The following is a 70355-nucleotide window of genomic DNA, read 5'->3' on the forward strand; positions in this document are numbered from 1 at the left end:
TTGTGGGAGTTCAAAGGAGGGCAGACACAGTCACACAGGGTAAGGGGGAGCCAGATGGCAAAGAGGGAGAATTCTAGCAACACTCTCCAGTGTTCCTGGACAGCCCAGCTTCAAGAGTAGATGGGTGTTTGAATCCAAACCTTGAGTAAGGCCTTCCGATCTGGGATGAACCCAGGTGAGGACCAATCACTGCCCTCACCCCCAGCACCACCACCATCAGCACAACCAGGCTTCTGCAGGGGCAGGGAATTGGGGGTGGGAGGAAGGCTAGAGTTGGTAGGTTGGCAGTGCCGGGTTCGGAATGGGATTTGGGGAGAAAAGATGAGACCCAAAAGCCGAGTTTGGTAGAGGTGGGCTGGGTGGAAACTTCACTGCAACTCACTCATTCACAATGTCCGCAGAAAAACAAAAATGTTTCCCCCGGGAGGGGGGGGGGGTCTGGTTCCCATCACAAAGGGGTTGCGAAGCAGTGGAGAGGGAGTTGGCCCCTTTCGGGGCCGCGCACGCTGAAGGAGGGGCGCGCGCACCGGCCTCGCCCCCGCCGTGGGGTCGCCGCTCTCCGGAGCGCGCTCTCCGCCCCCTCTCCGGGCGGCAGTAGCGGCCGCGGCAGCCGGGGCGGCAGCGGCGCAGGGGAAGGGGCGGGCGGGGGCGCCGCCACTCCCTCCTCCCATCGCGCTCCCGCTGCACCGCGCTTCCCGGCCCCGAGCGAGCGAGGAGGCTGGCGCGGGGGCCGGCCCGCCTTCCTTCTCGCCGCCCGCGGCGTCCCCGGGCAGGCGCGCGCCGCGATGGCAGCGGCCGAGCGGGGCTGAGCCCGCTCCCGCCGCAGCCCCCGGGTTCCTCTGGCCCCAGCCATGGCGAAGCAGTACGATGTGCTGTTCCGGCTGCTACTGATCGGGGACTCCGGGGTGGGCAAGACCTGCCTGCTGTGCCGCTTCACGGACAACGAGTTCCATTCCTCGCACATCTCCACCATCGGTAAGGGGCGGTGGCCGAGGGGCGCCCCACTCCCCGCCGCCGCCACCTGCCCGGTGGCCCCTTCCCCTTCCCCACCCAGCCCGGGAGGAATGGTTCGCCTCTTGGGCTGAAGGCGCGGATGCGAGAGGCCAGGGCGAGGGCATAAATTCCGGGGTGAGGGGGACCTGAGCCTCGGTTCCTGGAGGTGAGGGGACCCTGCTGCTGTCTGTGACCAGAGATGGGTTCTCCCGGCTGGCGCTGGGGAAGCTTCCCATTGAAGCCGAGAGAATCCCGGGTGGGTGTAGGCCTGGGTACCCTGAGCTGGGGCAGCGGGGATCTTAGCCACGAAATGACACCCCCACGCCTCCAAGTGCAGGGGGTGATTTAAAGCCTTTGCTCCGGGAGTTCAGGGCAGGGAACCCAGTCACTGAGTCACTGGGTACCCCCAGCTCAGGGGCAACCCAATGTGGAGTCTGAAGGGGGAGGAAAGGAGGAAGGGAGGAGCCAAAGGGATTGAGTTGCCTGGCACAGCTATGAAGGTAAGCCACAAGGTAGGACACCTGGAGGAGGATGCAGATGAGGTGAGGTGAGACACCATCATTTTGTGAAAGGAGCACTTACTAGCCAGTTCCGGAAAAGCAGTTGGCTGAAGCATCTGCTTTGAAGAAGGCGAGAAATATCAGGACTACTGTCAGAAGGCAGGCAGGACCTACCTTAGAATACATCTCTTTTAAGACCTGGGCGAGTACCTCAATTAGAGCATTGCTCTGATATGCCCAGGTTGTGGGTTTGATCCCCTGGTCAGGGCACATACAAGACTCAACTAATGAATGCATAAGTAAGTGGAACAACAAATTGATGTTTCTCTCTCCCTTCATCTCTCCTTAAAATCAATCAATATAATCAATCAATAAATCATACATGTTGGATCTGGCAATGCTGGATCCTTGTGCTTAAAGGAACAAGGCCAGGTGGCATTCCAGATAGGACTGTGATGGGATCACTTGTTCTGGCAGGAGATGGTGGCCTCCCTCTGAGGATGTCTGAGTTGAGGGAATTCCACCCACATCTAACAGGTTCCCTGACTGATGCCTGGAGCAGCCTCAGCACTGCCAGGTCTCCCTGCTGAGACCCCTCTCCCCTCAGACAAGACCCAAGCACTCAGTTCTGCTTGAAGCTTCTGCCCTCTCTCCCAACACTGGCCAAGAGAGAAGAGAGAGCAAGCAGGTAGAGCCAGGAGGAACAGAGTCTGTGGTTAACAGGCAGGGCTGGAGACCTCACTTTGGGGCAACATGACCTTGAATATCACTTAAGCTTCTGACCTTTAGTTTCTCCCCTACTAAGGCAGGGGTTGGGAACCTTTTTGGCTCAGAGAGCCATGAACGCCACATATTTTAAAATGTAATTCTGTGAGAGCCATACAACGACCCGTGTACATTATGTGTTATCCAATAAAAATTTGGTGTTGTCCCGGAGGACAGCTGTGATTGGCTCCAGCCACCTGCAACCATGAACATGAGCAGTAGGAAATGAATGGACTGTAATACATGAGAATGTTTTATATTTTTAACATTATTATTATTTTTATTAAAGATTTGTTTGTGAGCCAGATGCAGCCATCAAAAGAGCCACATCTGGCTTCCAAGCCATAGGTTCCCGACCCCTGTACTAAGGTGTTGTGAGGAATAAATGAACTAATGTGTGTGAAAGCACTTAGCACAAACTCAAACACATGAGGAACCTAGATAATGCTGGTATCATTACTGTTATCATCAGACCTCCTAGTGGCTCATTCTCTCTTTGCTTCCTTATCTTCAAGGGACTTAGTATGGTCAGGGAAAAAACCCATGCATTCATTTTTACCACAGAACCTGGAAGGCAGGAGATGGGGGCTCAGATGAGAGACACCTCAGAGGGATGGGTAGGGCACAGAGGCCAGGAGAGAGGGCTGCATGCCTCTGGATAAGGCTCAGAGGGAAGGGGGGTGGTAAGAGAAAGGCCTGGGAGTGAGCAAGGGAGTGGCTGAGGAACCAGATGGGATATGAGGACGGATGCAGGTGTGGGGACAAAGGGCAGCAGGTTAGTACTTAAGAAAACTTGCACTGGTTATTTTGCGGATGGGCCTGGAGCCAGGAGCTGCTGCTGCACTATTGCAGAGGGTGGTGGGCTGGCTGGGGGCCCCTGGCTTTTGCCTTACGAGCAGTAGTTTGCACCCTGGTATCCTGGCCACATTTCAAGGTCTAGGAGGGACCCCAGTTTTTCCCTAGAGAGCTTTACTCATTCACCTCACTTCACAAGCTGTTGGGCTCCTGCTCGGTGCTGTGGGGGAGTTAGCCTCCCAAAGGAGACATGTTCCCCTTTCCCACAGACAAATGAGGGAACTGCTGTTTCTGAAATACCAGGATGGCCTTTCTGAGGCTTGTGCTTTCCTTAAGTCCCTGACCCCCACAGCACTAATTACCAGCCCTTCTTAATGTCTCTTCTACTTTGCTTTCTTGCGTGTTAGATATTACTTCCAGCCAGACAAGTAAATGTGTAGTTTTCCCTCACAGGTCAGAGGGACTGGCTCAGAATCCTTCTGGGGCCGACTGCTTGTGGGCAGAGGTGAATCTGAACTGGGTGGAGGTGTCTCTACAGCTCTCTAGCCTTCCTGTCCCCACAAGTTCCCTGACATATTGACCTACAACCTGAAGACAGCTCTTTGTGTTTTTCTCTGCTTCTAAAGGCTGGGTCCACCTTTGCTAGGATGCAGAAGACTTTTAGGAGTTTGGATTCTGTGGAAGAGAAAGAACCTTGTCTTTCACACATCAGTCTTACAAAATCTGCCCACTGGGTTTCTTAGACGCCTTCTTGTGGAAAGCTTATCTTACCTCCGCTGGGGCATGTTTTTCAGCATTAACAAAGACTTGGGGAAAGAGTGGGATGATCAGGAAAAGCTCTTCCCTTTCCTGGATGGAGAAAGTCCTCTGTAGAGAAGGAAGGGGCAGCTGGGAGACAAATCAAGGAGCAAAGAAAATAGGCGCTACCTAGTCATATTCATTCATTTCTCCGGTCAAAAATATGCATGTGTCTAGTAGGTATGCTTGGTGCATACACCTGGAGATTCCAGGATGAGTAATACACGTGGTTGCCTTCTCAAGGTGCTCCTTGTCTCAGGCACATTCTTTAAACTTACTGGCCACTGATCTACGCACCTTTCTTAGAGCTTCTTTTGTGAGTGGGGAAGATGAGGCAACTCACCAAGTAGTGCCAAGAGAGAGTTCGGATTCTTGGACCATGCTGATACCGCCTAGGCTGGCACTTTCGTGATTCACTGTTTATGCCACTTCTAGTAAGAGCCTGTGACATTCCAGAGATGGGCCTGCCAGGGAGCAGTGAGGAGACCTCTCAGTAGGCACTGACCACCCTTCTTTCTAGTCAGCAGGTGGGCAGGTGGCCCTGCAGCTGGCCCTTTGCCACCGGCATTCTTTCCCATGCAGCTGGGCTGACCCAGATCCAGTGCAGAGGTGGGTAGCTGGTGCCTTACTGTTCTTTGCTGTTTCCCAACAAGACTGTCTCACTTGTTAAATTAATTGAGCATTTACTACAAAGCACTGTGCCAGGAATTTAGAGACTATTCCATTCCATGTTTTCCTGTCCACAGAAGCTTGTAATCTACTTGGGAAGGCAAGGCTGGCCCAAAGAATCTTGGCCACAAAATAACGTATCTGTGAGCACTTGGTGAAGTAGTCTTCAAATGCAGGAGATCCGTGATGATCATGATCGTTACTGTTAACAAAGGTCTTACAGTCGTTATCAGCAGCTAAACCATGATAAGACTGTGCATGAGGCAGCCAGTGAGTGGTGAGGGGTCCGGAGTGCCGTTGCTACAACCAAGTGCTAGGGGAGGTTGGAGAAGGAGAGCGCCCGGTGGACCTGAAGCTGCAGGGAAGGCTCAAGGGGGAAGGAAGCCAGAGTCAGGCTTGCAGTGTGGGCTGCTTTTCAGTTCCTGTAGGGGAAGGAGCAGATTGTATAACAGGAGCCGAGACAACAGAGGTGGGAATTCAGTGGGTGTTCCTGGGGCTCTGAGCAGTCTGGCTGGAATAGAGGGGGGTTTCTAGGAGAAGAGTGAGAACATTCCTCTGTTTATGTCTCTGTCTCCCAAACTATAAGTGCCTTGAGGGTGAGACCAAATCTTATTCCTCTTTGTTTTCATATTCCTAGTATAGGCCGGGGCATGATCTCCAGAAATGTTGAATGAATGAATGAATGAAGGAATGGGAGCAGAGGGCATTGAGGGCCTGGCTGAGGGGGTGGAACTTGAGCCTTCACAATAGCACAAGTTTCTGAGCATGGGAATGATGTAGTGAAATGGCACTGAGGGTGTTGGCTGGAAGAGGGGTTAAGGCTTGCTACAGTCAGCCAGTCAAGGGCTATTATAGTTTCTGGGCATGAAGGAACCTCTCAGTCCATTTTCTCTCTTCCCCCCCTACCCCCTCTTTTGGCACCATCACCAAATTCCATAGCATTGCCCATTCCCAGTTCCCACTGGTTCTCACCAGTCAACCTGGCAACTTCTGAAAGGGCCTCATGTGACCTGTGCTGCCTGCCCAGGCAAGGAGACCATGTGCTATCCTACATGGACATCTGCGTGCAGGGACTTCTGGTTTCCATTCTGCATGGCAGCCAGGGGTGACATATAAGCCACTAATGCAAGATGAAGGGACCGCCCATGAGTTTTCTCCTGCCCATCTTTGGTCTCCTCTGAGTATACCTGTCTCTGGTCTCTAGACCTTTTGTTTTAAAAGCCACTGTTCAGGGGCACCAATCTGAGTTCCGAGGAGGCTGCAGCTGGTAATTTTCCGGTTTGGCTGGTTGAACCGCTGTGGCTTCAGGGCTGCTTTCTCGGCTGGGTTTGTGCTGTATCACCTTTCTCAGGAAGGTCTGTTTGGATGGAGTCTGACTGCCTGGGGCAAGGATTTGTGGGTGACTGGAGGGGCGGGAAAGAGCAGAAGGAGGAATGGGGCAGGGGAGCTGATCCTGGAATCCAGTTGCCTAACAAACATCAGGCTGGTGCTTGGGCAGTAGGATCTGCGGGCCCCAGACCATGAGGCGCTGTGTACCTGTGCTGTGTGACACCGTGGGAGGGTCCGGGCTGGGTCCGTGCCCCAAACCTTGGCAGCCTGAGACAGGTCTCTTCCCACCCTGTTCCCAAAGCCCCCCAGAAAGCAAGGGAAGGTGAGATGCCCTGAGTAGATGGAAAAGAGCACAGAAGATGTAAATGTAAATAGTAAGGAATTTAGTGACCCCATGTAGTTAACTCATCAGTGCTTTCTGAGTTCATAGAGAAAATCAGAATGCATTTCTAACCGTTGTTTACTGCATTATGGGTAGTCAATATATGCCAACACCAGCCTTCCCTAAATGTACTATAACACACCCAGTAAAGTTAACCATATACATGCAAAGGGTTATCGTATCTTACACATAAATGGGGTATCAAGCCCATTCACCAAATTTCCAACTGATGTTTACTATTTTTGTGACAGAATGCAAATTGGGTAAATTAGATATCATTAGCATATAATTATTTAATATGTTTATTCTCTATCTGAAGGCTCTGTTTATATTATTTTATGACATTGTTGTAAAGTTCAACTATATCAATAAAAAAACAGTTAAAAGAGAGAGAGAGAGAGAGAGAAGCACAGACGACCTGCATGAGAGTCCGATGGCCTTACTGACTCTGTGACCTTCAGACATTTATTCAACATCTCTGTGTTAAGGTTTTGCATCTGTAAATTGAAGATCATAGCAGAATCTTTCTTAAAGGTCGCTGTGAAGATTACAGAGCCTAAGGAATACGAGGCACTGGGCAGAGCCCTCAAAATGTGGTAGCTGCTGTATTATTATTATTATTATTATTATTATTATTACTACTACTACTGTTATCGTTATTATTCCTAGCTCCTGAGACAGCTGTAGAGACTAGTAAACTGCCCATCACTCACACATGTGGTCATTGAGCACTGTTGACTGAACAGCCACCGTGTGCCCGGGGCTGCGTGAGGAGCCGGGACAGAGCACTGAGCAGCACAGACAGGAATCGGGGCGCCATTGTCTCACTGTCTAGGGAGCACAGGCGTAGGCTCTCCGTGTCTGGGCCAGTTTCCCCCTCACCCTGGCAGTGCCCGGGGTGGCAAGGAAGAGCTGATGAAGAGGTGTGGAGGAGTAGGGAGGGAAGTGACTCGAGAGGGGTTGGGGGTGGCCCTGCCTCAAGGCTCTGGTCTCTGCCAGGTGTCCCTCCGCCTCAGGCTGCTGTCCTGCCCCCCCCCCCCCCCGCCCCAGGGTCCTGATCCCGGACGATGGCTCTGGAAGCCTGGATTCCCCTTCCAGCGCTCTGTGCACCTGTGCTGCCCTCACAGCTTTGCAGATTCACCGCGGCTCTGGGGGCCCGGTTCCCGCTCCTTCCTCCTCCTGCCAGCCCCCTCCCGCTCCCCAGACAGCCTGCTGATGAGCTTTATAGCATGAAAGTCGATATTTGGCCATTACCCTTTTACCCCGATTGCCAGCTTTTCTCAGAGTGCCTTCTTCTGTAATCTAATATTTGTGCCCATTTCCCTGTAGATCTGCCAATTTTCTGCATAGGCCTCTGACCTCTCCTTGGCTATTCTGCCTGGGCAGTGAGCTTTGTCAAGAGGACCACAGAGCTTCCTGGACATTTGATTCCTTCTGCTGAGCAGGAAAGGGCTAGTCATCATAGAAACTATTTTATAACTGGAAAAAGTGAGGTCCTGAGATAAGTGATGACTCACATCTTGCAGGCAGGTGGCCCAAACTCAAACTTTCTCCCCTCCAGTTTCTCCAAACTGGCTTGTGCACGTTCTTGCTCATCCTGGAAGGACCTTCCACAGGTTGCCAAGCGGAACCTGCTGTAAGCCAAAGAGGAGAGACGTGTGTCACCCCCACCCCATCTGAGGGCTCTTGGATGCAGGGACAATTGTGCTTCTGTTGCTGGCCTTGAAATGTCCCTCTGGGGGACCTTTAAGGATGAGATCTAAGTGTCATCCTCATATTACTATTTTGCTAATATATTTACAGAGAGCTCTGTGACCAGGGCCCCATGATCTACAGAGAGGACTGAGAGTTAGCTTCAAAATGTGGGCCATTGCCTGACCAGGCGGTGGTGCAGTGGATAGAGCGTCGGACTGGGATGTGGAAGACCCAGGTTTGAGACCCCGAGGTCGCCAGTTTGAGCGCGGGCTCATCTGGTTTGGGCAAAGGTTGCTGGCTTCAGCAAGGGGTTAACTCGGTCTGCTGTAGCCCCAAGGTCAAGGCACATATGAGAAAGCAATCAATGAACAACTAAGGTGTCGCAACAAAAAACTGATGATTGATGCTTCTCGTCTCTCTTTGTTCCTGTCTGTTTGTCTCTGTCTATCCCTCTCTCTGACTCTGTCTCTGTAAAAAAAAAAAAAAAAAATGTGGTCATTCCTGGTCACGCTTCCTGATTAAAGTTTTCTCTGTGCTCATCTTTTCTCCTGGCGTGCACTGACTTCATTTATTCACTTACTTGCTCATGCATTCATTTTTTCTTTCATTTATTTAATTTGTTGAATAATATGTGACGAGTATCTACCTTTTACCAGGTGATGAGAATATGAAATGAATAGGATACTCTTCTGCCCTCTGGGAGCTTACGGGGCAGCTGGGGAGTCAGGCTTCCAAACAGACAACCAGAGTTTTATGCAAAAACAATGTGACACATAGCTTTGAAATCACAGAGGAGTGACAAATTCCTCCTGGGGAGGTTGGTGAAAGCTTCACAGAGGAAGTGACATTTGAGTGGGGCCTTGAAGACTAAGAAGGCTTCCCCAGGAGACAAGGGGTTGGCGAGGGGGTGGTGCCATCCTCTGCCCAGCTGGGCCAGCTGGTAATGGCTAGGTCCTTGTCAGACCAGCTTAAGTTTAATTTGATCCTTGCTAGGTTCTGTAGGAGGGTAGAGGCATGTGGAGACCCTGTCCCGTCCAAGGTGTTTGCTCCTGAAGCTCCCAGCCCCATATCTTCCTCCCGGAACCTTCTGTTGACTGTCATTGTCATTGCGGCCCTGTCTGGGAAGAGGCTCAGGAGGAGAGTGGGGGAGCGCTGGGTTAGTGCCCACCTGACCACCCAGCAGCAGGCTCGGGAAGGCAAGGCCCAAGTCAGGGTCTGTCAGAAGGGAGTGGGACAGGGTTAGCTAGAGCACATAGCACATGTCACAGAGGCCCCATGGAGGTCTGTGCACCCGGCAGTAAAAGGGCAAGGGTAAGGGAACCGGAACCGATGTTCCCTGAGCACCTGCTTTGTGTACCTACTATGTACACCGAAATAGTGAGCTTCACATACGTGATCATTCAGTATAGAGATATAAGTGGGGGGCATGGAGCCCTCAACCTGGCGTTGCTAGTATTTGAGAGGTTTCTTGGTACATTTTTCAGGTTAGAGCCTGCAAACACAATTTACATGTATGTGTATGTACACATGTGCACGTGTCAGGGTGGATCCCCATGAGATTCATGGGAAGGGAATGGCCTTCTGAGCTTTTTTTCTTTATAACGAAGGAGGGAATGACGTTGGTCCCTCTCCCTTTGCTCTCCTGAGGAAGGCTGAGGAGTTTGACAGAAATGTGTTCCTGCCTGACCTGTGGTGGCGCAGTGGATAAAGCATCGACCTGGAAATGCTGAGGTCGCCGGTTCGAAACCCCGGGCTTGCCTGGTCAAGGCACATATGGGAGTTGATGCTTCCAGCTCCTCCCCCTTTCTCTCTCTCCCTCTCTCTCTCCTCTCTAAAAATTAATAAAAAAATAAAAAAATTTTTTAAAAAAAAAAATAAAAAAAAAAAAAAAAAAAAAAGAAATGTGTTCCTGTCTGAGGTATATGCGCTGCTTCCCTCGCCTGGGACTCTGATCCTTCAGATCTTCTGCCTGCTGGTACCTTCCTGTCATTTAGGTCTTAGCTCAAAGGTCACCTGCTTTCAAAGGTCTCCTCTGACCAGCTGGTCTGAGGCAGCTTGCGCACAGATCTCCTCACTGTCTACTCCATCATTCTGCTTTTGCCTCTTAACACTTCTCTCTCTGAAGTCATTCATTGGCTTACTTATGTAGTATTATCGGTCTTCCCCACTCGAATAGAAACCCTCTGAAGACAAGGAATTTTTCTGTATTATTCACTGCTGTGTCTCTAAGCTTACTTCTAGGCACATAGTAGGCACGCAGTAACAGTTTGGATGAATGAATGCATTTTCCTAAAGACCTCTAGGAAAGGACTTTCCCTGAGAAAAGTCACAAATAGTATTGGTTTTTTGGGACTCCTCAGACAGCAGGAAACTCACTATGCTACACGTGTTTGGGACTGTGAGGAGACAGGGAGAGTCCTGTAGGGGTGAACTATTTCCAGTAGCTGTGGCTCTTCTGCTCAGGTGTAGGAGGAAGCAAGGACATGCTCCCATGACGCCTTTGTGGGTGGGTCTTCTTTGGTTTATGAGGAGATGAGGGGCCGGTATCTTAGACTAAGGTCAGTAGAGCCCATCGCTCAGGGTCACCACTGGTGTCAGAGGATGTCCATGAGCTCAGCCAGGCTGCTGGAGCGATCTTCCAGGACCACCTCGTGGCCAGGGGCTCTGGAGTAGGGACCTCCTGGGGCTCAGGTACTGGGGATATGCATTCCTTCCAGCCTCATGAGGGTCTGGGTCTGACTGGGACACCCTTCTACATGGTAAAAGCCCCTGGATTCCTGGGTTTCTAAAGACTGACCCTTGAAGATTTTATGTGATGGTGGATGGTAGCGTCTAACGTCCTGGTCCATATACTACCACTGTGTTTTCCATGTTGAGGGTGTGTGTGTGTGGTGTATGTGTGTGTTTCTTGAAGAAAAAAGAGGGATAGAGTATCATTCTGAAATCTCCAATCTTCCTTGTGGGTAGGCATCCTAATGAGACCTTTGACCAGTGCCCTGGAGGTTAAAACACGACCTCAGCATTAGATCAGGATTCTGTCTGCCAAAGACTGGGGCCTCTTCATTTCTGCTTCCCAGCACTACCAGAGCAAGATGGTGTGAAGGCTGACTAAGCGTTTATCAGAGAGCCTGGATGGGGCCAGCGTGAGGGGCAGTTGAAATGTCACCCCACAGACAGTGAGGCCAAAAGTCCCCGGATGGAAGGGAGGAAGAGGATACAGCAAGTGGCGGATCCAGGGCACAGACACTCTCCCCCAGCCCGTCACCTAACGGTGTGAGGGACATTTGTGTGCCAGGAGCCCTTGTCTTGAATCTTCTCTTGAGCTTTGTCTCTTAGTTCTCCCACTCTTGTTCCCCTCTCTTGTCCCTCGCTTGGGGGAAATGGCGTTATGAGACTCCTAGCACTGTTGAGCTTCTCTCTTGCCGGGAGAAGGGGGCTTTGAAATGGGGATTACTCTTGTGCCTTGACTGGGGTGGCAGAGTCAGACAGGCACCTCCCCACAGGGTCTGCCTATCCCTACATCTGTCTCGGGGTAACCCCTTTGGAAGTGACCTCCTGCCACAACCCACGTGAGCTGCACGTGTCCAGCGCATGCTGTTTTCCTGTGGGGAGCGCCAGGGGGCCTTCCTGGGACCTGGGCTTGGTAACTGGAGCCCACCTGGCTGCAGGGATTGGGTATCTGCCTTGGGTTTCAGGTGTATTAAGTTGTTCCTGTTGCGGCGTCTCATTGCTCCTGAAGAGGCTCAGGTCACGCTGCTGGTCCTTTGGGCTGTGGTTGATCACAGTGATAACATTTGGCACCCGGAAGAGCCCTGTTTCCACTTGAAACATGTGGTGCTTGGCAGGCAGGCAAGCTGGCACCTGACATTAACCCATGAGGTGCTGGCCCACCAATGGGCATACACTCACTTTTCCGGAATTCAGGCTGTAGCCAGACCCTGGGGGCCATCTGGTTTAATGCCAACACGAGCCCCTCCTACCTCCCAGAGCTCTTTCCATTCCCCAGACTGTGGCCCTGGGCTCCCTAATCTCCTCCTCCCGAGGGAACCGACAGCATCTTCAGCTAACATTTAATCTAGCTCTGTGTGCCCGGCCCCATGTTATGGGCTTTATACCTTTATACCTTATCTCATAGTCCTCACAAAACTCTCTAACATCGGGGATTGTCACCCCTATTTTATAGGTGAGGAAACGGAATAAACAAGAGGTTAAATAGCTTTCCCAAGACCACATAGTTCATGGAAAGGGCAGGATTGGGACCAAACTCTGACCTCACAGCGGTGCTCGGAAAGACCATGCCGTTCTGGTTTTGGAACCACACTTCCTCCATGCTTTCCAGGGCTTTCTCTGGAGGCAGACAGTGATGGTAAGGAGTGTTCTTTCCCCTAGGCGTGCCCTGTTCCTTTCTTCCCACAGTCTGCACAGCTCCTCCTCTGCTAAGCAGGGAGGCAGGAAGCTCAGCCCGGTGTTACTGCCCAAAGCGCGCCATCTTGGGAGCCAAGTGAGCGCCAGTGCCTGCCCCCTGCCCTGTCCCTTTGGCCTGACCCAGCCCCCGAGCCCCCGGTCGGCCTCACCTGTGCTTGCAGCTCTCTGACAGCAGCTGTCACTGTGCTCCAGGCCTCCGGGTGTGGCCTAGCAGTTGCTGGGGGTGGCTGGAAGGCAGAGGCTGTGTAGCCAGGGACACAGCAGGAATAGCCAGAGGCCTGCCAGAGGCTACTGGTCTATCAAGACCTGGCACTGTCACTTAACTGAGAAGCTTTTTGTTGTTTTATGTTTGTTTGTTTGTTTGTTTGTTTGTTTAGCAAGAGAGATAGGCAGGGACAGACAGGAAGAGAAGAGATGAGAAGCATCAATTCTTCATTTTGGCACCTTAGTTGTTCACTGATTGCTTTCTCATATGTGCCTTGACCAGGGTGCTGCAGGTAAGCCAGTGACCCCTTGCTCAAGCCAGCAACCTTGGGCTCAAGCCAGTGACTATGAGGTCATGTCTATGATCCTGCACTCAAGATGGTGAGCCTGTGCTCAAGCCGACACCTTGGAGTTTTGAGCCTGGGTCCTCAGCATCCCAGGCTGATGTTCTATCCACTGCACCACCACCTGGTCAGGCACTGAGGAGTTTTTCTTGCTAGTGTCTGTGAAGCATTCAGATGGTAAAACACACGTCCCTGCTCTTGAGCCGTGGGCACAGATCTCTCCTTATGCTGTCTGGGAGAGGGGGGGTGCTGCTAATGGTATCGCTATGTTATGCCCGGCACTATATGGAGGCAGAGATTATGAAAACAAACAAATGAAAACTTGGTTAAATACAAAGTATATCATCTGCCCCTTAGGCATAGTAGGGGCACTAGTTGCTGCATCTAGTCAGAGCTAGAAGACAAAAAAATAAATATAAACATAAAAAAGGAGGCAGCAAGGGACAGGGCAGAGCATTTTAGAAGTCTTCCTCCCAGCCCCATACTTGAAATGTCTTGCCAGACAGCCTGGGGGGAGCCATTAGGTAGCAGTGGACCGTCACAGGCTGTGAATCTTCAGGCATCCTGAGGCGCTCTCTAGGGAAGTAGGGTGTGCTGTGAGACCGGGAGGTGGGGTCTGGTGTGGATGGGGGGCTGTGCTGCGACCCTGCCCCCGACCCTCACTCCAGCCAGCACAGTTGTGCCTTAGGCACCCCTGCCTCTCTTCCCACCTCTGCCTCATGTTACCAGGTGGCCAGTGCCCTCTGCGTTGTCTGGCAGGAACTGGTTTGATTGCTTAGTTAGCTCCCCTGGTCCCTATTGGCCAGGTCACCTTGTGGGTCACCAGCAAGCCCATTGATGGGCCTCTGTTTGGTCAGATATCTATCTACCCCTGGTCCAGTCAGGAGCTACTTTTCTGCAAATGACACACAGAGCAGAGGCTTTGGGTCAGGTGGTACCAGCCAGAAAAGGACCTTGGGTGTCGCAGGCGCCATGATCGATGTATCTAAGGTGCTAAAAAAAAAAACCCCATGAGCTGCCTGGCATGCTTTGGGTGCTTGGTTGGGAGGGAGCCCCAGCCTCCTGACTTTCTCTGCCCGGGGCTCCAAGGTCTCTGGGAAACTCGGTGGGAGCTGTGTGGAGGTGGTCTGCTTGTCTCTGCACACCAAGTCGTCCTGTGCCTGGGAAAGGAAGCAGGCTCTCTCGTAGGGACACTGAGGGGGTGCTGTCCAGAGGGATGCTCTGGCCTTGGTGGAATCATGAACTCTCAAGGAACAAGGGGTCCCCTGCCCCACATGTGCCCACTGCCTCTATCTAGATGCCTGATAATGCCAGAACAGGTGTGGGGGGGCGCTGGGGTGTGGCAGAAAGGCTTTACAGCCTTGAAGAGTTAGGAAGCCCCTGGTCGAGTGAGGAGTACCCTGGATAGGTTTCAAATGATTGGTGTCCAGTTCCGGCTCAGCCACAAGATGTGGGAACATAAGCAAGTACTTGGCCTCTGTGTCGCACGGTGATCATCTCCCCCGCCCCCTGCTTCACAGGGCTGGCATGAGAACCGAGAACTGAGGGGTCTGGATTCCCCCGCCAGGGGGTGTGCTGTCTTATAAGGATGGTAATGAGCCTGGGGTGTGGTTCTGCCTCGAGCTGGGCTAGACAGTGGTTCGCAAACTTTGTGTGTCTGAGATTTAGCAGGGCTGGGGGGGGGGGCAGAGAATTTGTACTCCTTCCCTTCCCGGCTGAGGCTCAGGCTGCAGGCCCAGGGACCTCACTTTGAGAACCACTGTCCTCGAAGCTGCTGTCAGAAGTGTGGGGGCTTAATGCATGTCTTGGGGCCTCGGCCACCACCTATTAGATCAGAATCCACATCTTAACACAGTCCCCTCATGACCTGCGTGCACCTTCAAGTCTGGGAAGTGCTGCCTTAGAGGAGCCCGGATGGGAACACACTGGTGAGGGGGTGGGCGTGGATGAAGCATCTCTCTTCTTCCCGGAGATTCTGAAGGTGCCACCGAGAGGGGTGAAACTGCTAGGACGTGCTCAGAGGGGGCCGATGAGGACAGGATGAGCACAGCTGAGGGGAGATGCGAAAGAGAGAGGACCGTTCTCCAGGGAAGGGGGAGAAAGCAGGAGACTTCTGAGGGAATGGGGTAGGCCTCAGGGTATGGGCTTCCTCAGGCAGCCCTCATTTTACCCATCAGAGGGGACACGGTACCCTCTTGAATGCCTTCAGCTGTGGGGAGGGGTCGCCCTGGCCCTGAGCCTTCAGCAGGGAGGACAGTAGCTGTCAGGAGTGGGGGGGGGGGGGGATACACGTCGAATAAACGGTCTGCTGAGCAGCTCCGAGGGCCCAGCGAGGTGACAGAGCATGAGTCTGCAGGCAACTAAACCAGGCCAGTGTCTTTATCCTCCTGTCCCACCTGCTCAGGCATGGGGAAACACCAACAGCTATGCAGGGAGCCAGAAGCGGCCATGGATGTCCCCTGTCACAGTGGGCCAGGGGGTGGCTGGCAGGGTGGACCCAGTGGAAGGTGCAGCGTAGAGTAGAAGGCATAGATTCCACTAGAAGATCCTTGGGCGGCTAATCCTTAAATTTTAAAAAAGAGGGGAGCAGGTAGGAGAGGAAAATCCCTAGGAAGGCATAACTTTCTCTGTTCCCTCCTTAGTGCATAAGGAGACAAACTGGAAGCATTTGACTTCTGAGATATTACGAGTTTTATTAGGTGGTCAGGAGGGCCTAGGTTCTAAGATGGTGGGGGTGCTGTGAGCCCCCAGAATGCCTCAGCCTTGATCCCTGGCCGCAGGGCTAAGAAGTGAGGGAGGGGGAGGGGGAGGCCAAGCTCAGCTTCCGGCTGGCCGGGGTGGCCGCCTATCTTCCCATCCTGCCTCTTCTCACCGCTGTGTGTGCGTTCTCGTTCTCGGGGAGGCTCCCTCAGTCTCGGGCTCTCCTCTCCCAGCTCGCTCTTCTCCAGGACCTGCAGGGAACGGGATACCAGGCCTAGTCACGGCTTCTGTGCCTAGTTAACATACAGCTCTCCATCATTCCCACAAGACACAGCATGAGGGGTGGCCCAGGCCGGGGTCTCAAACAGGCTTCCGCTATGGCTGTGCTGGCCTCGGGCCAGCTTTCTCACCGCCTGGGCCTTAGTTTCCTTCCCACCCAGCTCTGTAACGCCAGGGGCCATGTGTCATTTTTGCTACTCTGTGCACCTGTCACTGTGCAGGGCACAAAATAAACTCCCATAGAAGTTTGTGGAATAAAGGAAGTGGAACCTTCTTTCTCCACCCCCACCCCTGGCCCCCTGGTGACCACTCTGCACAAGCACCATCCTTGACCAGGCTTGCTGGGCTTGGATGAAGATGAGCTAGGTTTATTATAAAATGAACAGAAATGCTGGTTCTGGGAAGAAGGCACTGTACCATGAAAAACACAAGAACTTCCTGATTCCCTTCTCTGCCAGGTATTGGGGAGAGGCAGATTCTTGACAGGTGCCCCCTCCCTGTGTCGCCCCCCCCACACACACACCTCTCAGCGCACTTGGAAGAATGGCTGCCAGGCATTGTCCGTCTGGAAAAGTACAGCTCCGCAGATGTGAATCAGCGTGGGCAGGCGAAAATGATTCACGTCTGACCAATTCGATTTAGTTCAGGTTGTCTGTTCTGAACCTTTTTCTCCTTCTAATTAAATGGTGATTGGTCTTGATGGTGAGAGGGAAGAGCCTGCGCTTAATCTGCTGAATTTGTGGAAAGCTGGGGCAGGGCAGACAAGGAGGGGGGCGTTTCCGTTGGCAAAGAACTAACGCCCAGGTGGAATGACAGCCGTGCGGGGAATTCTGGCACCTTCGGGGGCTTCGAGGCCGTGCTGGGCAGCTCTGCCTTTCCCGTGTTCTCCACCTGAACACTGGCTAATGGCGCCCATTCCTGACTTGTCTCCAGGGACAACATGGAGACTGAAGCTTAATTAACCCACTAGACGCAGCTCTTGAGTCACCGGGCGCGCTGCCTGGGCACAATCGGAGCTGGGGAGAGGCGCGGTGATGAAAGCCCCCACTCACCTCTCTGTCATCACTCAGATCCAAGCCTCTGTGCTGCTGCTGCTGCTGCTGACGCTGACACTGACGCTGACGACAACAACTTCTCCTGCTGCAAATTCCCCCAAATATGTGTCTGTCCTGGGCTGGTCTGCCAGATCTCCGTGTCCCATGTCCTGTGGCAGCTTAGCCCCTCAAGCCCGAGAACCCCGTCTGTCTTACCCCCCCTCCCCCAGTTAGACGCATTTCGCCACTGCCTCTTCATCTGGCCATTGGCAGTCGCTCACGAGCTCCCATGGTGACTAGGACAGTGCTAGGGCATAATGACAGCTGCAGTCAATTGAATAGCCACCAGGTGCCAGGCACTATAAGTCACACGGTCCTCTCAGTGACCCCCCCCCCCCCGACACAATTGGTAATGTCCCCATTTTACCGATGAGGAAATGGAGGCTCAGAGAAGCAAGGTGCCCAAGTTGTAGCTATGAGTTAAGTGACCAAAGTCAGAGTTCATCTCAGGCCTGACTTCAAAGCCAAGGCTCCTAGCAAACAACAGTGCCTCCTGCCATAAACCAGTTAGTCAATGACAGCAACACCAGGCCTTCTCCTTGGTGGCCCTTGGCTAGGGGCCGAGGGCTTCATTCACACCATGGGGTGGCAAAGTCCTCCTCTCTCCAGGGCCCGCGTGCCTTCCCCACATTCACGACAGCTCCCTAATCGCTCCTGGTTATTAATAAGGCAGAGAGAGAAAAGTCCAGGCCCATGAGATGGATCGCTGTCCCTAGGAATCAGACTCCCAGGAGGGAAAAAATACAGCGGTTCTCTCAGGAAGTACAACTAGGAAGACGTCACATGTGAACAGCGTGAGACACGTTTGGAGCTAAGTGAGGCAGTGATGAAGTGGATCCCCCTTATTCACTCACATTCACTTCCTGGGCCCCCATACCCTTTATTTTCTTTTTTCTTTTTTATTTATGTATATTTTTATTTTATTTAAATAAATTTTTATTAATGTTAATGGGGTGGCATTAATAAATCAGGGTACATATATTCAAAGAAAACATATCTAGGTTATCTTGTCTTTCAATTATGTTGCATACCCATCAACCAAAGTCAGATTGTCCTCTGTCACCTTCTATCTAGTTTTCTTTGTGCCCCTCCCCCTCCCCCTAACTCTCTCCCTCCTTCCCTCCCGCGTCCTCCCTCCCTCCACCCCTGGTAACCACCACACTCTTGTCCATGTCTCTTAGTCTCGTTTTTATGTTCCACCAATGTATGGAATCATGTAGTTCTTGTTTTTTTCTGATTTACTTATTTCACTTCGTATAACGTTATCAAGATCCCACCATTTTGTTGTAAATGATCCGAAGTCATCATTTCTTATCCATGCCCTTTATTTTCAGCTCAAGGAGGAAGGGAGGCCCCATTCAAAGCACCAGACACTTCCTTAGGGTCAATTTTTGGTTCAGGAAGGCCTTCACCCCATGCCCTCTTTCTGCCACATTAAGCCAAAGGTGATCCCTTCAGGAGTGAGAGCCTGGGCCTTCCTGTTCAGTTCTCCGTGGGTTCGCAGTTCCTAACTTTCTTGCTCTCTTCCTTCCCCCAGGTGTTGACTTTAAGATGAAGACCATAGAGGTAGATGGCATCAAAGTGCGGATCCAGATCTGGTGAGTTGGACGGGAGGAGGGGACCTCGGGCCGCCCCCTAGCTGTCATTGCCATGTGTGAGATCCTGAGGCTTCATCTGGGAGAACTGGCTACCTACCTGTTCGATGGAAAAGCCCAACTCCTGCTCCCATGAGCCTTAACCTCTGATCTTGTCCTTAAGAAACTAGATGAGATTGACCACAAGTCACCAAGAGGCGGGAATTAGAATTGGCAAACGAGCCACTGTGGGTTTGTCTGAGAATAAGGTTTTGTCCTTGGGCTGTGCCACCTTGTGGGAGGACTGGAAGGAGGCAGGGCTACACCCCATCATTGAGGATGGAACGCTGGCGCCCAGGGTCCTCCGTGCAGCACGGCGCAGTTCCCACAGGTGGCCACAGGGGGCTGCTGTGGCTCTCTGGCCTGCCGCTGCTGGAAGCACTGCCTTTGCCAGTGTGGGTAGCTGCCTTAGCTGCCTCCCTATTCCAGGGTGGTGTGGGCATTGCCTGCAAAGGTCCCATAGGGTCTGGAGGTGGAGCGGTCCAATTAGTCTGGCCACAGTGCCCAAATTCTAGAGAAAGTTGTCCAGGCCCAGTGAGGCTGTGGCTTTGGTGCAGATGGAGTTGCACCAAAGCTGTGTCAGTACCAGATGATCAGGCATCCTCCTGCAGAATCAAGTGTGTTCAGATCCCCTTAGAGGCCAAAGCTCTGCTGATTTTTCACCCTATAGCTCCCCAGTTTTTCCTGCATGGGCACAGAGTCTCTCAGCCCATGCTTCTCTGGTCCCTGCTCTACTGAGGGACTGGCTTTCTACTGCAGGGACACAGCGGGGCAGGAGAGATATCAGACCATCACAAAGCAGTACTACCGACGGGCCCAGGTGAGCTGCCATTTTCAGGGCTCAGGGGTAGGTTGCTGCCACCCACACCCCCCAGCTCTGGGTGTTTGAGATATCTGTGTCACTCACCCCAAATAGGGCCTTTGGGTTACCCACTGGGGAGGGGAGCCCCAGGGCAGTCTTTGAGTTGTTCGTCCATTCCTTCATCACTTGTTCCCCGAGCACTCACTCTAGGTGGGTTCCCACCCTCACTCTTCACCCTGGACCCAGTCAAAGTGTTTGGTGCCTTCCTACCTCAGAGATCTGTAGTGGGCCTAAGAAGCAATAGCTCTGTGGGTCTGAGACAGAAGAAGAGATTTCTGGGCGCTGAGGGGTCCTCATTGTGCAAAGCAGAGAGCAGGAGAGTGGGACCCGGCGTTTAAGGTGCCACTGCCGCTCCTGCCCGTGACTGTGCTGTCCCCCTGTGTGTCTCTGCCTCCCCCATCTCTCTCTCCTCCCCTCTCTCTCAGGGAATATTTTTAGTATACGACATCAGCAGTGAGCGCTCTTACCAGCACATCATGAAGTGGGTCAGTGATGTGGATGAGGTAGGAGATGCTGCCTCTTGTCAGGGTGGGGGGAGGCCACCTCAGAGGGGAAGGTGAAGGGAGGGCCCCATGGGAAGGGCCAGAGCGCTTAAGGTTGGTGAGGAAACACTACCAGGAAACCTTGCCTTTTACAACCCCAGACGGAGCCCTCTGGGTAAGTAACATGGGGAAGAAGCCTGAGCTGCCACGCCCTCCATGGCCTGTGCCCTGCCAAGCTTCCCTGCTGGTTCTTCCCCACCAAGGAGGTAGGACGAAGCCTACCGTGTGGACATCTTCTTTCCTGAATCTCAGGACCAGGTGCGGCGAGCCCCGGCTCTGCCGTGCTGGTTCTTCCCCACCAAGGAGGGAGGGCAAAGCCTACCGTGTGGACATCTTTCCTGAATCTCAGGACCAGGTGCGGGTCGAGCCCCGGCTCTGCCGTGCTGGTTCTTCCCCACCAAGGAGGTAGGACAGAGCCTACCGTGTGAACATCTTCTTTCCTGAATCTCAGGACCAGGTGCGGGTCGAGCCCCGGCTCTGCCGTGCTGGCTGTGGGGCCCCGGCCGAGCCACTTGAACTGTCTTGCGTCCACGCTTCCTTATCTGTAGACCGAGGGGTAGGACTTAAGTCCAGTACCCTTTCTAGCTCAGATACCAGTTGTCTAATGGAAGCACCAGAATTAGCCAGCGTTTCCACCCTAAGTTCTCCCTATGACACCCCTCTGGTCCCTGGGGTCAGCCGTGGTTCTGGGAGGAGCCAGGCACCTGCACCCAGTCAGCCCACCCTGTTCGTAGGGCTCTGAAATTTGGTGAGGAGGCCACTGTAGACTGTATGGTGGGGAGACGAGAAGGAGAGGCAGCACTCACTGGCCGGTCTGCTTGTCCTTTGTCCCTAGTACGCACCAGAAGGGGTCCAGAAGATCCTCATAGGGAATAAGGCCGATGAAGAGCAGAAACGGCAGGTGGGAAGAGAGCAGGGGCAGCAGGTAAGCGGGCGTGAGCTGGCCCAATCCGACCCCGGGCTCCGCCGCCTTCCGGGGCCCGTCCTGAGACTGGGACCCAGGATTCTGTCGCCACCATCAGGCACCCTCACACCTCCGATGGTAGGCTAAGGCGCTGGGTGAGTTGCCCTCCGTGAGGGTTGGCTCTGTGTCCTTCAGGACGGTGATTTGGGGTCCGTCCTGATAAAAAGACCTCTTGGGAAGTGACTCTCCCAGCTCTAAGTCCCTCAGAGCAAGGTTACCTCCACTGACAAGCTCACCCCAAGGCTAGTGATGAGGGAGGACTTCAAGTTCTGACTTCTCTAGCAGCACGAAGGCGTAGCTGCCGTCACACTGTCACCCACCCCTCCACACGCCCTCAGTCCTCCTTACGCCTGGAAAGAGCTAGGGCGGGAAGCGAGGGAACGAAGGGCCCGTCATCGGCGAAGCCACGGGGCGGAGAGGGTGAGAGGACGGTGCTGAGGGGATGATCAGACACTCAGGGAGACCGCCGTCCTCCCAGAGAACAGAAAGACAGACGCCACCGAGACAGGAGTCGTCCATCCATCCACTCCGAGGGCCTCGAGAGCTTTGCTCTGCCTCTCAAGTCAACGGGTTTCCTCTAGCACTTGGGATAAAACTGATGTTTTTGGTATTAAAAAATAATACACAGTCACTGAAGAATTTGAAGGTAGAAGCAGACCCTCCTGGAATAAAGGTACTTCTTGAGCACTGTGCGTGCTAAGCAAGTGCTCTGAGATAGATGCAGGACCCCGCTTAATCATTGCAGAGCCTTGGCTAGCAGACACAGTGCCCCCCTTTAACAGATGCCAGAGCCGGGGCTCAGAGAGGATAAGTGCCTTGTCCGAGCCCGTTCAGCAGCTGAGCGGCAGCACTGCTATCCAAGTCTGGGTCTCTTGACTCCGACGCCCAGGGTGTTCATTCATTCACCATAACGCCACGTGTTTCGGTGCCTTTGTTTCCTGATACGATATGTGTAGTATGTGTGTATGTTAGCCTGTGTCTTAGAAGAGCTCTTAGCCTCATCTGAGACGTCACCTGCTCGGAGAAATTGTTACAACGCAGCATGGGCTCCGAGGGCATTGGGCAGAAATATGGGCCAGGTGCTGCGGGCGCCCCCCTTCCCGTACGCTCTTCCCTTGCAGCTGGCGAAGGAGTACGGCATGGACTTCTATGAGACAAGTGCCTGCACCAACCTCAACATTAAAGAGGTGAGGACCCTGCGGCCCAGCTGCCCCGTGTCTCTGGCTGAGTCTGGAGCGGGGAAGCAAGAGGAGAAGGTGGCAGAGAGGAGCCAGATAGGATGAGGCCTCGCCCCTTGGGCAGTTAGCGGGTCGCAGGAGGAAGGGGAGGAAACGCCGGACTAACCCGTGCCCCCTGGCCTCCCCCAGTCGTTCACGCGCCTGACGGAGCTGGTGCTGCAGGCCCACAGGAAGGAGCTGGAGGGCGTCCGGACACGGGCCGGCAACGAGCTGGCCTTGGCGGAGCTCGAGGAGGACGAGCGCAGACCCGAGGGCCCAGGGAACTCTTCCAAAACCTGTTGGTGCTGAGGGCCCTGTGTGGAGCGCCCAGGAACCCCCTTTCCTGAGGAGCCTGCGGGCAGACGGAGTCGGGGCTCCGCCCGCTTCTCCTCTCGTTCGGGCGACGCTGCGGAACACCAGTGGCTGCTGCTCCTCTGCCTGGCCCCAGAGCATCTGCTGGCTGTCCCCTCTGCGCAGCCCTGGCCCCGGCCCCTTCCCCGGAGTGGTCTCCTTCAGCCCTGTCCCCAGCCGCAGCCTGCTGTGAGCCCCAGGTGTACGAGGAGCACTCTCACCGCCCCGAGCTCCCCAGAACACAGGGGTCTGCAGTCAAGGCCGCCGAAGCCTCCTCTCAGCGCGTCCATCTCCTGTCTGCCGGTTCTCTCCTCTTCTGCCCTCTTTCTCTGTCCCCGCCTGCCCTGTTCCCTGTGTCCTGCTTTTTTGGCTGCTGGTGCAGCTTCTTCTTTCCCTCCTTCCTAACCCCGTCCAAGGGAACGGACTCAGGCTCGGGGCTGTCCCCTCTCTGCTCCTGGGAGAACCCCAGCCAGCTTTGTGGGGGCACCGAAGGCAACGGGGCGCTTCCTCCTGCCCTCTCCTCCCCACGGCCGCCTGCGCCGCGGGCCTGCCTCACCAGTGAGGTGGGAAAGGGGAGCGTCAGGGTTGGGAGGAGGCTCCGAGGTGGTCCTCAGCCTGGGCTGCCCTTCCTCTCCCTGCCTGCCGGCCCCCCAGCTTAGGCCTTGCTTGGCTACCTGCCCACCTGCGTCTTGGGGACCTGAGCTCGGAGACAGGTGCTGCAGAGAAGAAAAACAAGTAACGAGGGGTGGCAGGGACAAACGTCACCTCCATTCTCTACCTCCCATGCAGCATGCATGCAGTTCCTCCCCACCCGGGCTCCTGGATTTGAAGACCAGACCGAAGCCTGAGGGCCGTGCAGGGGACACAGAGCCCTGGCGGGGTGACCGGCAGGCCCACCGAGTCCTCCAGCAGGAGGGGCGTTTGCCTGAGGGCAGTGCAGGGGACACAGAGCCCTGGCGGGGTGACCGGCAGGCCCACCGAGTCCTCCAGCAGGAGGGGCGTTTGCCTGAGGGCCGTGCAGGGGACACAGAGCCCTGGCGGGGCGACCGGCAGGCCCACCGAGTCCTCCAGCAGGAGGGGCGTTTGCCTGAGGGCCGTGCAGGGGGCGGAGAGCCCTGGCGGGGTGACCGGCAGGCCCACCGAGTCCTCCAGCAGGAGGGGCGTTTGCCTGAGGGCAGTGCAGGGGGGCGGAGAGCCCTGGCGGGGTGACCAGCAGGCCCACCGAGTCCTCCAGCAGGAGGGGCGTTTGCCTGAGGGCAGTGCGGGGGGGCGGAGAGCCCTGGCGGGGTGACCGGCAGGCCCACCGAGTCCTCTAGCAGGAGGGGCGTTTGGAAATGAAGGCCTGGGTCCTGTATGTCGGCTCAAGAGCAAGGGAGAGCAGGCCAGGGACAGCGGTTTGCGAATAAAAGGGGACTTTGGGGCTCTGGGTCCCACCTCCCAATCCTGGCCTGAGACGGGCATTTCCCCAGCTCCCTGGCAGGTGCGAGGCGGGCCTCCACTGAACCCAGCCTCCAGCTCAGCCTTCCTGACAGCCAGAGTCTGCGGGTGAAGAGCAGGGACTGCGTGGGAAGATGGGCAGCAGGCCCCGGGGGATGCCCGGTGCTGCTCTCTCCTCCGGCCGCTCTGTGGCGACAGGCGGAGGGAAGAGGACTCCTCCCAAGCTTTCTGTTCGGGTAGAAGTTTCTAAACCCCATATGGCTCAGGAGTAGCTTTAAGAAGGCCCTTTAAGGAAGGGATACATCAGTTACCACCCCTAGTAGGGATCCTCCCCACCTTCCTCAGTAAGATAATTTTATTTTAATTTTTTATTGATTGATTGATTGATTTTAGAGACAGAAGGGAAGGGAGAAAGAGAAATACTGATTTATTGTTCCACTTATTTATGCATTCATTGGTTGATTCTTGTATGTGCCCTGACTGGGGATCGAATCCACAACCTTGGTGTATTGGGACAACACTCTAACCAACCGAGCTACCTGGCCAGGGCAGGATGATCATTCCTAAGCTATACATTAGCCGCATTGCATGGCTGGGGCTGGAGCTAAAACAGAACTAGGTACTGAGCATTCACCAACTAAGGGCCAAAATCCAGGACACGCCCATGTGAGGGATGAAGAGAAACGGGGTAGGCGGGTGAAGCCCCAGCCCTTTCCTCAGACTCTTAGCAGTCCAGGAGACAGCAGGAGAGGGTGCCTCAGGGTGCGGGAGCCAGGTTTGCACAGGGGAAGGAGGAGGAGGGCAGGTGGCTTTAAGTCGTTGGCTAATGCTTCCTTGAGGACTGAGTCCTCATGTGTCAGGCAGAGCACAGCAGCACCACCCTGGGGGGGTGGTAATGCCACCCTGGGGTGCCTGCAGGCAGTACTTCACCTTTCTCTGAGGATCAGCGGAGCACCCTTGCCGTTCTCAGGACAGAGGAACTCTATTTTAACTGCCGTAGGGATTCTGAAGGGAAAACGGGTTGAGATTCTATGGCCTGGTCAGCCCCATCCTAGGGCCACTGCTGGGAAGGTAATGGGAACCAGGGGACATAGGGATGTCAGGGTGCAGTTACAGGTACTAGAGTCAGCCTCTCGCCCCTAAACTGCTCCGCTCCGGGAGGTGGCCCGGGGCCTGGCGTTAGGCCCAGACTGTTGTTCAGGGGTCCTGCCTGTTTACTCCCCGCCTCGTCTGCACCTGCTGTCCTGAGACTCAGCCCCCCCCCCCCCCGGCCCTCCACCTGCTCCTGAGCCCCCGCCATCTCCCTGTGACGGGTGAACTTTGTGTACTGTGTCTCGGGTCCAGTATATGAATTGTGAGCAGGGTTCATCTATTTTAAACACAGATGTTTACAAAATAAAGAATATTTCAAACCACAGGTGTGGCTGCCTGTACGAGCGCCTGGGAGTTGGTTTCACCGAGACCCGGCAGCTACGGGGAGAGGCAGTGCTGGCAGAGGCTCCACGACCCAGGGCAGTGGCGGTAGAATGACAATGGGAGTGGCACACTCACAATGTCACCTGCAAGGGAGCCCCCAGGAAAGCCCCCCTCCCCTTGCAGTGGGCTTGGACTGCAGAAATAAGACTGAGCGGAATCACGGAGCTGATGAGTATCTGTCTGAGGGAGTCTAAAGCTGAGAAGGTTCTCCCCTATCAGGAGCAGGGACCAGTCCTGAAGGCTCGAGGAGGAATTAAGTCATCTCTCAGATTTTGTCCTAGCCCTTTGAATACTCCAGGGGAGCAAGGCAAGCAGAAACCTTGGGAGGTCAGGGGGCCGGGTAGCTGTTGAATACTATACTTAGGGGTACAGAGTTGACGGAAGAGGCAGAGAATGTTGGGGATGAGGATCAGTTGAAGGAAGGAGTAAAACAAGGTAGGGCGGTAGACTAAGATCTTGACCTTCCCTTTCCACCTTCCGGAGCGCTTGTAATAATACTCCATTTCCTCCATCCTCCCTCTGTGTGAGGTCAGGAGGCGCCAGTCCTGCTTCACAGATCAGGAAACAGAGGCCTAAGGGCCCCAAGTGACAGTGGCAGAGTCCTGGTTAGAGACAACTGAACTGAAATCCCTGGAGGGGGAAGCTTTGCCATCTCTACGGGGAAAAACCTTGGTAAGCGATTCCCATTGGCAGCCAGCGCTTGGAACCGCTGCCCTAAGCGTTCTGCCTGCTAAGCCCGTGCAGTTTCCAGAACAACCCCGGTCCCCGTGGAAAGCCCTGGGAATCACACACTCAGCGTATGTCACAGAGTTACAGGCTTCCGGAAGGGGGGCCGGTTTGAGGTCGAGTTGGACAAAGGAATTTTAGGAGAGCTCCAGCAATTTTATTCAGATGGAACAGTGAGAACCTGGGTGACTCAAAAGGCCCTACCAGTGGTGGGCAAATTCAAGAGTCAACAGAGCCAAATATCAACAGTACAACGATTGAAATTTCTTTTGAGAGCCAAATTTTTTAAACTTAAACTATATAGGTAGGTACACTCCTTATGGAGGTAGCACCCGCACGTGGTATTTTGTTGAAGAGCCACACTCAAGGGGCCAAAGAGCCGCATGTGGCTCGCAAGCCCCGGTTTTCCGACCAGGCCCCTAGGCTGTACCTGGAGAAGATGAATGACTACCTAAGGGAGAGGGACCGTCCCCTCCTAGGTCAGGAACTGCCCTGGCCTTCCTGGAAGGGCGTCACAGGAAAGCAGCTGATAAGAGGGGTCTGGGAGCCTCGGGGAGGACTGGGGAAGTTCTCGGCATGCACGTAAATCTGGAAAGTTCATGTTAAAGTTTAGCCCACTGACTAGGCCAAGTGGACTCCGTGGCTCTGTAGGGACATTTATTGACTGTTCCTGGGAACTCCACCTGGCTCCCGCAGGGGACGCACTTCATGCTGCATTTCCTGCTACCACTTCTACTGGCCAAAGTTTCTGTCTCCACTTAGGTAATGGAGGCTTGTTTTTAGGGAGCAGCCAGTTGAGAAATATGGGTTCCCACGTGCTGTAAACAGCTTAGGGGCAGGCGACAAAAACCAGAAAAGCTGGGCACTGCCTGGTGACTAATTCTCCAGCTTCTCGGCAGATCAGATTCTCAGCCCAGCTGCTGCCAGTCCTGCTAGGAGACAGTTCCCAATGGACACGTACCTGTGACAACAGTCTCCTATTTGCATTGTTACAGACATTTTTCTCTAAAATCCCAAAGCCAGGTAAAGCCTAATTGCCAGTTTTACTGATGGAGAAATACAGGCATTAGATAGATAGATAGATGATAGATAGATAGATAGATAGATAGATAGATAGATAGATAGACAGACAGTGATTTGTTGAGTTGGTGAGAGCTTAGAAGAATGAAGTGAAGCATTAGGTCTTTCTAGCTCCCACTGGCTTCCAAGGCCGTGTCCGTGAAAGCCTTCAGCAGGTCTCCAGATGTCCTACAATACACTGTCCTGGCTGGTGGCAAAAAAAAAAAAAAAAAAAAATCACTGGTGGCCTAGCTGGGTCTAGAGCCGTAGCAGCCTGGCTCCCCACACACTTCTCTGCACACTGCGGGGAATGACAGCCTTCTCTGCACACTGCGGGGAATGACCAGCCTTCTCTGCACACTGCGGGGAATGACAGCCTTCTCTGCACACTGCGGGGAATGACCAGCCTTCTCTGCACACTGCGGGGAATGACCAGCCTTCTCTGCACACTGCGGGGAATGACCAGCCTTCTCTGCACACTGCGGGAATGACCAGCCTTCTCTGCACACTGCGGGAATGACCAGCCTTCTCTGCACACTGCGGGGAATGACCAGCCTTCTCTGCACACTGCGGGGAATGACAGCCTTCTCTGCACACTGTGGGGAATGACCAGCCTTCTCTGCACACTGCGGGGAATGACAGCCTTCTCTGCACACTGGGGAATGACCAGCCTTCTCTGCACACTGCGGGGAATGACCAGCCTTCTCTGCACACTGCGGGGAATGACAGCCTTCTCTGCACACTGCGGGGAATGACAGCCTTCTCTGCACACTGGGGATGACCACACTTCTCTGCACACTGCGGGGAATGACCAGCCTTCTCTGCACACTGTGGGGAATGACCAGCCTTCTCTGCACACTGCGGGGAATGACCAGCCTTCTCTGCACACTGGGGATGACCAGCACAGCCCCTCTGGAAGGTCCTCAGGACTGAGCCTTTGTCCGAGAAGAGGAAGGTGTCCCTCATTCTCTCCTGAGTGTACCCACCTGCTGAGTGTCTGCTCTCACCCGTACCCCGGCCACTAATGACTGCATCCTCATGACACCCTGGGGAGGGGTTTCGGGTGAGGGAAGAATAAAGATAGAGAATATAGGAAATAAAGTCAGCTTAACCAAGCTGCTAACATTATTAATGCTATGAAAGTTGAGGCATAAGCAAAGACTCCATTCTTATTTCAACTAGTCTGGAAACATCACTTTTTAAAACTTCCTAGTCCTGTGTCAATGCCTGGATGTACATCTGGACCCCCAGGTGACCCTCTGAGGCCCACATCTCCATCCACCTGACACCCATTGTGCAGGCCACCAGGACTCAACCTGACCTCCTGGTCCCCATCGTCCAGACTGCCTGGCATCCATCATCCTGACTGCCTGACATCCGACTGATATCCGTTCTGGGCCAATCCCAGGACTAAGACTATAGGGCTGATTGTTTTCAAGAACATACTTTTAACTATAAGAATTTTACACTTTTCTTCTTTATAGCACTTCTGAGTTTTTGCCTAGCTGTGCTCCCAGTTTGCAAACTTCAAGACCCCTGAATAAATCTCTAATATTTATTCCTAGCAAGGCCTCAAGACTCTTTTTGTGTTTGCTCGACAGGGGTATTGAAGAGGAGATGGCACAGTGCCGGGGTGGGGGCACATGTGCTCGACAGGGGTATTGAAGAGGAGATGGCACAGTGCCGGGGCAGGGGCACATGTGCCCGACAGGGGTATTGAAGGGGAGGTGGCACAGTGCCGGGGCGGGGGCAGATGTGCCCGACAGGGGTATTGAAGAGGAGATGGCACAGTGCCGGGGCAGGGGCACATGTGCCCGACAGGGGTATTGAAGAGGAGGTGGCACAGTGCCGGGGCGGGGGCACATGTGCTCGACAGGGGTATTGAAGAGGAGATGGCACAGTGCCGGGGCGGGGGCACATGTGCCCGACAGGGGTATTGAAGAGGAGATGGCACAGTGCCAGGGCAGGTGTGCCCGACAGGGGTATTGAAGAGGAGATGGCACAGTGCCGGGGCGGGGACACATGTGCTCGACAGGGGTATTGGAGAGGAGATGGCACAGTGCCGGGGCGGGGGCAGATGTGCTCGACAGGGGTATTGAAGAGGAGATGGCACAGTGCCGGGGCAGGTGTGCCCGACAGGGGTATTGAAGAGGAGGTGGCACAGTGCCGGGGCGGGGGCAGATGTGCTCGACAGGGGTATTGAAGAGGAGATGGCACAGTGCCGGGGTGGGGCACATGTGCTCGACGGGGGTATTGAAGAGGAGATGGCACAGTGCCGGGGCGGGGGCGGATGTGCTCGACAGGGGTATTGGAGAGGAGATGGCACAGTGCCGGGGCAGAGGGCACATGTGCTCGATAGAGGTATTGAAGAGGAGATGGCACAGTGCCGGGGCAGAGGGCACATGTGCCCGACAGGGGTATGAAGAGGAGGTGGCACAGTGCCGGGGCAGGGGCACATGTGCCCGACAGGGGTATTGAAGGGGAGGTGGCACAGTGCCGGGGCGGGGGCAGATGTGCCCGACAGGGGTATTGAAGAGGAGATGGCACAGTGCCGGGGCAGGGGCACATGTGCCCGACAGGGGTATTGAAGAGGAGGTGGCACAGTGCCGGGGCGGGGGCACATGTGCCCGACAGGGGTATTGAAGAGGAGATGGCACAGTGCCGGGGCAGGGGCACATGTGCCCGACAGGGGTATTGAAGAGGAGGTGGCACAGTGCCGGGGCGGGGGCACATGTGCCCAACAGGGGTATTGAAGAGGAGATGGCACAGTGCCGGGGCGGGGGCAGATGTGCTCGACAGGGGTATTGAAGAGGAGATGGCACAGTGCCGGGGCGGGGGCACATGTGCTCGACAGGGGTATTGGAGAGGAGATGGCACAGTGCTGGGGCGGGGGCAGATGTGCTCGACAGGGGTATTGAAGAGGAGGTGGCACAGTGCTGGGGCAGAGGGCACATGTGCCCGACAGGGGTATTGAAGAGGAGATGGCACAGTGCCGGGGCGGGGGCAGATGTGCTCGACAGGGGTATTGAAGAGGAGATGGCACAGTGCCGGGGCGGGGGCACATGTGCCCAACAGGGGTATTGAAGAGGAGATGGCACAGTGCCGGGGCGGGGGCAGATGTGCTCGACAAGGGTATTGAAGAGGAGGTGGCACAGTGCCGGGGCGGGGGCACATGTGCTCGACAGGGGTATTGGAGAGGAGATGGCACAGTGCTGGGGCGGGGGCAGATGTGCTCGACAGGGGTATTGAAGAGGAGATGGCACAGTGCCGGGGCAGAGGGCACATGTGCTCGACAGGGGTATTGAAGAGGAGATGGCACAGTGCCGGGGCAGAGGGCACATGTGCCCAACAGGGGTATTGAAGAGGAGGTGGCACAGTGCCGGGGCGGGGGCACATGTGCTCGACAGGGGTATTGAAGAGGAGATGGCACAGTGCCGGGGCAGGTGTGCCCGACAGGGGTATTGAAGAGGAGGTGGCACAGTGCCGGGGCAGAGGGCACATGTGCCCGACAGGGGTATGAAGAGGAGGTGGCACAGTGCCGGGGCGGGGGCACATGTGCTCGACAGGGGTATTGAAGAGGAGATGGCACAGTGCCGGGGCAGAGGGCACATGTGCTCGACAGGGGTATTAAAGAGGAGATGGCACAGTGCCGGGGCAGAGGGCACATGTGCCCAACAGGGGTATTGAAGAGGAGGTGGCACAGTGCCGGGGCGGGGGCACATGTGCTCGACAGGGGTATTGAAGAGGAGATGGCACAGTGCCGGGGCAGGTGTGCCCGACAGGGGTATTGAAGAGGAGGTGGCACAGTGCCGGGGCAGAGGGCACATGTGCCCGACAGGGGTATGAAGAGGAGGTGGCACAGTGCCGGGGCAGAGGGCACATGTGCTCGACAGGGGTATTGGAGAGGAGATGGCACAGTGCCGGGGCAGAGGGCACATGTGCTCGACAGGGGTATTGAAGAGGAGATGGCACAGTGCCGGGGCGGGGGCACATGTGCTCGACAGGGGTATTGAAGAGGAGGTGGCACAGTGCCGGGGCGAGGGCACATGTGCTCGACAGGGGTATTGAAGAGGAGATGGCACAGTGCCGGGGCGGGGGCACATGTGCTCGACAGGGGTATTGAAGAGGAGGTGGCACAGTGCCGGGGCGGGGGCAGATGTGCTCGACAGGGGTATTGAAGAGGAGATGGCACAGTGCCGGGGCGGGGGAACGTGTGCTCGACAGGGGTATTGGAGAGGAGATGGCACAGTGCCGGGGCGGGGGCAGATGTGCTCTCGGGCACGAGGAACGTCACTCACTGAAAGACTGCAGCACAAACGCAACTTCCTCTCTTCAGCCTGGTGCAAGCTGAGGCGCCGAAAGCCGTTACTTGATAAAATCACGCACTGTTCCCCTAAGGGCCCCTCTGATTTTGTGGAAGGCAGCAGTCAAAGAGAAGACTGTGAACAGGAATATGTGTATTTCAGTTGTAGTCTGAGTCAAGGGGACACGCGCCCCGACTCTCTGCCTCATCTTCCAGATCTCGGCAGACCCTGACCTCTCCATTGCTCAGCACAGTGCAGAACCTGCCGGGCACTCGGCAGACCCTGACCTCTCCGTTGCACAGCACAGTGCAGAACCTGCCGGGCACTCGGCAGACCCTGACCTCTCCGTTGCACAGCACAGTGCAGAACCTGCCGGGCACTCGGCAGACCCTGACCTCTCCGTTGCACAGCACAGTGCAGAACCTGCCGGGCACTCGGCAGACCCTGACCTCTCCGTTGCTCAGCACAGTGCAGAACCTGCCGGGCACTCGGCAGACCCTGACCTCTCCGTTGCTCAGCACAGTGCAGAACCTGCCGGGCACTCGGCAGACCCTGACCTCTCCGTTGCTCAGCACAGTGCAGAACCTGCCGGGCACTTGGCAGACCCTGACCTCTCCGTTGCTCAGCACAGTGCAGAACTTGCCGGGCACTCGGCAGACCCTGACCTCTCCGTTGCACAGCACAATGCAGAACTTGCAGGGCACTCGGCAGGCCCCCAGTGGGCGTCTGTACCAAGTGAAAATAACTTGGGGCAAGCAGGAGGTAATCCTGTGTCCCTCCCTCCCTTTTTTCCTCCCGGGTGACCTTTGGGGTTCTGGTTTCCTACAAGTAGTGAATTATTCATGTCTGTTCATAGATATCAAATTGGCCCTTCCAAGGTTGCCAGCAGGGTGGGGCAGGGAGGTGGCTTTGTTCAGTCTGTCAATAGGAGGAGCAGCCTCCTTGTTTAAACAGCCCTTGCAGGTGGGTGCCTGTTTTTGCTAAGTCATCCTGGGGATGCTCAAAGCCCCATTGTGAGATCCTTCCTGTCCTTCCAGGCTCCTCCTCTCTCCCCACCCCTTTAATAGATCCTTAAGTGGGCTCAAGCCACTCTGCCAGGCTCGCCCTACACTTTCACCATGGCTTACATTGCCAAGTCCTTCTACGACCTTAGTGCTATCAGCCTGGATGGGGAGAAGGTAGATTTCAATACATTCCGAGGCAGGGCAGTGCTAATTGAGAACGTAGCATCGCTCTGAGGCACAACCACTCGGGACTTCACCCAGCTCAACGAGCTGCAATGCCGCTTTCCCAGGCGCCTGGTGGTTCTTGGCTTCCCTTGCAACCAATTTGGACATCAGGTGAGGGGTCCCTTGCATTGCATTCAAGGAGTTGGGTTGTCTGGTAGGCTAAGGGGAGGGGAGAATGACTATGTATGTTAGAGTGTCTGGAATCGTGGGGTATGTTTGTTACTCCAGGTCTCTAGTACATGTGACTACCAAGGGAAAGTAGATGATTGTAACTGTGATTAAAGACTGAGGGTGTGGATTTTTACTGTTTATTGTCTCCCCACTATACTCCATGAGGGCTGGTACCAGGTCTGTTTTTCTCTCCGTTGTGTCATCAGTGGCTAGGGTATAAAAGGCATTCATTAGTTATTTGCTAAATGAATGAATGGAGGAAATAAAAGATCAAGAATCAAATGAGGATTGAACTGAATCAGGAGACCTTAGCCCTAACTAGCGTTAGTTCTGCTATTTAATGGCTCTGTGCCATAGGAAGAGTCATTAAATTTTTCTGTTTTGGTTTCCTCATCTGTACACTGGGGATAATGCCACTTCCTTATAGGATTATCGTTAGGCTCTGAGGATAAGGATAAGATATCCTAAAGTAATCTGAAAAATATAAAGTAATATGCAAATGCAAGCAACTTTATTATTCAGATTGAAGAATTTTGTTTATGTGTTTTAAATCAGCCAAGTGGAGGGTGAACTTGGGGAGGAGCGAAGGTGTGCTGTATGCATGTTACCACCTGCCCCTCTCTGTCTCTGATGAAAGGGTCAAGTCGTTACACATCTTCAAGTTATCTTTCAGGGATTCTTTTTATTTTCACTTATTATTTTAACAGCACAAGCAGACAGAATGTCCTCAACTGAACTCTCTAAGTATAACCCCCTTAGTTCAACTCCTAGTGGCATGAAGACGAGGAAGAGATGAGCAGAGATACAGGCAGGAAGGCTGACGTATCATTAGCTATGACAAACATGAGCCCCAGCCACTACAGCTCTGTTCCTTCCCTCTCTCAGTCTGTTTCTAGGCTTGGCCAAAGCAGGAGCGACGGAAAAGGCAAAACCTCTTTTAGAGGTGTCTCTCTGGCCCCAGAGGTGCCCCCAGTCTTACACCCTCACTTCAGGCTAGCTGGTTGCTGGAGGGAGTCCATAACCTGCCAGTAGCCAGACAGCCGTTTGCATTAGAGATAAGAAGTCTAATAGAGATCAGCTCTGGGCTCAAGATGTCATGACGACCTAGAACTGACTGTACTAATTGGTTCTAGTAGGTTACAGGCAGGAAATTTGTCCCAGAGGGAGACATCTGACTCTTAGACGTGGAAGGGGGGTGGGTGGAAAATAAGGGTTTCTGTGGGCCTTTTTAGGGATGTCATGGGTGTGGAATGTGAGTGGGGACAGATAGGCGATGGCAGTGGGAGGGAAGAGACGGGTTAGAAGTTCTGGCGAAAGCTTTTATCACTGCGCAGGGTGAAGGAGAGGGGGGTGGCTTTCATCCCTGCGCAGGGTGAAGGAGAGGGGGTGGCTTTCATCCCTGTGCAGGGTGAACGAGAGGGGGTGGCTTTCATCCCCGTGCAGGGTGAAGGAGAGGGGGTGGCTTTCATCCCTGCGCAGGGTGAAGGAGAGGGGGTGGCTTTCATCCCTGCGCAGGGTGAAGGAGAGGGGCGGGCTTTCATCCCTGCGCAGGGTGAAGGAGAGGGGGTGGCTTTCATCCCTGCGCAGGGTGAAGGAGAGGGGCTGGCTTTCATCCCTGCGCAGGGTGAAGGAGAGGGGCTGGCTTTCATCCCTGCGCAGGGTGAAGGAGAGGGGGTGGCTTTCATCCCTGCGCAGGGTGAAGGAGAGGGGCTGGCTTTCATCCCTGCGCAGGGTGAAGGAGAGGGGGTGGCTTTCATCCCTGTGCAGGGTGAAGGAGAGGGGCCGGCTTTCATCACTGCGCAGGGTGAACGAGAGGGGCGGGCTTTCATCCCTGCGCAGGGTGAACGAGAGGGGCCGGAGTCCTGGGAGAGCAGTCTGGAAGGGAAAGGAGTGATCATCACACATTCACAACCTTGAGCTCTCAAGCACTTAATTCCCCTAACCCTCTTTGCCTGGCTTACTCCAGAACCTGAAAACCCTCTGTCCTATTTAATTCATTCCCGTTAGTCACTAAGTGATAACATTCTGGATACATTCGCTGATGTCTCTCATTTTGTCTTGTGGCACCTGAAAACCAGACTTCCTTGGATGGGGGTCTTCCTTCATCAAAGCTTCTTCCTAGTTGCACTTCAGATGTAGGACAAGACAGGATAAAAAAGCAAGACGCCATAAATCCGTTCTCCTAAGCCTCAGTTTCACCCTTTGTTTGAGGAGCTGGGTAGGGCGGAGGGAAAGGGCTCAACACTCACCTGTAATTAGAAGCCACAGAGGCAGGACCACGGCAGCGGGGAAGGCAAGGTGGTAACAGGACGAGTGTGTAGGGCTGTGTGGGGAGGTACGTCGGAGGGCTGTAGGTTCAGTATGACCTGAACGCCCTTTCCATTCTACAGCCCTGAACTTAAGGTTTCTTGAAGCTTCAGACAGATACCCTAGAACTGCTCAGGGTAGACTGGAGAGAGAAGCAGCAGTTCAGAAACACTAAATCTTTCCATATAGGAACAGCAGAGTGAGGAACTGCAAAAACTTTCAGAAATGGCCCAGCAAAACATCAATAGCTGTGAGAGGGAAAACTCCAGCCGGAGGGCAAAGCAGATGACAGGAAGAAAAGAAACAAAGAGGAAAAAATACATAGAAAAGAATGATCCTGGGAAGAGAGTACAGCAAGTGAAAATTTTGCAGGTTGTGGACCCTTCGTTTCCCCCTTCCTTCTTCCATGCTCTTTGTCTTTTTCCTCCCCCAGGAGAACTGTCAGAATGAGGAGATCCTGAACAGTCTCAAGTATGTCCGCCCTGGGGGTGGATTCCAGCCCACCTTTACCCTTGTCCAAAAGTGTGAGGTGAATGGTCAGAACGAGCATCCTGTCTTCGCCTACCTGAAGGACAAGCTCCCCTACCCTTATGATGACCCATTTTCTCTCATGACCGATCCCAAGTTCATCATTTGGAGCCCAGTGCGCCGCTCAGATGTGGCCTGGAACTTCGAGAAGTTCCTGATCGGGCCGGAGGGGGAGCCCTTCCGCCGCTACAGCCGCACCTTCCCCACCGTCAACATCGAGCCCGACATCAAGCGCCTCCTCAAAGTTGCCATATAGACACGAGCTGCTCAGCACGCAGATCTCCTACTTCATCCAGCCCCCGAGTGTCTTTCCTTAGGATTCAGTGTGTCCTCCGGAGACACTGCTGGACCTAAGCTTTCCCTTGAGGTCGGTCTCCTTCACTGATGAGAGAGAGCCTTGCCTTCCGGTTTGCCTGTTTCCCTTTTCTCTCCAACCTTCTGGTTGGCGATTCAATTTGGGTCTCCAAGACGGGAGGGCTCTGGGCCTTCACAGAATGATGACACCTTCCTAAACCCGTCTGGACTGGGTGGTGTCTGAGACGTGTGAAAAGCCCTAAGCCAGCCTGCGAGCTCAATCCAATAAAGGGCAGGTGTGGACACAGCCAGGTTCTCCTTGTCTTCTTCCTTGACAGGGTCGAGGAACGGTACCGATTGCAGGTGGGACAGAGAAGCTGGCAGCACACCAAGGCTGGGGCGGGGGGCTCTGATCAAGGGGACACCCTAATGACTGTCTGGAAGGTCTGCGGAGGCCGGTTGCAGTCACAGGAAAGGAAATTGCATTATGATTCTTTCGCTCTACTCCAGAACTGCGGGGAGGAGGTGCTAATGAGGGGTAATGAGGAAGGAAGGAAAGACAATGGGCCCTTTGGTTGAGAGTGCTAAGGTTAATTAGAGGATTCCAGTCAGGAAGATGTGGGCAGTGGGCCAATTAAATATTACCTGCACCTTGAGAATTTCCTGAGAAGTCAATCTGGTGAACTTTGACTAGGAGCAGGGCACGGAGGGTACAGTTACTGGCAGACCAAGGGCACGTCATCATTTCCTGATCACCTTGCCCAGCGACACGACTTTGATCCTTTGTTGGACCAACTTTCTCACCTTTACAAAGTTCGCGGTGCACCCTTATCTCCCTCAGACTCGCATATTCACCAACTCAGGCACAGGGCAAACAAGTCCAGGCATAAACGACTGGTTTCATTTCCTCTTCCATGAGGGTGGGGATGGGAGAAGGCGTCCTTTCACAGACTGCCAGCCCGCCAGCGTGATAGCTATTCGGTGACAACAGAGTTCTGCCAAGTGGCTTCGTGAGGACAGTGCCCACGACTCCTCACCTAGTACAGGCATACTCAAAACACGTCACCGCCCAAGGCCAGGTCCTAGCATATTCTGGAAAAGACATCTGCTGCAAGGCCACTGCCCTGTCACTTTGCCCCACAGACCTCTTCCTAGAAACTTATTTCACCTTTCCTTCTTTGACCACTAGATGGAATATTTTTCCTCTTTATTGAAGCCCTGAAGCAGTGGTAGTCAACCTGGTCCCTACCGCCCACTAGTTGGCGTTCCAGCTTTCATGGTGGGCAGTAGCGGAACAACCAAAGTATAAATAAAAGGATAGATTTAACTATAGTAAGTTGTTTTATAAAGATTTATTCTGCCAAACAGCAAAAATCCGACATAAAGTACTTGGGAAGTAATTATTATTATATGCTTTAACTTGCTGTAACTCTGCTTTATAAATTTTATAAAGTAAAGTTACTTCCCTACTTTAAAAATCACCATTACTGTGGGACCGGTGGGCGGTTAGAAAATTTTACTGCTAACAGAGATACAAAAGTGGGCGGTAGGTATAAAAAGGTTGACTACCCCTGCCCTGAAGGAACAATTCTCAAAACTGAACACACTGCTTGAAAACCCTAATACTGAGGGGGATAGCCTATGATGTTTCCATAACTATTTTCCAAGCACTTGCATCATCTAAGAAGCAAATGTGGAACAAGGCTAAGGATCCCCACTGTCTGACCTTCAACCAAAGCTATGTCATTGACGGTGCTTTATTTCAAAAGGGTCTTCTGAGTGTTAGTTATAGTGGGAATCCCCTTGCATCCTTCTGCAGGGCCTTCTGCTAAATTAAGGTTGCTCTTAACTTGACTCTTGAAAACTCAAGCCTTGCAAGATTCCTGCTCTTAAAAGCAACATTGGGGTATGGATTTTTTTTTTGGGGGGGGGCAGGACCAAGCACTGATTTTAGAGCCATAACCAGAGACAGATTGCTTCCCCGAAGAAATGAGATACAGATTCATGTTGGATGCTAAAATTTGTTCATCATCTTGATAGTGCTATAGCTGTTAGTTATAGCCAGTAATAGTCAGCCACCCTGAATGTTAGCATTAAGCTGAAGGCAATTTAGGGCCTGAGATGCCAGTACAATGTGTTGGGTCTTACCCATGAGGCTCAAGTTGAAAGAAGTATTTAGGGATCCCAAAGGAATGGGAATTATAAGTGATTTTGCAGAGAGAATCAGAAAGGACCATAATGCTAGGAAGACAACTCCTCATTTGTGCAGGAAAAATGCTCTTTGCCAACACAATAAACTAAAAAAATAAAGATTATACTTAAAAAGAAAAGAAAGATGATGCTTCTTGCTTCAGAAGGGCCAGGCCAGTTTGGCTCAGAAAGGAACAGGGAAGGCAGGATCAGAGGAACTTGGTCTATAAGGACACTTTGTTTTACTAAATCTTTAGTTATGCTGTTGATAAAAAGAGAATTGAGGAATTGTTTCCTCAATTTCTTATCTTGTTTGATCACCTTTCACATCCTCAGAAGTATCACCTTATGGTCATAAACAGACAAAGCAAAGCTACCTCATGGTCATAAACAGACAAAGCAAAGCTACCTCATGGTCATAAACAGACAAAGGAAAGCTTAATATGATCACCCATTTTCCTAGATCAAGAAAATCTTTTAGTCAAATTTCCCCAGGGTACTCAAGAAGTAGGAAGAAGTCTCATAAAAAAGCATTCCCAGAAGTGCTGAGGTAATGCTACTCAATTTAGAAGAGAGACAGAGAAAATTATTTCTGAGGGCTCTTACAAAAATACAGCTTGGATGAAGTGATTTTAGAAGATTGGCACATAGATTGAAATGATTATTATTGCCACGTCTAGGTTCCCACATCTATTTGTCCTTAGTTTAAGTTAGCCAAACTCTAATTGTTTTCTTGTAGTCAGCATTACAACTATTATTCAAACTACCACGTACTAGACTCATATACTACGTAAGTACTTTATATAGGTTACATTAGTTTAATCTTCATACTTACCCTGTGAGGAATTTTTATCTATTTTTTATTGTTCACTTTTAGAGAGAGAGAGAGAGAGAGAGGGAGGGAGAGAGAGAGAAAGTATTCACTTGTTCTTCCACTTAGTTGTGCACTCATTGGTTGCTTCACGTATGTGCTCTGACGGGATTGAACCCGCAACCTTGGTGTGTCTGGATGACGCTCTAAGATAACTGGCCAGGGCCTTTTATCTCTATTTAAAGAGAAGGTAATTGAGTAAGACACCTGCCAAGGACAAAGGGCTCTAGAGTAGCAGAGCTGAAAGTTAAAACTCAGGTCAGCCTGACTCAAAGGCCCCTACTCTTAACCATGACAACACTGCTTCCTTCTATCTCAGAGTTTCTCCATAAAGACCACTGAGAGATACCTATACATCACACCGTACAGCCTAAAAACCCTTCACTTTTATCATTTGATTTAAAAACTCCATGAAGGAGGCATGATTATTTCTGTTTTTCCATTGAAGAAACCGAGGTACAGATAGAATAAGGGACTTGCCTAATATCCCACCCTGAGCAGGTGGCAAAGCTAATTATAGACCCAGTTTTCTGATTTCCTTTCTCCCCAATCATAGTATGTCTCACAATAGAAACATGTACTACAGTAAAAAAAATATATACATTTTAAAACTGAGAGCCTCAAATTAAGTAACTTAACCTTGCCCAGAAAAGAATGAAACTGAAAGGATTCTTGCTACTCTGAAATAAGGGAACATAATGATAACTTAAGCACCAAACCATATCTGGTTCTGCACAGGCTATATCATATGTCAATGAATTAGTATTGGGAGAACCCAGAACCATTTGAGAATGACAGAGCTAGTTAGAATATCACAACAAACATGCTGAGATCATTGAACTTCAAGAGCCGAACCAGGCAGACTCCAGATCTGTACCTCAACGAGCAAGTAGAGAAAGAACGAGGTGTCAGGACAAGCCCACGTCCCAATTACACCAACAGGTGAAGTCTTTCTTTTTTAAAGTTGATTTTAGACACACACACACACACAGAAGCATTCATTTGTTGTTCTACTTAGTTGTCCACTTTCCATATGTGCCCTAACCTGGGGATCGAGCCCACAACCTTAGTTCTGAGATGATGCTCTAACCAGATGAACTAACCAGCCAGGGCGCAGGTGAAATCTTTTCCTTGTATTTCAGGGTGGGAAGGTAAAAGGATTGATGCTTTTTGTCTGGTTCCTCTTTATTTACACAGAAAAATAGAGACTCAGTAGAACTGGATTCAAAAGGTCTTTATTCTTTTAGATCCAGAGAAAATGTATAGAAGATAAAAAAAAGAAAGAATCACAAGATGTAGCACAATGTTGGTAAATGACAATAAAATACAAGGATAGGATGTTTTGTTTTATTTTTGCACTTGTGAGCATTTAATGAACTTCCCTCCATGAGGCTTCAGGCTACCAGGACACAGCTCCTCTTCCACCCCAACACCCTTAATCTTCTCCTCAGCGCTTCTGCTCAAGAATTTGGCCTTCACCACGACAGGCTGCTTTGGGAGCTTTACCGTCCCCAGAACTTTGTAGTGGCCCAATCTCACCAGCACAATGACAGGGCAGCACAGTCTTGTTCTGGGCAGCATCTACCCATGTCTGCTCACTGACAGAGTCAAGGCTGACAGCTGGACATGAGCTCTGGTTCCTCTTTAAGTGGTAATGCCCCATACCATCTGGGTGATATTGTTGGAGCTGATCCTGGGATAATGCAAGCCACCAGCATTAGCTCGGCCTCCTCGGCGCTTCCTATGCTTGCCAAAGCGCTGTGGCCATGGCTCATGTGGCCCGAAGTTTCCGGGTCTTTCTCAGTCTGCATGGCATGTCAGTGGCCAAGATGCAAGAGCAGGATCTTATGTTTTAAATTATTATAGATTACATAGTCCAAAATAGATAGATAATTATACATTCTGCAATGGGTGAAGACATCAGTAAAGACATATAGAATCGTACTCTCGAGCTCCAAATGACTAAGTTGGAAGCATTCTAACTCCAAGAAGGGACGATTTGGAGGATATAATGGGCTTAGGGCTGCTATTTAAAGTAATGAAGCATTTTCTCTGCTTTCTGCATTCACTTCACCAAATGATTTCCTCAGCAGGTCAGACATAGACTTGCAGAAAGTGGAAAACATTTTCCAGGAATAAAACAACTGATTTCTAAGGAGCAGCTGAATTAACTTTTCTAAATAACAAATCTTGGTCTGACATGCCTAGATTTCTCAAGAGTCATCACTGATACTCTCAACCTCTCCTAATCTCAACAGACCCTTATACTTCATGTGTACTGAACACTCCTGTTGAGAGGGAGTCACTGTACTAGCTGTGTGACCCTGAGGAAGCTACTTAACTTCTTGTGCCTTAGTGTCTTTGGCTCTAAAATCAGAATAATAGTACCAACCTCATGGAGTTGTGAATGAGGATTATATAAGTGCTTAAAAAGGCCTTGGTACATAGTAAGCACTCAATAAACCTCAGCCATTATTATTCCTGTTATTCAACAAAGCATTGCCTATTCTAGTTTATGTATTTATTTATTCAATCATTTACTTATATCAGCATGGACTCATGAGTATTTATTTTATAGTTTGAGTTATAATCCAATACTAGTTAATTTTTTATTCAAATTAGCTCTTCTGTCCTGACATATCCAACCACTGATTTTTTTCTGAGCACTTTCTTTTTTTGTGGCACAAGTTGCTGCAAGCTCATCTTGCACCAGTCCCAGAATAAGTCATTTCTCCAAGGAGCCCTGGTTCCTTTTGCTGGGCCTGAGATCTGGCCTCCAGGTGTGCTCCATTCTAGTTATTTTTTTAGTCACATAACACTAACAAAGATGTTTAATTCTGGCTGCACTGATGTGAGCTAGGAACTTTAGCAGGAGAGCTCAACTCTACAGAAAAGTAATCGCCTAAATTACTTTTCTTTCAAAGAATAGGTTAAGTCTAAGTGGGGAAAAAATGCAAATAATTTCCATTATAAACTAAGTAAGACAAACCATCAGGCTTGTTGTATTGTAAACCAACACAACATAGTTAAAGAGAACGGCAGAAGGGTCCTTAGAATAAAAGAGTCATTTGTCGGGGGTCATCAGGGAGAATACTGATAGTATCTTCAGCTTTGCCACAGAGCAAACACAGCATGGTGTACTCCTAAAACAAGATAAAGTGCATAATTACCATGAGGAACAGGGAGAAAGATGCTTCCTAACTTACTCAAGTACAGCTGTACTCTATATTGTCATGATATTCTTTCTGTATGTTAGGTCAATTTCAACACCTATAAGCAGTGGTAGTCAACCTGGTCCCTACTGCCCACTAATGGGCATTCCAGCTTTCATGGTGGACGGTAGTGGAGCAACCAAAGTATAAATAAAAGGATAGATTTAACTATAGTAAGTTGTTTTATAAAGATTTATTCTGCCAAACTTAGTGAAAATCCAACATAAAGTACTTGGAAAATAATTATTATTATATGCTTTAACTTGCTGTAACTCTGCTTTATAAATTTTATAAAGTAAAGTTACTTCCCTACTTTATAAATCACCATTACTGTGGAACCGGTGGGCGGTTAGAAAATTTTACTACTAACAGAGATACAAAAGTGGGCGGTAGGTATAAAGAGGTTGACTACCCCTGCCTATAAGCAATGTCTTAGGTTTATTCTGTGTATTCTAGAGCCTTTTATTTCTATAAACTGAATACATGCTAACGGTCTATTGACTATGTTTATAAGAATTTCACTGTGGAAATGCATAGCCATTTCTTGGACTTGAAAAACACAAATATTGGTCTTAGTTAGTGCTACTATTTAGAATAATGAAGTGGCCCTGGCCAGTTAGCTCAGTCAGTCACAGCATTGTCCTGATACACCAAGGTTGCAGGTTTGATCCCGTCAGGGCACATACAGAAAGCATCTGATGAATGCTTAACTAAGTGTAACAGTAAATGATTGCTTCTCTCTCTCTCTCAGCCTTTCCCTCTCTTTCCTCTAAAATCAATCTATAAATTAAAACAATAATAATATTAATAATAATAAAGTAATGAAGCAACGTGAGTGTGAGCCCATAAGGACAAGTTCCTAATCTTAGAGCTGTTCCTTTTCTAGGATATTTAGCACTAATATGTGATAGAAATGATTTTTAAAACAGAAAAAGGGAGAAAATTCCTAAAACAAAAAAGCTATTTTTACCTTACCCCAAGAAAATACAAAATTATGTTAAGTCCACTGGGTATGTTAAGCATGCCTCATATTTAGATAGTTGTCTGGAATTTGATCTATTTAAGGAGTTTTATGTTTCTTGGGTTTAACAAATGTTCAGACTGGTGATAAAATAGATTTTGTTTTAGGTAAAAATTCTTAGGGCGAAGTCCTGTTCTTATAGTGGTTCCTTTCTTGAATATTTAATATGATCATAAACCATAGAAACATTTCTTTTAAACCTTTTGCTTAAAAACCTTTTATCCTCTTTAGAAAAATAAACATCTATGTTGAATCTATTAATATTTCCACACCTGACATTGAGAGTCTTGCTGTCTGGAAACTGATCAGTCTAGTTTGTGTTTCATGGGTCTGGACAGTCACTAAAGAGAGGGTCACAGAGATTAACAATGACTACAGTATAGTAGTCATTTCCTTTCCATTTCCTTCTAGTGAGCTCAGCAGGGGAGCTTAGCTGTGGCTGCGGAAGATTGTTTCTAAAGACTACAATTAATTTTAAAGTCTATTCTACACACACAGTAGAAATTATGAGGCAAGACTTCAGCAAACAAATACAAGTCTCCTGAATTAAATAAAATAAAAATCCACTCTTTTGCCCAGGTGGTGGCACAGTAGTTAACGCATTGACCTGGGATGCTGAAGACCCAGGTTTGAAACCCCAAGGTTGCTGGCTTGAGCGTGGGCTCATCTGGCTTAAGTGGGGGCTCACCAGCTTGAGAACGGGGTCACTGACTTGAGCAAGGGGTCACTGGCTCAGCTGGAGCCCCCCAGTCAAAGGCACATAGGAGAAAGCAATCAGTGAACAACTAAAGTGCTGCAACTATGAGTTGATGCTTCTCATCTCTCTCCCTTCCTGGCTGTCTGTCACTGTCTGTCCCTGTCTGTCTCTCTCGCTAAAATAATCATCATCATCACAATAAAAACCCACTCTCTCCAAAGCCTTTTACTGCTCTCAGACACTTCTGCTTTCCCCCACTGGACACTACTAGTAGGATGTCGACCTCTCACTGGGAATGAGGAAGAAAAAGTAATAAAAATTCAAAACAGGAAAATGTGTGAAGCTATAAAAAAATACGTGAGTTTTGAATCAATTAATTCATTGACAAGTTTTTATAAAGTGTCTAAATACTCTGCAATGTGCTAGGGACACTGGTAGACATGAGAGAAGACAAAGACAAGGTCTGACCTTGCAAAATTTAAAATCTAATTTTGGAGAAAGAAAAAAACCTACAAAAAAGGTATATCTGGAAAGATTATTAAATCAGCAAGACTGATTACACTTATAATCTTTAATTTATAGGCAGTCTGTATTCCAAATTTCATTGTGGGTCAACTGTTAGGAATTCAAAAACAGCTTCCCATGGAAGTAGTTGCACCCGACAGTTAGGTTCCCAGGAAATCCAGGGAGCCTTTTAAATTTACATTGTACAAGTACTATAGAAGCTAGCCATATATAGCAGTGCTTCTGTGGGAAAATATGTCTAAAATTCTACCTTGGAATGCCAGAAACATACCTCTGTGTGCTGCCAGGAATGTGGTGAGATTAGGAAACCTTTTATCAAAACTAGCCAATTAGGGAGGATAAGAATTCCCCCCAGTAATTCACAGTGACCCTCAAAGGTCCACCTGGGCAAAGCCTTAAGGCACAGATTTGGAAAGAAGGGTGGAGTGAGTGGAATCGCCTTCGGGTAAGATCAGACCCTCTGTTTTATTCTGAGGGTCCTGGCCCTTGACTCTATCACCATCTGTCAACTCTGACCCCAGGTCCTCCCCTCCCTGGTCCACAGAGGGACAGAAAGCAGTCTCACAGTTCCCTTCTTGTTTCCTGAGCAAACATATAGTTATTTTGATGGCTTTTAGGGTGATATAAAAAATAAAGAATATCTGTAATCATTTATAATGTATTTTCTATACTTCTGTCTCTATTTTTACCTCTATTCTTGCCATCAGAAAATCTTACTTTGTTTAACAATGGTTCTTTTTTTTTTTGAAAATTCTTCACAGAAATTTTATTTAAGATTTCTTGCCCATATAAAAAGTATATTACATCAAGATTGCAAAAAAACAAACAAACCCCAAAACCCCCACTTCTTTATGTCTTTTATTTACTCATCTATGTTACCTCATAATTCATTTCCTACCCTAACACATTTCCTCCTTACTCCTTTTAACAATGGTTCTTTAATGAACAGAATCCTTATCTTACATACGGCAATATTTACGGAAGCAGTGACATGTTTGGAATTTTTTTCAAAATAATCCTGTGGGGAGACTATAGCAAACGGAAGTTGGGTAGTGGAGGTTAATGCACTATTCTGCCTATTTTTAATTGCATTTAAAAGTCCCATAAGACATTTAAAACAAGACAAAACAGAACATTATCAATGGTGGGAATTCCACTTTGAACTGAAGTACTGCTGGAATAAGATGGGGGCTAGAATAGGGTGGGGATGAGAAAAAGAAAATCCCACCCAGCAGCTGGAAGACCTCTGCGGTTGCCGGGCTGCGGGGAAGGCCCCAGGTGGCTGGCTAGTCACAGGAGTCAGGGCCTGCCCAGGGACAAGCGCTCGGAACAGGGAGAAAGCGGTACGGGCTACTATCAAGAGCAAGGAGATAAAACGTAAGCTCAGCTGGAAAGAGGTGAGACGTAGTTGGCTTGAAGGTGGAGAAAGGGACACGTCAAGGACAAAGCACGAACGCGGACAGTGACATGGCAGAGAGCAAGCATCTGCATCCGGAGCCGAGCAGGAGCGACGGCCACATGCTAGGGAAGACAGCGGTGTGCTGAGCTGCAGTTTGGGGCCTGCGGCAGTAACTGAGCTTGAGTGGGCAGGGTCCTTGACACAGGGGGTGACAGCAGAGCCAAAAATAAGCAAGAGGACAAAGAAAACAGGGCAGGTAGGAGGTTGGGGCTAGAGGAGAGGTGGAAGATCTGATAGGTTGTACTGAGACCCAGTATGCGAGTGGTCACCATCTGAGGGAGCACAGAGAAGCCTGTAGGCCAGAGACCAAAGCTTAGGGAAAGTCAGTCAGGGAAAACAGAAGAGGAAACCAGAGAAAAAGCCAATGAACAGTCAGTGATTTAAAAATAAACGAAAAAAGCCAAGTACTATGGCCCTCAAGTAAGAAATGCTTTAAAAAGACAATAGTGGTTAACGAAATCAGAATCAGAAGAGATGTTAGAATAGGTAAGAACTGTTAATAGGAAACCTGAGAGGACAGTTTTGGTAAAGTGAAAATGAAAGCCAGTTTGTAGGAGGTTAAGAGGAACAAAGAGAAATAAGGGAAACGGTAAAAACCTATTCAAGTAAAAAAGCAAAAGGAAGAAAAGAGGTGATGAGAGGAAGAATCGAAGAAATAGCCAAGAGAAAGAAAAAGATTTTAATCGATTTTTAACAAATAAGAACTGAGTACATTTAATGTAATTTATCCCATGGGGAGAAAGAGGCCTCTAAAGAGACAGCACCACGAGGCTCTGGAAAACGCAGTAGCAGTAAGGGTTAACGAGGAGGGAATAAAACCTCCCTGCCAGCCCAGCCGGAGGGAAGGAAGAGGATACAGTCGAGGCCGTGTGGTGCGCTTAAGGAAATCAGTGGCAAGTAGGAGACAGAGAAGCTGCAGCCCAGCAAGAACTTTGGAATGAGGAGTTTGGATATTATACTGTAGCAAAAGGTGAGCTACGGAAAGGCCAGTGAGGAAGCCGGAAAGCATCATTTTAAGAAAAATAATCTGATGGTAGATTATTCCATATGGGCGGGGGTAGGCGACTGCCGGGAGAGAACACTGGAGGTACAAAATCCAGTGGAAGAGCCTTTTCCCAAGACAATTTCAGATTATGTGGGCACTGTGACTACAAATCATCTCCCTTTACCTTCTTCTTCCTATCCCAGAGTAATTTCTGGGGCAGCTTTGAAAATGGCTGTGTTCAGTCAGAAAGAAAAACCAGCTAGACTCTGGTCTCACAGCAGTAATATACAATGGCTAAATTAGGGCATAAACAAGCCATTTCTATACCCATTTTGGGACTCTGAAAAGCTCAAGGGACCGTCAGAAGCTTCTAAAAATAGCTATAAATGCTCCTTTCCTCCCCTGAAAGTATAGAGCTGCTCCTTGAAGCTCATTCCTCTATTTGGCCACCACTCGTTCACGAGAGACCTTGACTTTGGCCTAAGTACATATATCATATAAATATTTTTGAGGTGTAATTTTAGGATGTTAGGAGATATGGTCCAGATGTTATTCAGATTAAGTACAACATTTAGACCAGATTATGACAGACGACTAAGTGCCTTTTTCTATACTAACGTAAGAATTATCAAGAGTGGTTATACTATTTTATGATTCTGTTATGAAAAGATTTTATTTTTCCTAATTATAGTACTACCCAAACTGAAGGATTCTAAAAGATTCCTTTGCCTATTAAAAGCTCTAGCCTAATATTTATATCCTATAGTGAACATTTAGTTCCCACTAAATAAGTAACCCAAGCTGAAGGCTGGAAAATGGAGGCAGCCAGGGATAGTTGCAAGCTGCTATGTGTCCTCGTGGCTTCGTGTCCTTGGCTCTCCCGCACTGTCCAGCTTTTCTCCCTGGGCATTAGACCTCCTTCAGGCCTGCAGCAGCCTAAACAGTTTGCTGCGTTCTTCACGTGCTCTCACAACTGTCTAGGGACTAGTTCTCTATCCTCAGAGTGGTTTAGCTTCTCACCTCCAACCCTGATATGTCCATTTTGTTATTTTACTTAAAAAATAATATTAAAATGTCTTACTGCAATTGAGACTACAGAATTGCTCGACGCTACATGCCCGTTATGGAAAATAAAAGATAACCTCCTTATCACAGTTCCCATGCCCAGCAAGTATAGTATGATGGCAGCGGGCAGGCCAACACTTAAAGCCAACAGTTGTGCAATCACATAACTGGGCAGAGAAAAAAGAGGCACAGTAATAACCTCCTAAGAAATTATAATGTGCTGTTCTTCATAACAAAAACTGACAGGACTGAGAATGTCTTTGTGAGGCACACACCCTGATTTCTGATTCTTGTGAAGACACGTTTGAGCAGAGCCAGCCTCCTCGGAAGTTTCTCACCTTACACAGGTAGAGAAGGACGGTCTCCTTTAACATCCGCTAGGACTTCATTTATGAAAATTATGTCCAGGTTTGCTAGGGTAATTTTATTATCCCCTTCCCTCCCACGAATAACATACCCTTATTTAAAGTTACCTGAAATTCGTCCATGATACTGAATGTGTACTCATGCCTGGCTACCACATGATGACAATTCTTACACAGATCTGCCAAAACAAGAGAGATGTAAATGATTAAGTCATAGAAGGTGTCTTAAGACAGTAGAATTTCTATTCTCAGTAAAATTTCTATTCTCAGCTTTAAAATTATCTTAACTGTCACAGTTAACTCATTAGGAAATCTATTATAATATCTGCCTTGATAAGAAATCCAGAATCTGTGACATAGTGACACTCCATAATTAAGGGCCTGAACTCACAGACTCAATGTGTATAGTATATTAATCTCCACTGAAAGTTCTGAACAAATACTTGTGTTTTTTAAAACTAGCTAGACCTATGTAACTGTGTGAACACTTCTATTCTCAGGAATGATAGAAACTGTGCTTCTATAAGCATTCATAAATAAACAACCAATGCTAAACATTAAAGTGAATTTAATGGTAACAAAGGACTCTAGTAAAAACAAATAACTATGATTCACTAATTGTTTCAGTGTGCCAGATACTGTTTTAAATACTTTGTATCTGTTTATTCACTTAATCTCCTCAAAACCCAAAGAGGTAGATACAACCTTTAGGGATAAGGAAACAAACACACACTGTGGATCTGTAACTAGGAAGCCTACCCAGTTAGGGAGTGTGGGAACCAGAATTCAAACCTGAGCATTTGGCTCCAGAACCCTTGCTCTTAACCACTATATCCTACTACCTAGAATGAAATTGAGTTTAAAGTGTTGTATCTAAAAGAAAGAAAAAGCCTGGCTGTGGTAGCACAGTCGGTGGACTGCTGACTTGGAATGCTGAGGTTGCCGGTATGAAATCCCAGGCTTGCCCAGTCAAGGCACATACGAAAAACATCTACTACACATGAATGCTTCCAGTTCCTCCCTCACCCACCGCCTTTCTCTCTCTCCCACTATCCTCTTTCTAAAATCAATAAATAAAATCTTTAAAAGAAAACGATTCTTCTAATTTAGAACATTTTTTGGTAGTCTGACTCTATTCTGAAGGCTTAGTGTTTTCTATACCCCTCTTGCAAAATATCATTATTTGTGCCTTTATTCCTCACGTATTCAGGACATGCCAAAGAACCAGGAGACAAGCCAACGGGGATGTGAACAGTTTAACTACTTGTCACAACTTCTGAGCAGCACTGAAGTGTACATACACTTCGTTTCCTCATACAACGTCTTGCTGCCAATCTCAGAACTGATTCATTTTATTCCACATGGTTTATTTGTCTGGCTTCCCAGTACTGAGGATGAGAAGCAGCATCTAAAGGCAGCACATCTACAGCAGCAAAAGAAATACCAGACTGACAGAGAGACAGGAGACAAAAACCATAGCATCCAGGCACATTCAAAATATTGGCAAACAGACCTAAACACTTTAATAGCTATCGGAGGACATCACTGTATTATACTATAGTAGAAAATGGAAACTCACATGAATGGCCCTAAGGTAAAAAAAGAAAAAATATCTATACCTTGTTTCAGAAGGCATAAAGGCTTTAAAAATAAACATAAAAATATAGTGCCTGAACCATAAGCTTCTGTTATCTCCAAACGTCATTTAAGTAAGACTGAGGCTAGAGAAATGAGGTGTTATTTATAATTTCCTCTTAGAGACCCAATTAACTAGTAACTGTGTTGTAATATGATATTAAAACAGGCCTCATAATACTTTGCACAGCATGGCAACTTCCCAAAGTGAACACCTGCTAACAGACTTACGTGAAAAGAAAAGATCTACTTACGATCATAGGTAACTATTTCTTCTCCATCTTCCTCTTTCAAAGATTTGTTTGTGATCAGCATAAAATCCCGCTTACCGCACACTGCACAGCCTGTGAAGTTCAGCAAGAACGATCCATTCTCCAGGCAGATGTTACCCTAAAATATTAAATATAGCAATTTAATTTTCTTGTATTTCAAAATCCTTGGTAAAAATAAATAGACTTAAAACCTCTAAAGGCAACACAAAAAAAAAAGCCAAAATTTACTTGCCTGAAGGCAATACCAATTCATTTTTGAAATTATCTTTACTCTAGATGTGTTACTTATGGTGCATAAGACTGAAGCAGTGTTAGAGCTAGAAGTCTCTGAGGTCTGCAACTATGTTTAAGAGAACTAAACGCAAATGGATATTTAGAAAAAATTTAATGAAGCTTTAATAATATAAAATTAGAAAAGGAAAAATTTTAAGAATGTAATAGCCAACAATATTAGATGAGGTACCATATCATAAAACTAGAATTAAAATTCAATCAAAATGAAAACACTTAGCCCTGGCCAGATAGCTCGGTTGGCTGGAGCATTGACCCAAAGCGCAGAGGTTGCCAGTTCGTTCCCTGGGAAGGGCACACCTGAGAAGTGACCGTCTGCTTCCCTTTCCCTCTCTCTTCCCTTTCTCTTTATCTTCCCCTCCTGCAGCCAGTGGGTCCATTTGTCCGAGCATCAGCCTCAGGTGCTGAGGATAGCTCAGTTGATTTGAGCACTGGCCCCAGACGAAGATTGCCAGTGGATCCCAGTTGGGGTGCATGTGGGAGTCTGTCTCTTCATCTCTCCTCCTCTCACTTCAAAAAAAAAACAAACAAAAAAAAGGGAACATTGAGCCAATGGAAAAAAATGATATTATACACTGTGATGCTCAGTTGATTGTCGAAATAGTATTTTCTGAAACCTTAAAAATACCATAAAATAAACAAAATAAACTCTCAGTTCTGTCTTTGCTAACGCCTTACTAATAATCGTTCACAACTAAAAGTCATTTAATAAATAATCTACTTCAACCTTACCTCTGATCAACAAACTATCTTTAATAGTTAATGTGGCTAAAAGTCATTCAAATCAACATTTCTGCACTGTAGCTATGTGCCTGATACTGTGCAATACAGCGGAAAATTGGAGGATAAGTCATGTTTTGCCTTCAGAGTTTATGAAGTAGCAAGAGGAATTAAGAACCAGCAGAACTGATGTCACAATGAAGCTGGCTCAGTGCTGTGTATTAAGGAGGAGATTAACTCTGGTGGGGAACTCAAGCTAACTGTATAGTTTGAAGATAATCATATGCACATGGGCTTAACTACTAAAAGGGGGGAAAACCTTGGAATTCAAGTATAAATTTCCAGCTAATAAGAAGAAGTGTTTTGCTTTGATTAAAAACAACCAACTCGCCCGACCAGGTGGTGGCACAGTGGATAGAGCGTCAGACTGGGATGCGAAGGACCCAGGTTCGAGACCCCAAGGTCACCAATTTGAGCACGGGCTCATCTGGTTTGAGCAAAAGCTCACCAGCTTGGACTCAAGGTCACTGGCTCGAGCAAGGGGTTACTTGGTCTACGGAAGGCCCACGGTCAAGGCACATATGAGAAAGCAATCAATGAACAACTAAGGTGTCACAATGAACAACGAAAAACTAATGATTGATGCTTCTCATCTCTCTGCTCCTGTCTGTCCCTATCTATCCCTCTCTCTCTGTCTCTGTAAAAAAGAAAAAAAGAAAAAAAGCCGAAACCCGAACTATATGAAATATGTTTCATTTCCGATTGATACAGAAAATGTTTTTTACAATTTTATGCCTAATCAGTAATTCTACAAAATTCAATAGAGTTCTACTTCTAACTGATAAGCTAAATGCTTTTCTGAAAGAAAAATAATAATTTGGTTCACAGTTGAGTACAGAAAATGTGGTTCAGGGAATTAGCACAGTTCATTTCCAATTTGATTCAAGCTTAAGTTCAAGTTCTCAGTGTAATATTACAAGCAAGATGGCCAGAGCTCTGTTAGGAATTCATTACTTTGTTTTCTAGTCTATGAAAAACACCTACCATAAAACTCCAGAAAATCTTATGAAACCAAAGATAATTAGATATTTATTACCTACTCATTCTACACTTAGAATTCCTCAACATGCTAATCTATTATTTTTTCCTGTCAAAATATATTTTTTTCTTTTTCCAAGTGAAGGAGGGGAGATAGAGACAGACTCTCACATGGACCCCAACCAGGATCCACCTGGCAACCCCTGTCTGGGGCTGATGCCCTGGTTATCTGAGGCCACGTTCCCAACTGAGCTATTTTTAGCACTTGAGGTGAAGGCTCAATGAAGCTACCCTTAGCACCGGGGGACTATGTGCTCAAACCAATGGAGCCATGGCTGCGGGAGAGGGAGAGAAAGAGACAGAGAGAGAGAAAGGAGGGGGTGGGGAGGTGTGGAGAAGCAGATGGTCACTTCTCCTCTGTGCACTGAACCCAGGACATACACATGTCCAGCCAATGCTCTACCACCGAGCCAAACAGCCAGGGCCCTCTGTCAAAAATTTTTTAATGAGTAAACTATACTTACTACCACTATCATATTACTTTCTCCTTTGCTAAGCTCAAGCAAAGTGGCTCTGCTCTTATTTCCCTTAAAAATATCTCATGACTCAGGTGGGGTTGAAGGTAGGGGGAGTGGGGACAGAGAGGAGTAAGTGAGGGTGGAAAAAAATATACATCTCATGACTCAATAAACCAGAGTGGGAAGAACACTTGAGATTTCAAATGGTCAATTAGTCTCTACTGAACAAGAGAGAGTGAGTTCAATTCTTCTAAGGGTTACCTAGTCCACTTTTGAACATCTGTTAGACAGTTCTTTATTTTAGATTCAAAGCCTACAATCCTATAACGCCCACCAATTATTTCTAAATCTGCCTTCTGAAATTCCACAGAAAAGTTTAATTCTTCCTCATGACAGCCCTTTAATTATTTTAGAACATAATATTGGAGAAGAGTGCTTATGAAAGGCACGTTCCTGGTTTTCTAATCACCTCTATCCTTTTTTTCACTCCTCCCTCTATACTGTATTCTATTTTCATCCCCTAAATTAATTTATTCTTTGAAGCTCAGTCCTTGATTCTCTACATTCTTTTCCTAAGAGAAATTTTTTTTTTTTCTATTTGGCATTTTTACTTGGCTGACTCATCCGTTTGAATCTTGTACCCAAACTGTCCCTGTATATTGTCACTTGACTCTTTGGTTTTTACACTCTCAACCTCGACTGAAACATGCCAAAAACAATCTGACCATTTAATCCTCAATTTGGTAATGATACTTCCAATTTTCCAAGTTGCCTAGATTGAAAACCCTGAAATCATCTATAACTTTTTCCTTCTTCCCTCCTACATTAAACTTGTTGAATCCTGTTAATCCTTTCTTTGCAATGCGGTCTTCATTATTTCATGCATACACTACTGTTGTCATGGCTCCTCAAATGCTCTGTGGGACTCTTCTTTTACATTACCCCATCCAATCATTTCACTATACAGCCATAAGATTCCTTTTCCCAAGAAACAGATTTCAGAAGAATTTTCCTATTCAATTTTGTCTGATGGTTGCCCAATGCCTAAAGTATAAAATGTAAACTTTTCAATATAACTTTTAAGTCTTTTGATGAGCTCAACTGTTAAGAATCCAACCTAATCTCTTTAATACATCTCCCTCGTGGTCCCCATAATGTGCAATGTTCATTATTAGATTCACAAAAGTCTCTTTTTAAGCTTTAAAAAAATATGAGCCCTGGCAGTTGGTTCAGCTGTAGAGTGTCAGCCCGGCCTGTGGACATCCAGGTTCAATATCCGGTCAGGGCACACAAGAGAAGTAACCATCTGGTTCTCTACCCCTTCACCTCTCCTTTCTCTATCCCTATCTCTCTCTTCCCCTCCCACAGCCATGGCTCAGTTGGAGCAATTTGGCCCCAAGCGCTGAGGATGGCTCCATGGCCTCACCTCAGGCGCTAAAAATACCTTGGTTGCTGAGAAACAGAGCAACGGCCACATAGGGTGTCTGCCGGGTGTATCCCAGTTGGGGCACATGCAAGAGTCTGTCTCTTTGCCTCCCCATTTCTTACTTAAGAAAAAAAAAAAAATATATATATATATGAAATAGAACATAGTACAGAAAAGCATGTGAAATGTAAATGTATAGCATAGTGCCTCTACCTATTGGGTGTCAGTAGTACCCCCAGATGTGACAACCAAAAATGTCTCCAGATATTGCCAAATGTCCCTTGTGAGGCAAAATTGCTCCTAGTTCAGAACCACTGCTCCAATTTATTCCATTACTCATTCATTCATTCATTCATGGTGTTCCATTCTATGACTGTATCACACTTTTCTAGTCTACTACTACAAATAATGCTGTTATAAACATTCTTACACAAGTCTCCAGGAATATATGCACATGCATTTATTTCTCTACACTGGGAATTGCTGGGTCATTCAGTATGCACATCTTTAACTTTATTGGGTAATGTTCTTTTTAAAAAGATTTTATTTATTTGTTTGTTTTAGAGTGGGGGGGAGAGAGGGGCTGAGAGAGAGAGAGAAGGGTAGAAAGAGCAGGAAGCATCAACTCCCATAAGTGCCTTGACCAGGCAAGCCCAGGGTTTCAAACCAGCGGCCTCAGCATTTCCAGGTTAACGCTTTACCCACTGCGCCACCACAGGTCAGGCGGATAATGCTCTTTTCAAACAGGTTGTCCCATATGAGTTTTCATGTTATTATGTGTCTTTCCCAAAAAAACTAAATACTACTCATAATATTGAGAAAGAATAAACTATACATCTAGATTTTCTACCTTCCACCCAATACAAGAATCCTTGTTCTTGCTATTTTCCCTTGGCCTTCAGCTCCTACTCTCCTTCTTTTCTAACCTAGTCACAGCTAACTTTCAAGTCCCAACAGTAGTACTTTATTTGGGAGAAGAGCTCTATCCACTATTGTTCTCCCCTTTCTCTAGACTTGAATAACATTTAGGGACTGTACTATTCATTTCTTGTTAATTACATACTCCTCTAAAAGGTGAGCTCAAGCAGCATGGAAGCCACCTGTTATTTCTTCTTAGGTATTCCTTTCTAGCCTAGCAAAATAATCTAGCTACACACACATGAATGTTCAATAAGTATACCTTGAATGAATGAGAGTAAACAACCTTTGCAACCTCCTGAGCTCGAGAGGGACAGAGATTTAAAAGAAAGTAAGAGCCAGGAAACCTAAATTCTAGGCCTGGCTTTCATACTAACTACAATGTGAAGGGGGGGGGGGGGTTAGTGGTTTCCCCTTTGGGGGCATTAGTTTCTTCATCTGTAAAACTGGGTTAGCACAGATGACCTCAGAGGGCCATTCCAGATCTAGACTTCAGTAAGAAAATTAAACATCAAATCAGGTGGGGGTGTCTGTTGTCGACTGGGTTGATGGTGGTGGGGTTTCCTTTGTTGTCCCCTGGAGCTAAAGAGAAGTGGGGTGACGGCTGATGTCGGCCACAAGGGCTGGGACCAGAGGGAAAGGACCGCTACGGGCCGCTCCAGCTGTCAAGTGCCTACGTACAGCTATCGGGTCATTGCAACAGGCAGCCCGCCGAGTCTGCCCCGACGCCCGGCCTCACGGGAACGGCAGGCCGGGGGTATGGGAAACCTCAGGGGCCGGGCGTCGGCCAAAGTAGCGGAAAGTTCTTGGCGCTCAGTTGCTCACCCGATTGGGATATTCCTTCTCCACACAGTCCCCACACATTGCGACGCCGTTAATAGGAAAGGGCCTCCAGTGCTTCTGGGAAGATGAAAACTCGCGAGACTTGAGAGAATTTGCCGCATGCGTTCTAAGCAGCCGACCCTGGAGTATTTAGTCTCCGCCCCTTAGTAACTGTTGTTAGGGCACGGCCGGGTGTCTTAACGCAACAAAGGTGAGCAACCGGTCTGACTTCTGAAACCGTCAGAGAAAGAGAACCATGTAGTGGGAAGTGGAAAGGGGTCTTGGACTGACCAAAGTTCTAATAGGAGTCTATAGGCTGACAGAAAAGTCACAATACACCCCTCAGAGCACTCTGCCTGAGCCTCCTTCTTAGTGCATTCTAGAGACGCAGATGGCAAACCTGCTCCTCCCACAGCCGTTCCCAGCTTAGAAAAGACATCCCAGTGTCCAGGGAAAAATAATAATAATAATAATAATAATAATAATAATAATAATAATAATAATAGTAGTAGTAGTAGTAGTAGTATTGAAGTACAATAAAATAAAAAGTAACCTTGAAAAAAAAAAAGAAAAAAGTCACCATACACAAGAAAGGTAATTGTTTCTCACGTTCAGCTTTGTTTTGGCCTTTCAGCTGCCTTGGCTTCCTCCATATATAAAGCTGAAATTATAATTTAAATATTTCTTCTTAACCATTTTTTAGAGCAGTGAGAATGATAGATCAGATCTCGGCGGGTCGATTAGCAACAGCTGAAGTGTTTGAGAAGAAGCACTTAAAGCTTTGCAGAGACTCTCCTAAAAAGAACACGTAAAATGTTAATAATAAATGACCATCCCAGAGTCCTCCGGAGAAAATAGCACTGGGAAACGTGTTTCTATCTAATGTGTCACAGAAGCACCTCAGTGGCAGGCAAGCACTATGAAAACAGAAAATGGCCAGGTCAATGATCCCCACATCATTTCCCAATTCTCAAAATGCTTGCAATTGGTGCCCTGCTTATTTTTTAATGACCATTTCAAAGCAAGCCAACTTAATTGGGTTTGCTAATATGGGAATTCCATCTTCACTGGAGTGTTAAAATTGTAACCTTTGATATTTCAGCCGCTGGTAAGGATTTGAAGTAGTTACTAAAAGTCTAAGAAACACTGGGAACTAATGCATCAGAGTTCATGCTATTTTTGGAAAAATTATAATGCCTTTCACTTGTGTGACATTTTCAACATTTCACTTTCTAGTTCTATGATTTTACAACCCTATAAAACTAATAATGTGAACCCCTAAGAAGAAATACATCTACCAAGAGGGACTCGTCATGGTTAGCTGGGCCCAAATCATAACCCGAATCTAGCAGCCATTGCTGACAGAGGCTTCTCACACTGCATCTCAGGGAACAGCCACAGACTGAGCTGTCGGCTTCTTTCACTGTGCTCCTGCCACTTGAATCAACCCTTATAAAGGAGTTCTTGGCATCCTCTTTTGATCAACGCATGGAGACCTGCACAGACCAATTGGAACTGTACAGCTATACGCTCATTTTCATCTTTACTGACCAATCAGAGCTGCTCTATAACAAGACCAATCAGAATGCAGAATTCCAACCAATCAGGACAGGATAGTGCCATTTTGGACCAAACAGAACTGTGCGGCTGTTCCTTATTTGCATAAAAATGGACTGAATCAGGAACCAGGGTGGGAACTTTCTCTATAAAAAAATGACTTCCAAAAAAAAAACAACCAAAACCAAAAACAAAACAAAACAAACAAAGAAAAAAGGTGGCTTCCTTTTATTCTCAATAAAGCGCACTTTTGATTTCTGCAGCAGTTTGCAAACTGTTCAGAGCAGGCGTGGCCAGCAGTTTTTCCTCCTGGGCCAGATTAGAAAAAAAACTTTTTTCACGGGCCAGACGAAATATTAAAATTAAAAAATGGTAAATACAGGGGTAAAGATGGTGGAGTGCGGGTACATTCGTTGACTACATTCAGCCCATCTGGTAAACTAGTACAGATTGAATATGCTTTGGCTGCTGTAGCTGGAGGAGCCCCTTCAGTGGAAATTAAAGCTGCAAATGGTGTGGTATTAGCAATGGAGAAGAAACAGAAATCCATTCTGTATGATGAGCGAAGTGTACACAAAGTGGAGCCGATCACCAAACACATAGGCTTGGTGTACAGCGGCATGGGCCAGACTAGAGTGCTTGTGCACAGAGCTCGAAAACTAGCTCGGCAGTATTACCTTGTTTACCAAGAACCCATTCCCACAGCTCAGCTGGTACAGAGATTAAATTAAAAATTTAATCGCAGGCCTCATAAACTCATTACGCAGGCTGCTTCAGCCCGCAGGCCGTTATGTTGGCCATGCCTGGTTCAGAGGTAGAAAGCTTCTTTTCCAGACATAAGCTGGGAACTTTTGGTGACAGTAACAAAAGTATGTCTTCCCTTTTCAGATGAAGAAACAAGAAAATAGCTGGTTAAAGGTCTTATCCAGGACAACAAAACTGCTCGGTAGTCTGTCAGAACTAGGACTTGGTTTCTACCTGGGCTCCACTTCTTTTTAATACAATAATTAGTAGTCACACATGGCTATAAAGCACTTTTGTTTTTGTTGTTAAGATTTTATTTATTCATTTTAGAGAGAGAGAGAGAGAGAGAGAGAAAGAGAGAGAGAAGTGGTGGGGAGGATCAGGAAGCATCAACTCATACTTACTTTCTGTATGTGCCTTGATCAGGCAAGAATTCTGTGATGCAAGAATACACCCAGTCAGGTGGAGTTCGTCCATTTGGAGTTTCCTTACTAATTTGCAGTTGGAATGAGGGATGACCATATTTATTTCAGTCAGATCCATCAGGAGCTTACTTTGCCTGGAAAGCCACAGCAATGGGGAAGAACTATGTGAATGGGAAAATTTCCTTGAGAAAAGATATAATAAAGATCTAGAACTTGAAGATGCCATTCATACAGCCATCTTAACCCTAAAGGAAAGCTTTGAAGGGCAAATGACAGAGGATAACATAGAAGTTGGAATCTGCAATAAAGCTGGATTTAGGAGGCTTACCCCAACTGAAGTTAAGGATTACTTGGCTGCCATAGTATAATAATGAAGACTGAAAGATCTGGAATTCCATATAATCTCTATACTTAACATGTTTAATGAATGTTTTGTTTTGCAAACATTTTGCATACTTATTTTTACATGATTTAATGGACCAATGTTTTTAAAATGATACTTGAAAACCATAATAAACTGTTAAATCCAAAAAAATGGTAAATACAAAAATGATTCATTTAAGTAAACAAAATTTTATTATGTAATTTGTTTATGAATAAATGTAAATGAGTGAAAATTTAATATACAATATTATTTTAATAAGAATATATTTTAATAAAAATATAATTACATACCGTATAAATATCCAAACTGTATCACAATCAATCAAAACAATATTTAATTAATAGAATGAACTTGAAGGGGTTATATCGCAAATAAAACAATTATTTCGTTTTACAAACAACCTGGACACGTTTTCAGTTATCAACTGCAGCTATTGTCTATGCTACAATGCTACTTGATTCAGCACACTTGACCACAAAAATAACGGTTTGACCTTGGGTGCGCACTGGCAAACTCTGCCTAAAAGAATGTGGGTTTCACATTGCCGCCAAATGTCAAACAGTTCATATCGAGTACAGACGAGTACAAAAGTTGTAAATCTTTATAATGGAATTTCTTTAAAAAATAAAGAAGTATCGCAAATCCATTCGACCAATTATTGGAAGTTAACCCTAGATTAGTGACACGCAGAATTCTTTTCTGCATATCACTATTTTCTTAAATATCTCGATTTCCAATAATCAAAGACGCTTCCGCTTCTGAGTAGCTGAGATTTTAAAGTAGCAGAGAATATTAAAAATTTAATCGCAGGCCTCATAAACTCATTACGCGGGCTGGTTCAACCCGCAGGCCGTTATGTTGGCCATGCCTGGTTCAGAGGTAGAAAGCTTCTTTTCCAGACATAAGCTGGGAACTTTTGGTGACAGTAAGAAAAGTATGTCTTCCCTTTTCAGATGAAGAAACAAGAAAATAGCTGGTTAAAGGTCTTGTCCAGGGCAACAAAACTGCTCAGTAGTCTCTCAGGACTAGGACTTGGTTTCTACCTGGGCTCCACTTCTTTTTAATACAATAATTAGTAGTCACACATGGCTATAAAGCACTTTTGTTGTTGTTGTTAAGATTTTATTTATTCATTTGAGAGAGAGAGAGAAAGAGAGAGAGAGAGAGAAGTGGTGGGGAGGATCAGGAAGCATCAACTCATAGTAACTTTCTGTATGTGCCTTGATCAGGCAAGCCCAGGGTTTTGAACTGGGTACTTCAGGGTTCTAGATTTAGGCTTCACCCACTGCGCCACCACAGGCTGGGCTATAAAGCCCTTTTAATACAGCAAATTTGAACTGAAATGTCTTGTTAGCACATCTTGGACACTAGATTAATTTTTTTTTTAATTTTTATTGATTGATTTTAGTGAGAGAGGAAGCAGGAGACAGGAACATCAACCTGTTCCTCCTGTATGTGCCTCGACCAGGTATCAAACCTGCAACCTCTATGCTTTGGGACGATGCTCTCACCGACTGAGCTATCCAGCCAGGGCTAGAATTAGAAAACTTAGTATGAAAAGAAATAAAATATTTCATTATTAATTTTTATATTGATAACATTGAATAATTGGGCTAAATAAAAATAAATTAGTAAAATTAATTTTGCCTATATATTTGTTTAAATCTGGCCACTAAAAAATTTAAAATTACAAATGTAGCTTGAAATATTTCTACTTCACAAGCCTGGTCTATACAACTCCTTTTCTTGATTGATTTTTAAATGCATCCTCTGTTTTTAAAGCCTGACTCTGATTTTTAATATTACTAACCACTGTATTGATTTCATTCAATTCTATAGACATTTGTTGAATGCCATAGCTGTGCGAAGAACCATGTAGACAAGAGGAAGATGAATAAGACATTGTCTCTTCCTAGCCTCCAAGACATTCACAATAGAGTTTGAGAGATAAATGAGCACAAATGCCTATAAAATTATTGAAAGCTTGTGGTTTTAGAGCACAAAATGGAGAGACCTCTGGCAGATGGGGGATTGCAATAAAGGAATTTGGGCCTTGATGGATGTATAGGATTTCAAAAAGCAGAGAGTTTAGTATAAGTGGACTGTACTTTTTAAATTTCAGGTGGGCCATACCAAAGAGTTTGGATTTTATCCTTCAAGTGATAGGAAGCCACTGAGTCTGAGCAGGAGAGTGGTATCAGAGTTGTGGTTTAGGAAGGTTATTTTAGCAGCGTTTTATTAGGACTGATAAAAACGGGAAGAAATTGGATATGCAAAAGACAAACACTAACACAAACCACAAGGGGGAGATGTATAGCTTTCTGCCTCATCACTTAACAGAGAATGTTCATGATTATTTATTTATTTATTTGCAGATACCGAGAGAGAGTCAGAGAGAGGGATAGACAGGGACAGACAGAAACGGAGAGATAAGAAGTATCAATCATTAGTTTTTCCTTGCGCATTGCGACACCTTAGTTGTTCATTGATTGCTTTCTCATATGTGCCTTGACAGCGGGCCTTCAGCAGACCGAGTAACCCCTTGCTCGAGCCAGCGACCTTGGGCTCAAGCTGGTGAGCTTTTGCTGCACCACTGCCTGGTCAGGCATCGGACTGGGATGCGGAGGACCCGGGTTCGAGACCCCTGAGGTCGCCAGCTTGAGTGCGGGCTCATCTGGCTTGAGCAAAAGCTCACCAGCTTGAGCCCAAGGTCACTGGCTCGAGCAAGGGGTTTAAAAATTACACTGCAGGCCCTGGCTGGTTGGCTCAGTGGTAGAGCATTGGCCTGGCGTGCAGGAGTCCCAGGCTCGATTCCCGGCCAGGGCACACAGGAGAGCGCCCATCTGCTTCTCCACCCCTCCCCTTCACTTTCCTCTCTGTTTCTCTCTTCCCCTCCCGCAGCCAAGGTTCCATTGGAGCAAAGTTTGCCCGGGCGCTGAGGATGGCTCTGTGGCCTCTGCCTCAGACTCTAGAATGGCTCTGATTGCGGCAGAACGACGCCCGAGATGGGCAGAGCATTGCCCCCTGGTGGGCATGCCGGGTGGATCCCGGTGGGGCGCATGCGGGAGTCTATCTGACTGCTTCCCTGTTTCCAACTTCAGAAAAATACAAAAAAATAAAAATAAAAATTACACTGCAAAGATCTCAAGGACTAAGTTCTTTGTTATGAATCGATTTTATGTTCTGAGGTATGAAAAACAATTTACATATTTGCCAACATCTTCTTACCTTTCCAGAAATCTTGTTATTAAAGTGAGCAAATGAATAAAAGGGCACAAAATGTCAAGAGCTAATGGCTATCCACCCAACAAAGTTCCCTATTTACATCTAATCACATCCAGGGAAGACAGCCAGCAAATGAGACTAGCAGGAGGAAGTGGACAGGACCAGAAATTCAAGTATGATTGTGGTAATAGGTAGATGAAAGTCTCTGAGGTTGACAGACAGAAAAAGGGAAACAGAGGCTACAAAGCAGAAGGAGATCAGCACCAGGAAGGAATGACCAAGTAGTGGTGGAAAAGAAGTTATAAAAAAATCTTATTTTCTCTTTTAGGTAATTATTTAAAATCAAGTTTATAGGAACCATGTAACCACTACTGTAATGAAATGTTCTCATAATAAACACATGATGTCAACAATGTATATCAAATATACTCACATGTTGCAGTTGATGCATGAAATTATCTCGTGGTAAAGGAATCCATTTAGGTAGCTCTAAATGTTAAAATGGTTCAATTACAGATGCTAAAACTATTGATACATCCCTAGGACAAGTTTTCCCTGAAGAGTTCAGTTTGAATCGCCTAACACCCTCTTTCTAGTACTGCTTTTCTTTTGCCTTTCATGATGCCTGAAGCTAAGAGGCTGGAAGGATGCAGTGTTGAACATACCTATCGTCTTCACCCTATGTTTAAACGGGAGAGGAAGCACCCAGAGCTTTTATGGTACCAGCGTCAGACCGATTGCCCAGATGGAAGGAAGCTCATCTCTAAGCAGGAGTTCATCTGCCTGGTGAAGGTACGTGTCATTCTTTCCACTGTCTCAAGGGAAGTGTGAAATAGGAGCAGTTGCCTTTACCTGGTATCACCCGCCTGGCACGAATGAATTAGCGGCAGTTCTGGGTTAACACTGAACACAGGTGAGCCTGGCCAAAAGGATCAGGACCAGAACTTTTTTTTTTTTTTTAGTTCAGTGGCCAAGTTGAATTTTGTTTCCTTTGTGGGTCTTAAAGCTATTCAGATCGTAAACTTCAGCTTTCAAACACAGGGCATTTAAAAGCAAGTAAAAAGCTACTGTTTCTTTGATTGTTTTCTTTAGCTCTCTTCATTTTCTTTTCACATATGACCGTTTCTAAATACAATTTTCATGATATTTGTCAGAATCTCTGCTGTAGCGGCCTTCTGAGAAATACTATCTCTCAAATCTAGATTGGGATGAGTTTAATAATCAAACTGTAACTGGGTTTTAAGTGTGCTTTTATTGATTTTATTCTATTTCTCATGTGTGCCAAGGACACAGTAGACTCGGAGCAGACTTTTGGTCTTTGTCACTTGGATTGATCCTGAGAGGTGGAGGAGTCTGGAATTTTTAGGAAAGCCAAGGAAGTGAGGAAAGAAGTCAAGAGGCTCCTGGTTTGTCCTGGAGAAAGGTCAGCAGACAGAGTTTACTTCACAGCAATTCAGGCACAAATTCCATAGGAATCAAGAAGCGTGGGTAGTTTTGAAAAGAGTAGCTTTGACTCGGAATGGAGAAGGGGGTGCATGGAAGTTGCGAGGAGTACATGAGGAATAATATGGTGATTTAAAGCTCAGATTTTAGATTCCAGTTCTAATTTTCTCTCTCTCTCTCTGTCTGATTTATTGAAGCAGAGACAAATTGGTCAGATACTTGTTGGAAAAATAGCAGTTTTTTAAAAAAAAAATTTTTTTAAACCTTTTTTTTTTAAAGATTTTATTTATTCATTATAGAGAGGAGTGAGAGAGAGAGAGAGAGAGAGAGAGAGAGAGAAGGGGGGAGGAGCAGGAAGCATCAACTCCCGTATGTGCCTTGACCAGCAAGCCCAGGGTTTTAAACCGGCAACCTCAGTGTTTCCAGGTTGACGCTTTATCCACTGCGCCACCACAGGTCAGGCGAAAAATAGCAGTTTTAATGATATTTAAATTTACTTTTTAAAAAGTAATCTAGCACAAGTCTTCTTTGCAAACTAGATTATGTTGTAAACTCTTTTTTGAATCTCTTAGGAGTGCTGGTTCTGCACTAGAGCCTATTCCTATTCCACATCTGTCCTGTGTTGTTGCAAAACTGCAGAAAAACACTTAAAGCTGCTTTTTTAAGATATGGATTTCAGTAGAACCGTAAGCAAGTTGCTTATTAGCTGGGCTTCAATTTTCTCATCCGTAAAATAATGACAATCACAAATATACCTACTTTACAAGGTTGTTTTATAAAAACGATACACAAATATTTTATATATGTGAGAATATAGACATGACTCAGGGTGCTAAGAAAAATAACTCCAGTCATAAGTATGAAGTCTAAGGTAGAAGGGAGGATAATAAATTAGGAAAAGGAAATTGGTAATGACTAACAGCCTACCCAATGTGTGAATCTGTATCTAGCTGAATTGGGTAATATGAGGCTGTGTGCTTCAACTAATTTGTACAGGGTGGTTTGTGTGCACTTGAAAAGGCTGAGGGAGCATGTTGTGTTGGAGAGGACACTGTGGGGAGAGTCTTGTCGGGGAGGGAAGCCACATAAGATGGAGAGAGAGCGACAAGCCAGGTTCCTCCAGGAAGCAGACATGGAGAGTTACCCAAAGACAGAAACAGGCAGGGAGCCCTAATCACAGACTTCCAACCCCACTTCTGGTTCCTTGTACTGCTTTCTCTTGACAGAATCTTCTTTGAGAGCTAATGGAAAAGTACATACCAAGGTTTGAGAGAACTGAGGCATGTTACTAAGCATCTACAGAAGACAGTGCCGGGACTGTAAGAGTTATAATAAATCTCATTATGCTTCTGCTTTAAAAGCTCCTTTTAAAATGGTGGCTGCTTTTGGCTATGGAATTTGGGGTAAGGTGGTGGGATGGACGAAACTGTGTGTTCAGCTATTTTAAGCAGTCAAAAAGCATTACTGAGCCCTGGCCAGATAGCTCAGTTGGTTAGAGCATCATCCATAAGTGCAGAGATTGCTGGTTCAATCCCCAGTCAGGTTACATACAGGAACAGCTCAATGTTCCTGCCTCTCTCTCTCTCTCTCTCTCTCTCTCTCTCTCCCTTCCTCTTTAAAAAAATTTTTTTAAATCCCTGATCAGGTGGTTCAGTGGATAGAACACTGTCCCAGTCAGGGCACATGCGAGAAGCAACCAGTGAGTGCACAACTAAATGGAACAACTAAGTGGAACAAACTGATGCTTCTCTCTCTCTCTCTCTCTCCTCTCCCTTTTTGTTTCTATACCCTTTCCTTCCCTGCCCCCTCAAATCAATGGAAAAGAAAAAAATTTTAAAGCCCTTTGATTTCCCCCTGCCTTCAAGATAAAGACCAAGTTTCTTACTAGAGCACTCAAAGCCTTTTAAAATTTGGCCCCAGTCTACTCTGTCACCTATGTCCTGCTGCTCTCCACCTCTCCTTCTGCTCTCCTGACCTTGTCCTCATACATAACCTATGTAGTCTCACCAAACTTCTCATGTCCCTAATCACGCCAAATTCTTTCAAGTGTTCTTTCTAGCTTTTTGCGTGCTGTTTCATCTGCCCAGAAAAGTCCTTTCTCTGCCTATTGAAGTCATATTCAGTCTCCCAGACATGGTCACCTCTTCCACGAAGATCAGATATTATTTTTCTATTCTAAACTCCCGTAGTAACACTTGATAAACTTCCCTATTATGCAACGTACAGTCACCACTTGACTGGGACTCCTTGAGAAGGATGCTTGTTTCTAAGCTTTTACCATTCTATGCCCGACACATAGTGGGTGCTCAGTAATGCTTTAAAAAAAATTATTTTAAAGGAGGATGGGAGAGAGAGAGAGAGAGAGAGAGAGGAACACCGAGCTGTTTCTGTACGTGTCCTGACTGGGGATTGAACCAGCAACCTCTGCACTTATGGACGATGCTTTAACCAACGAAGCTATCTGGCCAGAGCTCAGTAATGCTTTTTGATTGCTTAAAGAAGCTGAACACACAGTTTCATCCATCCCACCACCTTACCCCAAATTCCATGGCCCAAAGCAGCCATCATTTTACCCATTTCATTTAGACTTCACTCTATTCACTCCAGATGATTGCTTTCAAAGTTCTTAATATTTGAAAAAGTAAACAAAATTTTTTTAGGAGAAGGAGTTTTGCTTTAAAGAAATTGTTTTAAGCCCAATATCTTCTAATTACTCACCAAGACTATATTGCTAAGTCATAAACATACTTCATGCTGTGCCCACCGAAGGGAAGATTCCGCCTAAGGCCTGGGTGACTCAACAAGGAGAACAATGTGCCCTAATATCATTCAATTTCACACCTCATTGCTCTCTAGAAAATGATCTGTAAACTTAGAGTTTAGTTTGTCACCTCATTCCTGGAAGTTGAGCAACACCTTCCTAACTTGAATTGGCTCTATACACTATTTTGTCTTTTTCTTTTATAGATAATTGGATTCATAATGGTTTGTTGATTTCGGTTGTAGGAGGGCATATGACTCTTCTACCAGTGTGGTTTCTTAGTCCTCTCTCACCAATTCAGTTAATACTTGAGATGCCTACATCAGAAAGCCTTTCGTTACACAATTTAAAATAGTGCTCAAAGTGTAAACATGCCTGGAAGAAGTAGTATGATAATATTAAAGTCAAGAATTCAACTTGATTCAATTCATACAATGTTTGGAACACCTACTTTACATCTGTCTTCAAATAACTTACAACTGGGGAGGAGGGAGGGAGCAGTGACCACGCTCTAGTGTAGTAACTGCTCTTAGGAATGCTACTGGGGCCCAGAGAAAGGACAGCATCTCAGCCTGGGAGAGTTCAATGAGAAGGCACATAGTATCAGCAAAGATTTTCCAAAAGAGTTGATACTTCAGCAGACTTTGTGGATATTAGGGGATATCGAAGAGGGTATTCCCTAGACAGGGAACAACATGTGCAAAAGTAGAGGCATGGGAAAACAAGTTGAGAAGATTAGTGCATAGAGTAGGTAGCCTAGATCTAAATAATGACCAGTTGTTTTTCTGTCAAGGATAAAGTTTCAACGCTAAGTCAGGGGAGACTGACATAAATTATGCCTAACACAGTCCTGAGAGATGTTATCATGTAATGAATTTCAAGATTGCTCAGGCTTCTTCCTAATATATATCAGCATCACATTTTCCACCAAAGAGGTTCTGTGGTGACACAGATGTGGGTTCACAGCCCAGCTCCATCACTCATTAGCTGTGGCACATGGGGCAAGGTATTCCTCTGTGCCTTTTTCCTCATTTGCAGAATGGGAGTATGCCTACCTCAGCAAGTTGCTGTGAGTACTAAAGGAAATAATCTGCTTAGCACAGGCCCTGATATATGTTTAAAGTATTTCATATATGTTAGCTATGTTGATGAATAGGAGTTCAGAGACTCTAATAAAGATATAAGGAGTGGCTGATAATCAGGGGATGGTGATTAACTGCAGAGAATCCCAGGGGTAAAAGGACTCTCAGAAGCTATCTAATACACTCCTCTGCATCTAAGAAGATCAATACTTAAATCTACACTATTAGGCCCTGCCTGCCACCAATGGCCCTAAATATATACATCTGAGAAAAGATGGGGTGAAAAAGAGAACAAAATAAAATCAAAAGCAGAAAGAAGGGAATGAAAGATAAGGAAACAGGAAGCAGAATGATCACAGGGAATAGGAAATACGCTACAGTGGCATGTCTGCCATTACTAGTTGCTTATTCTGGGCTTAAATCTTCCAAAGAGACCATGACCTTATATGAGGTGAAAAGAACCAAATGAAAGGTTTGGAAACTCTAAGAGATTATATGTTTAATGGGAATATTAGACTTCCAGAGAGGAAATAGAGCCTAAGTAGAAGGAAGAAGGGCTTCTCTAGGGATGTCTAGGAGCTCTTTCTGTGGAGCTGTCACCAAACGCTGGAGACAGGAGAACCTCTAGATAGGTAATTTATTGTGGTTAGTAAGACCACTGATGTCAGGAGGGGCTCAGAGACTGCTGCTTGGTAGAAGCAAAAACCTTAGGCCAAAGGTTTACAGACGAAATGTCTGTGAGAACTAAATTTTCTGAGTAATCAAAGGCAAACTTCCTCATAGGACTCCATGTAAAAAATAGATGAATGCTGCCTAATGCGAGTTATCTGCTGGCAGGCGGGGTCTTAGTAAGGCCTAAACCAATAGCGTTTGAACAAGACTTTTTCCTTCCAGGAGCTTTTCAAATATCCACTCACTCCCCACTTGATTATGACTTGATGCTCTCTGGTAACATTGCTCTCTGTTAAGTATTTACTTCTGAAAGGTGATTTTGTCCTAATTCTTTCTTTCCTGTGTCTTTCATTTTTCGGTGTGTGTTCTAGTTTATTTTGGGAGGCTGAGCTATCATGACTGCATGCTCTTTTTCTGTTGTTAGGTCTTCTTCCTTCTCCTCCATTGTGTACTGGTAGGTTGGCAGAGAGAGTTGAACGGGGGCCAGATGTTAATTAAGTAAGATAATTCAGGCAGATCAAAACTTCCAAATATTTGGTTTCAGGTTAGTTAGACACAGAAGCCTTTTCTTAGATACGGTTTTATTTTGATGTGTTACGTAAGCCCTCTGGTTGGGGCTGTCAGCTTCCTTCAGTGCGGCATCAAGACAGAGCAATGGAAAGGATGCTGTCAAGATAGAGAATGTGGATGTTACTTGGTAAAAAAGCAGAACCACATCCCAGAATCCACAACCCAGCCCTCAGCTAAAACTTGAGGAAATTTTTTGAGGTCAGTATATTTCCCTAGGGACATCGAAAATTTGTCTTCCTGGCAGAATAACTGGATGAATTTACTGTTTTGGAAAGTTTACTCTAGGCCTGACCAGGTGGTGGTTCAGTGGATAGAACATTGACCTGGGATGCTGAGGACACAGGTTGAAACCCTGAGATCACCAGCTTGAGCACAGGGTTGCCCGCTTGAGTATGGGATCATAGACATGACCCCATGGTCACTGGCTTGAGCCCAGAGGTCTCTGGCTTGAAGCTCAAGGTCACTGGCCTGAGCAAGGGGTCACTGGCTTGGTTGGAGCCCCCACCCATCAAGGCACATGTGAGAAAACAATCAATGAACAACTAAGGTGCCACAACGAAGAATTGATGCTTCCCATCTCTCTCTCTCTTCCTGTCAGTCTCTCTGTCTGTCTGTCTCTCTCACTAAAACACAAAAGAAAAGAAAGTTTACCCCTAGTGCAAGTTAATTCCGAAATAACAGTGAAGATACCATCATGATGAACAAACAAGTTTTAGTGTATATTATATGTAAGATGCAGGCCTACGGTGTACAAAGAGGTAATATAGACTTATACTCAGACGATTTAGTATGTTGAGGAGATAAGGAGTATACATTCAAATGCATATATACATTTAAACAGACAAACAAACAAAAACTGCCAGATAAAATATACTGAGTGCCAAATTAGTAATTAATAAATAGCTGATCCTATGCCCCAGTTAGTCCTGGATAGTCCCAGTTTATACCTACTCTTCCAGAGTCATCATGTCCCCTTTGATTCTCAAACATCACAGTTTGGATGATAAATTATATGGTCACCTTACTTACAGAGCAGTGGTCTAGGAATTAAGGGGAGGGAGTGATTATCAATGGCAATGGCAGTTGGTGGGGCTGGTAGACCTTGAGTTGGGCCTTAAAGGAAGATTCAGGGAAGAGGCAGGAGGAGATCATTTTGGCCTGGCCTGTGGTGGCATAGGAGATAAAGCCTTGTGGGAGACAGACTGTAAGGATTTTGTCAGCTTACAGTCTGTCTCCCACAAAGCCTCAACCTGGAACCCTGAGGTCACTGGTTCAAAACCCTGGCCTTGCCTGGTCAAGGCATGTACGACAAGCTACAAGCAAGCAATGAACAACTAAAGTGAAGCAACTGTGAATTGATACTTCTTGCTCCCTCCTCTCCTCTCTCT

General features: G+C 47.7%; 3 protein-coding genes across 4 annotated transcripts; 2 read left to right on the top strand and 1 right to left on the bottom strand.

Annotated features, from left to right (window-relative positions):
- The first annotated feature begins 560 nt into the window (after positions 1-560).
- RAB15 (RAB15, member RAS oncogene family) lies at positions 561-25394 on the top strand. 2 transcript variants are annotated; one of them, XR_010746162.1, is made up of 8 exons: positions 561-975; positions 18510-18570; positions 19366-19426; positions 19894-19971; positions 20846-20935; positions 22096-22161; positions 22342-23514; positions 23841-25394. XR_010746162.1 is itself a non-coding variant. In XM_066342130.1 (7 exons), the coding sequence occupies exons 1-7, from the start codon at positions 852-854 to the stop codon at positions 22498-22500; spliced, it is 639 nt and encodes a 212-aa protein (XP_066198227.1). In that variant the 5' UTR covers positions 561-851; the 3' UTR covers positions 22501-25394. The 2 variants fall into 2 exon arrangements, 1 of the variants encoding a protein (XP_066198227.1); XM_066342130.1 differs by having other exon boundaries at positions 22342-25394.
- Positions 25395-32557: 7163 nt separating this feature from the next.
- On the top strand, positions 32558-36379 carry GPX2 (glutathione peroxidase 2). Its single transcript, XM_066343074.1, has 2 exons — positions 32558-32884; positions 35685-36379. Exons 1-2 carry the CDS (start codon positions 32663-32665, stop codon positions 36033-36035), a joined length of 573 nt encoding a protein of 190 aa, XP_066199171.1. The 5' UTR covers positions 32558-32662; the 3' UTR covers positions 36036-36379.
- A 5443-nt stretch (positions 36380-41822) lies between these two features.
- On the bottom strand, positions 41823-56222 carry CHURC1 (churchill domain containing 1). Its single transcript, XM_066388186.1, has 4 exons — positions 56107-56222; positions 50353-50488; positions 48572-48642; positions 41823-42277 (listed from the first exon to the last, which is right to left on the bottom strand). The coding sequence occupies exons 1-4, from the start codon at positions 56143-56145 to the stop codon at positions 42185-42187; spliced, it is 339 nt and encodes a 112-aa protein (XP_066244283.1). The 5' UTR covers positions 56146-56222; the 3' UTR covers positions 41823-42184.
- Positions 56223-70355: the final 14133 nt, after the last annotated feature.

This window comes from Saccopteryx leptura, chromosome 6 (assembly GCF_036850995.1).
Source record: "Saccopteryx leptura isolate mSacLep1 chromosome 6, mSacLep1_pri_phased_curated, whole genome shotgun sequence".
NCBI classification, from domain to species: domain Eukaryota; kingdom Metazoa; phylum Chordata; class Mammalia; order Chiroptera; family Emballonuridae; genus Saccopteryx; species Saccopteryx leptura.

Excerpts from the sequence above, each read along its gene's own strand:
- RAB15 (XM_066342130.1), top strand. The coding sequence starts at position 852 with ATGGCGAAGCAGTACGATGTGCTGTTCCGGCTGCTACTGATCGGGGAC. Across the intron at positions 19,427-19,893 it reads AGTACTACCGACGGGCCCAG|GGAATATTTTTAGTATACGA; the intron begins GTGAGCTGCCAT and ends CCTCTCTCTCAG. Across the intron at positions 19,972-20,845 it reads GGGTCAGTGATGTGGATGAG|TACGCACCAGAAGGGGTCCA; the intron begins GTAGGAGATGCT and ends CTTTGTCCCTAG.
- CHURC1 (XM_066388186.1), bottom strand. The coding sequence starts at position 56,145 with ATGTGTGGGGACTGTGTGGAGAAGGAATATCCCAATCGG. Across the intron at positions 50,489-56,106 it reads AGAAGGAATATCCCAATCGG|GGTAACATCTGCCTGGAGAA; the intron begins GTGAGCAACTGA and ends TTAATATTTTAG. Across the intron at positions 48,643-50,352 it reads AGAAATAGTTACCTATGATC|ATCTGTGTAAGAATTGTCAT; the intron begins GTAAGTAGATCT and ends TTGTTTTGGCAG.